General features: G+C 40.8%; 2 protein-coding genes across 14 annotated transcripts in view; one reads left to right on the forward strand and one right to left on the reverse strand.

The window, feature by feature from the left end:
• Positions 1–3308: 3308 nt before the first annotated feature.
• On the forward strand, positions 3309–38865 carry tnca (tenascin Ca). Of its 11 annotated transcripts, none has more exons than XM_047329504.1 (30): positions 4489–6913; positions 7204–7352; positions 15143–15710; positions 16471–17790; positions 18123–18386; positions 18474–18589; positions 19693–19846; positions 21444–21713; positions 22293–22478; positions 22572–22661; positions 22860–23123; positions 23862–24263; positions 25147–25593; positions 26437–26712; positions 28210–28482; positions 28939–29211; positions 29320–29592; positions 30726–31034; positions 32026–32298; positions 32578–32700; positions 32857–33000; positions 33134–33253; positions 33440–33583; positions 33705–33835; positions 34263–34395; positions 35432–35583; positions 35737–35833; positions 35921–36082; positions 36926–37089; positions 37604–38865. In XM_047329504.1, the coding sequence occupies exons 3-30, from the start codon at positions 15233–15235 to the stop codon at positions 37712–37714; spliced, it is 7149 nt and encodes a 2382-aa protein (XP_047185460.1). In that variant the 5' UTR covers positions 4489–6913; positions 7204–7352; positions 15143–15232; the 3' UTR covers positions 37715–38865. The 11 variants fall into 11 exon arrangements, with proteins under 11 accessions (XP_047185466.1, XP_047185460.1, XP_047185461.1 ...); XM_047329505.1 differs by having other exon boundaries at positions 7208–7352; XM_047329503.1 differs by lacking the exon at positions 7204–7352.
• A 14280-nt stretch (positions 38866–53145) lies between these two features.
• The window catches only part of pik3r1 (phosphoinositide-3-kinase, regulatory subunit 1 (alpha)), a 23391-nt gene continuing 4447 nt past the window's right edge, over positions 53146–72089 (reverse strand). Inside the window, exons 3-15 of one of the 3 annotated variants that reach the window (XM_035607855.2) lie at positions 64369–64461; positions 64129–64203; positions 63719–63850; positions 62921–63122; positions 62479–62561; positions 57767–57968; positions 57477–57657; positions 57258–57383; positions 57022–57164; positions 56753–56929; positions 56569–56643; positions 56305–56475; positions 53146–55792 (exon numbers count right to left, since the gene is read on the reverse strand). In XM_035607855.2, the coding sequence (XP_035463748.1) occupies positions 55603–55792; positions 56305–56475; positions 56569–56643; positions 56753–56929; positions 57022–57164; positions 57258–57383; positions 57477–57657; positions 57767–57968; positions 62479–62561; positions 62921–63122; positions 63719–63850; positions 64129–64203; positions 64369–64461 (1850 nt within the window). In that variant the 3' untranslated portion in view covers positions 53146–55602. Of the gene's footprint in view, positions 55793–56304; positions 56476–56568; positions 56644–56752; positions 56930–57021; positions 57165–57257; positions 57384–57476; positions 57658–57766; positions 57969–59490; positions 60326–60600; positions 61039–62478; positions 62562–62920; positions 63123–63718; positions 63851–64128; positions 64204–64368; positions 64462–72089 lie in introns of those variants that run through there. The other 2 variants (XM_035607856.2, XM_035607858.2) reach the window with 2 other exon arrangements.

Here is a 72089-nt window from a genome sequence, read left to right on the forward strand (position 1 = left end):
GGCCCAAGGACTCTTGGGCATGCAGATTGGGGCAAGCAAGGATCGCACCAACGACCCTCTGATTAATGGACAACCCTCTCTCTACCTCCTGAGCCACAGTCGCCCTATTTAATTGCACTCAAAAGGGATGTACAGTGACTTGGAAATTTTCTTCTAAACATCACCACACTTGTGCTTTTCAATCAATTTAGGTTGGAGTTGCCTTGAGTGTTACTTTGTCTTCATGGTACAATCTTAGGTGTTTTTGTATTTCTCCACAAGGGTGGTGAGTCAGGAGCAACTGGACTTGGTTTTAGTTTCTTGAAGACATTTTACCTCTCATCCAATGGCCGTCGTTGAAACTCTGCTATGACCTGGATGAATGAGAATCTCCACAGACTTCCTTTCTGTAGTTACAACCATAGACTGTTTATATAGATGGACGTAGCCACAAGGTCTGGAAAACAAAGGCAATGTGGAAGTGCCTGAAGCCTGAATTCTCTGGAATCACCAGCAGAGGGCGACTCACTGGTTGCAAAAAGAAGTCTGTATCTATAGAAGTCTATGAGAAAATGACTCGGCTTCTCACTTGATTTATAACGTCAATAAACATTTTCCTGAGGAGTTCATGGTCTCAATATCTAGCATCAAGTCTTCTACAATACAGCGTGATGTTCATTTAGCAAATTGTGGTCTCATGCAAGAAAGCACTGTATGCATTGGAGTGTGAGTACAGCATAATTGACAGCTGGTCTGTCCAATTGGTGCATGGTTGCAGGTGTAGGTGGGTGTGCAGTGGACGTGCTCAGACCCACCCCCAATCCTACGTTTTGGTTGCTTCACAACAGAAGTTCACAAACCAACCAGTGCTTCTAGGTGGGTTGCCACTTGGTTCCAACAAATTTAACAGATCAATACAGCATCTCATTAGTGGGTTTCATCACATCAGTTTCTGGAGTTGCACTCTTTTATTAATTTACGATTATAACATTTATATTTTGAATTGATATTTGGCACAAATAGTTCATGAAATAATGATAGTCAGATGAAGCAGACGGCAGCTGTTATTCCTGTGTCAGATACATGTTTAACATTCAACATTTAAGTTGATATATATATAAGTATCAGACTTGACTTTGTGTTACACAGTAATAAATTACTCATCAGGATCATGGACTGTATCTCAAATGTACTACTTTCAGTGAGTCGTGGCAAAAACTTTCTCGATGAAGACAAAGGAACACTCAAAGAAACTCAAAGAAAAGTTGATTGAAAAGCACAAGTGTGGTGATGTTTACAAGAAAGTTTCTAAGTCACTGAACGTCCGGCAGTTTAAGGGCAGTTAAATCTGTCATTAAGGAATGGAAAGAGTATGAGACAGTAAATCCAAACTGTGCATGGAGACGAGTGAGGCAGGCCACCAAGAACTTCTAAGGAGGGGTGAAATATTCTTTGTAGGCATGTTAAGATGTGCACTGCAACTGATGCATTTTAGAGAAAATCTTATGCATGAAAATGGGCCCAAAGTCGCTATTACAACCCAAAATTACAGCACGATACATATACACTCTAACTTTATTTTTAGTCAGACTGCTCCCTGTTGTTTCTTCCCCTCAGATTTGTACTCTTTAACTAGAAAAGATCAAACAGAATAAAAAGTACACCTCCTACTCTTAGGCCACTTTAAAGTTGAATTGAACATCCAAAATCTTCTACCTGCATAATTAAACACTATGTAAGTTGCCACATAAATATTTCGACATAGTCAGTGCCTTGATGGAAAAAACTAACTTTGGTAATGTAGTTGAATTTATCTCTGCCAAACTTATGTCACATGTTTCAATTCAGTATTTGACCTTTTCCAGTTTGTTACATGGCGCGTGTAAACATTCAGTATTTTGTAGCTATAAAGTGCTAAAATTGTTATAGTTATTGAACTAATGAACTCTTTTTGAATAACTACTTCTTAGTTGGCGTCCTAGCTTCAATTTTTTAACTTGGAAAAGTGTCATTATAATTTGTCAGAGTCTTTGGTAACATCTCAAGTACCTTTTTTTTTTCCATACCCTAAGGCTTTGGGCCTAAGCTGTTCAAGATTTGATTTATTTTCTTGATTAATTGATGATCAAAATAAAACTATTGTCCAAACCCAGTCCAACACTGAATGATGTCCTGTTTACTATCACTTGACACAAACAGTAAATATTCACATTGTAGAAGGTTGAACCAGTTCTTAAATCTTAACTCTGCATTTCTCGAGTCTAAAGCTGTGTTTGTCTTCTAGACCATGACGTAATTTTATCAATCTTATATTGTTATGCCCACATGTTGGATCAAAGCTCAGAATAAGGAATTGGACCCTTTTAAAGTTGTGGAACACAAGTGTCTGTAACGCCTACTTAATCTCCAACAAAAGAACACCTGTGTTGTTTTAACAGTCATTGGTTTTGGCCTGGTCCGAGTCTCCTCACTGAGCCATCTGCTCGGCAGATTTACTTGTGAATGTTTTTGACCATTACACTTGTCTTACCGCTGTTATTTGAGCCTCTTTTTAATGGCAATGTCACTTTTCAGTTTCATTCTTTGGACCTATGATAGATTTATTTTAAACATTTCTAAGTCATGCTAACTGCACGGTATTCCAAGTGGTGTTTGTCAGTCGGCCCACGACGTCAGTCCAGACTAGAATATCTCAACATCTAAAAAAAACAAACCTGCTTTTTGCCGACACATACGTGTTGAAAACATGATGATAAAGTATTTTCTCAAGGTGGCAAATGATGATCCCTGACCCGTAAACAGAAACCGTGGCGACTCTCAAAGACGCTACAGCATTGTTGATGTTGCAATCGTGGGTGGAAAAAATGGCAGCACAACATGGCAAATGGTATATCAGCCGAACAAGGAGTGGATTTGGATTGTCCTTCCTATCATCTTTTCCTATCCACTATTCCTTGACCTCAATGGAAAACGTCACAAGTTCAAGGAAAGGTATAAAGGAGGATTCATAGGACTTAGGAAAAGCCGACAGCGGTGCTCAGAGAATCGACTTTCACTATACTACGTCATTATGCGACGGCGGATGTCATTGTGTCTACTGTGGTGAAACTACAAATTTCGGAAGACACAGCACCTCCATCCAGCATGTTTCAGTGTGTTTTACCACAGTGTGATTTCAGATATAAATGCTTCATATGCAACGATAACTTACATGATGACGTGCATCACTTCTGGGTCATATTCACACTCTTCTTCTTCTTCTTCTACTAAGGATTTAATCGTTTACGTTTGTGCATGGCGCGTCATTTTAAATATTGCTGTTACAATTAATTGTGGGGCGTCTATTTCTCCTTTCCTTTCGCAAAGGAAATTCCATTTTCCCCTTTCCCAAAGGAGATAGGAATGGAAACATTGAACCACCTTTCCTATGCATTTAGAGAATCCAAACGGCTCTTATCATGGCTGCCGGTTAAATACTTCCGGGTCATTTCAAGATTTAGGAAACTTCCTAAGCAAATTTGGCAAATCGACCGCACCCAAGTTCTGAGTTTCTCTTAAAAGCTTTCTATCATCGTTGTGGTGATCCCAAACCCCAACTGTTGTAATTTTCTGATACTGCACCCACTGGTTATGTGCTGAGTTGCATCTCACAGACGTGTATGTCTTGTTAGGTTGCAGACATTTTTTTTCCTATCTTTGTCTTCACATTGTTTTTTAGTAATAAACTGCCATTTGTTCACCGTGTCAGTAGCAATTTCTTGCAAACATCTAGTGGTTTGTGCACCACATGGGCTGTATCGCTGCGTGCAGTGCGTGTGAAACACATGTGGAGTCTTAAATTAAAAGGGGCCACAGTGTGACCCATTTACTCAGTTCCACACACATTTTCTCATTCTTTAGGGCCCCTCCTTCACACCAGATCCCTGGGGTCTTCTAAAGCTCGGGAGAAGACTTGATTTGATGAATGGTAGCATATTTTATGATTTTATCCTCCTCCCTGTAAGAAGACCCTCTTCCACACATACTTGAACTCTGTTTGAGACGTGCATATGCTTCCTATTTTGGATTAGAGTACAGACACTTGGTGTCTTTGTATTTTTGTGGCTTGGTTTGCCATCCTGCAATGAAAAGTGACAAATCCCCTTAACTCTGTTGTGCTAAGATTAGACACAATTTATCGATTAAGACTTATTTTGACTCTTCGATGCTTCTCTTTCTTGTTCCTTGTTTATAAAAACATCAGAATTCTTTTCCTTTTTTTTGCATGAAAAAGTGCGGGACAGATCTTGTACTTGAATACACATTTTACATACATATTACAGATGTTAGGGGAAAACAGTTCCTATATCTTAACAATACACAAATTTTATAATAGATTTGAAAATCTTAGTTTAATTTGATAGTAATTTTAGGCAATTCTCAAGCTTAAATACCAACCATTGGGAAGGTTTTTTTGCTCTTCTTTGTATTATCCAATAGTAAGCTGAATATCTTGGGTTTTGGGCTATTGGTCAGACGGGAAGATATTCAAACAAGTAATGTTCGGAGTAATGAAATTTGTCATTTGAAACTTTTTTTTGGAAATAATCAGTTGGGGCCCTAATTTTCAATTTGGTGACAATTGAGATGAGAACAGCAACAGCAGTCGACACTAATCAACTTGTATCATGACCAATAAACTAATCATGTGTCATTCACTGTCCTTTTGTAACCCTCTTCTTCCTCTGAGTGCTGGTGTTTAGTCTTTCCAGAAGCATGTCTCTATGGTCCTCCACTTCAGTCCAGACTGAACTATCAACAACTAGAATGACACTCAGTAGCGCGTGTACCTCCACAAAGGTGTTAAGGCTTCACCATATTCCTCACACGCATATATATCAGTCCGCTTATTATCCCATCAAGTTGCATGTTTTATTCCCTGGGAAGTCTGTGAAAATATCAAAAAACTATCACGCAATGTTAAAAGAAAGTGAAGTGATTCTTGCTAAAAATGTAATGGATTTGTTATTGGACCATCCAAGCCCATCCTTCCAGCAAGTTTCGTGGAAATCTGTTCATTCGTTTTTATGTGTTATCCTGCTAACGGACATACAAACAGATGGGTGAAAACATAACTTCCTTGGCAGAGTTAATAAACAAACAGACAGCGGTGAAAACATTTGATGGATTACCATTAAAACGTTGTACGGATATTAATGTTGCCCTTAGGATGAATCTGAATAAGGATGCTAGTGATCCCAAAGAGTTTTTATCTTGGCTCCAACAGTAGGTTGGCATTGAGTGAAATGTCCCAACAACTATTTGAGGGATTTTTAAGATATTTGGAACAGGCATTAGTGTCCTTCAGCCTCTCTTATGTCTTTAGTTGAGTTTCAGTAGTGATGGGACTCCTCCTGTACACAGTAGTGAAGTAAAACCTCCAACAGTCTTTATGTCGTATGACATTGCCAAGTTTAAATGAACAGTAGCCTTCTGTTGGTGCAGTTGCTAGTAGCAAGTTTTAATATTATTGTTGGAATCCCTGAAGTCAGTTGCTCAAACAGGACCAGACTAAATTAATGGCACATTAACCGTATGGCATATAGACGAACCGGCCTCGAATAGAACTGCGTTATTTGTATCAACCTGCTCAGTTTCAGGTTTCTTTTACCCTTCTTATTCACAACAAACAAACCAAAACAACATGTGCTTCTGCTTCTATTCAACCGGTCCATATCAGACTCACTTTAAACATTTAAGCTGATGCTTGCCTTATCCTCATCTAATCATATTAAGATTAATCTGTGTGGAGACCCAGCCCGTATGGTGGCACGTCGCCTGCTTCCCCCAGCTGAGCTTCCAGCGGTCTTGCGGGTTTACATTAAGGTTCAGCTGATGTCACGTATTCCCTCATGGCAGCTTTTTTTTTATTTTAATCTGTTTCCTTCTCTTCCCATCTGTTAAATGTATTAAAATGTAACAGTGTCTGTGCAAGATATTACTCCGTCTGAGCAGGGAAACATTTCCTGTAGGAGTTTGAGAATGGCCGGTCTGTTACATATCCTCCTTTTACTTTACGTTTTTCATAATCTATCACCAGTTGGATAATTACTTCAACTATTAATCAGAGAATGTGATGTATGAAATATAAATATGTCATATGTAAAATGATCCATCCATCACTATGACAGAGCTGGAGAAAGATTCACACTGTCAGTCTTTATTGGTTTGAGGGATTAGTGTGAAGTATGGAAATAAGGATTTTGGATTATTGATGGGGGGATTTCCTTATACATGACATAAAATCTGAGAAAATTCAAAGATTATTTTTGCAGCCGTAATCGCACACGAGAACATCGTTATAAGTAATTATTTCAAAGTTAATACGGTTGATGGGACCCGTCTGTCTGCTGTCTGCAGTCTTGAGTTCACTTTCCTCTCATTCCCATCTTCCCCCCTCTAATTTTCCTGCGCGACCACAAGCACCGCTCGCTCTGTCATGACTCCCAGTCACATTGGCATCTTATTCAAAGGCGGCAGCCCAGATCTGTATCCATTAGTTGCAGTAGAGGGGAGGGAAGGAGGACCGTGGAGGGAGGGAGAATGACTGCTATTTAAGGGCTGGAGTCGAAAGCAATGGGGGTCAGACCAAAACGCTCCTCACACTTTAAAAGACATTTACTCCCACTCTATTGCTCTCCCTCTCCCTCTCTCTCTCTGCTCTTGACTCAGGAGCTGAAGCCCAGTCTGAGCTGTGAACGCTGAGGGGAGGACAAGGAGCTGGCTGAGGGAGGACTGACGGAGCTGCCACCTTTGTTGGGAGAGGCTGCAGGACAGAGCAGTGACACAACAGAGCACTCGTTTTTCTTGGCTTCCCTGAATGAGTGAAGACTCCGAGGAACACCTCATCTCACATGCATAGGTGTGTGACAAAAAGTGGATTGCACAAGTGCAGGTAAGAAAACATTTTTATGGATTTCTCAGAGAGAAATCTCCTTTAATTTTATGCAACAAGCGTCAATTTAATTGACTTTCATTTGTTTGTGCTTTTGAGTTGAATCCCCTTTTAAAATTAAATGAATCTCCTCAAAATATAGTTAGTCACGTGTATAATTTTTCTCTTATTTTAGCCATAGACTCCAGTCTAGCAAGAGTTACTACAACACCAGATATTGCATTGGCATTGATAATAGTTTTGGTATTGGAAGCACACATTCTTGGTGGATGCTGCAACTTCTTCCCCAGCCAGACTCGCACAGCAGCTACTGGAGCGATCAGAGGAGATGACCGACTACTGAGGGAGTGAACACGAGAAAGAGTTATCCACAGCTTTGATAACCTCAGCAGAAGGGCCAGCAGCCAGCACACTCCACGCCTAAAACACATTTTGTCAGGTTGTAGATCAATGTCCGAAAAATATATAAAATCTGTGTGTGTTTGTGTGTGGGGGGCAGAGAAATGTTTCACATCCCTTTTTGTGGTGAGGTTTTGCAGCCTGATGATTCATCACATTGCTTTGAGCAGTGCAGTTCAGTTTTCATTGTGTGTAATTTTTCCATCCTTGAGATGAAAGAGGGGAAAAGTGGGTGATGCTACGAGATTTGCGAGTGCGGGCAAGGAGGAAAACTACCTCATCCGTTCAGTCCATTAGCTCTGCTTAAGTGAAATCAAAGTCTGGCTTACGGCGGTTTGGATCCTTTGTGGTGGGTTTGAGTCAACATTTTCCATTCCACATTCAGAAAAAAATTAATATTTCCGCTGCAGAAGATTATAATCACTCAGTTCCTCTGATGTACATATTTCATATTTATCCTCCTCCCAACATTTCTTCAACTCTTATCTAAAATACACATAATGTCACATTGTGCAGATATTGGGGCCAGGATGTTCAACATCTTGTGTGCTGGGTGTCTAGGGACACGTCTGTGCAGCAGAGTGTGAAAGGTGTCTCGCTGAACAAACCCCCGTGAGAGGAACAGCTGGTTTAGTAGCTGGAGATCCCCCCCAGGGCTCGTCCCACACGGTTTTCACCCTGTGACCTATACACAAAGAGCCAGGGTTGAGTGTAATTCAGCATCACACGCCTCTGCATTTTATGCAAAATGTGTTAGATTTTCTTTTTTTTCATTGTCCCAAATGCCAAAGTCAGTGGAGAAACAGAGGAGTTGTTATGTGTTATGTGAATGTGGTGACGCTGGGGGTTAGTGAGGGCGTCGTTCTGGGTGATTTGTCCAAAAATCTCAGTTTTTCTCAAAAACCAGAAGTCCTAATTTTACAGTACAGAACTCTTCACTAATATGATGTCACTGCATGCTTAGTGTCGGCGTCTTAGACCTGTAACATTGTAAATCTGTCTAGATTCAGTTGTGTTAGTTATGAGGCGACCTGAGCACAGATGGCAGTTTCAAACTAGTATGGATTTCTCGCTAATTAAACTCAAATTTGTTTTATCGTTAACCAACTGTCTGATCCTGCACAGCATTAAAGCTCACATGCTAATGGAGTACTAAAAACTAAGACCTTAATTATCCATTGTCGATTAATCTGATTGTTTTCTCAGAATAAAAAATGAATCCTTTAGTCAATAAAATGTGAGAAAATAGTGAAAAATGGCCGTTATGATTTCCCAAAGCCCAATGTGACATATTCAGACTGCTTGTTTTGTCTAACCAGGATATTCAGTTTACTAAGATGTGTGGCAAGGTAAAGCAGCAAACCCCAAAATTTTAGAAGCTGAAACCAGCAAATGTATAACAGACAAGAAAATCACGTCTTACATACCACATCTTAAATTGGGGAGAGACCCCATACTTGCAATCAGAATTGAAGTCTGCATCCTGTTCAGACTCGCCTGGGGACACAATAAAGTCCAGGTTTATTATTCCCAAATGGCCGCCTGACAATATCTGATGGAAATTTGCAATCTGTTAATGAGGTGTTAGAGTTTCTCTTTTTGTTTTATGGACTACAGTAACTACTCTAATTATTTCTTTCTGAGCTGATTTCCAGCTGCTCCAGATGATATGACAAGCAGACTTTACCATTCATGGAAAATAAAATAAAAAATGCTGAAATATCGCAGAAGTAAAAAAGCAAGCAGATGCACTGGATTAATGTTCACCGCTGACCAGAGTCCTGACACACGGCTGTCAGCCACAAATGCTTCCCATTAACAGTGTGTCCAGACATGTCGTCTTTGTGTTGTTCTCATGACTGTGGATGTTTAAAATCAGAGTGGAATGCTGACTACGTTTTGTCACCAGAAGCAGTTCTTCATCTGGATGATGGCACAGATGGAGATGATCAAATTAACCACCAAACACTGCGTGCAGCAGTACTTCCAGTTTTATAAGAATCGGGGGTAACTGAGCTGTTGTCTGGACACAGAACCTCGGTGCATTTTTTTTTTCTTTGACTAGGCAAAACAGATGTCATCAGTCCAGGGCCAACATTCCCAGTTTCTCTTTTCCACGCGGAAAAGTTCCCTTTCCTCTGCCAGCATGGGGGAAGAGCACTAAAGTTACAGCAATTCTGGATTATAGTTTAGTGAACAGGTTATATTTATTTAAATTTCTCCAGTTGTCTTCCCTTGTCCCAATAATCTGAAGGAATGTCTCTGGTCAACCTCGGTCGAATTATGTATTTTGGGCTATTTTAGCCTTTGAACCACCTATTGCCTAAACAGCATCTGCGACTTTAGAAAAGTGTAAAAAAGCTTTGAATTCATGTCCATTAGATGGTCTTAGGAAAGTCTGAAATTCTGTGATTCTTACGTGGTGTACACAGTGACAGTGATAACTAAAGTAAATGCAACACTGGATTGTGATGTGCTTTAATCATAATCTTCTTTAATCTGTCGCTTTTAAAGTTTTTTTTATTTTACTTCGTGAGAACTGCAGAAACCCTGATTGTAAATAAATAAATAAATCATATGCGAGTTGTTTTCCAGATATAGATTGAGAATCGTTGCTGAGGATTTGAAAGTATTAATTTCTTGACTTCCAAGCCTGTAAATTGTCAGTCTTTTATGTCTTGTAAAATTGACCAGAGAGAGATCAGAAGCACATTACGAGACCTAGTTTACATGACCTTCCTCTTTCCTGCAACTGACCAGATGTGAGAAGTTGTGAAACTCTAGCTGAGTTTTATATCTGTGCCTTAACAGATTACCTGAAGGAGTGTATGAATACTGTCAAGGGGCACATAAAGAGAGAAAGGTCAGGTCAGAGGTGAGGGGTCTGCCTTTGTACCTATATTTTGACCTCAACAGTTTTAAGGCACTGTGGTGATGGTAATGGAAATGTTTTTTCCTACTCATCAATTTGATGAAGGCAATATTCTGTAAAATGTTTACTGTCATCCAAGTGTAGTGGAACAAGAAGCAAACAAAAAGGCGGGCGGATCAACATCCAGTCATCTTGATCACTGATCTTCATTAAATGACCAGATTTCCTAACAGCTTGTTGGACTCATGCTGTTTTCAAATACAGGCTCTGTTGATTCCTGCGTCTAAATCTGATACGGTAGTTTCCCACAAATTTAAATCTTTGGCATTCCTTCCTGTAGGATTCATCCTAATCCTTCTCATGATGTGGAAGTGAATACACGCAGGCTCAACCTGTCCATGAATCCCAAACCACTCCGTCAATAATCTTGGCTGCAACAATGTGGAACAGTGAACGAGTGGCTATAATTTATAATTTAAATCATTTAAGATATTTCGATATTCTTGAATAATATCCTTTGGGATTGATGGTTTAAATGTTAAGTTGCATTTACATCATGAAGACAATTGGATGAATATTGTTAAATACCGCAGACCAACGATTACAGTATTTGTGTGTTTCAGACAAATCTCTGTCATGTCAGACATGTTGAAGCTTCCAGTTTCCCTGTTGCAATCACAACTGTTCTGAGGATAGAAACACTATAAACAAGTTGGAAACTTGAGGGTAGAAAGAAGTGCTGGTGGTACAGCATTGTGTGTTTACATGCATGGGCACAGTAATAAAAGTCATATAACAAAATAACCAAGTTAACTAAAGGTACAAGATACACAGTTTGTCAGTGTGGGATGGTGGGAAAAGATCTTTAATTAGAGTACATGAAGAATCTGCCCCATGTCTTCCAAAAATTGGCAGATGACCCTCTTAATGTAGACCTCTAGTAATGGGTAATTTGTAGGATGAGCAGGAGACTTCCACCGGACATGAATCATGCATCGTCTGTCTTTATATATTAAAAACACTGTAACAGAAAGTCTTTCATATTATTTGGTAATCCGGCTGCACGTAAGTTAGTCACCTTTATTTATATAGCACCTTTCACAGACACCAGTCACAAAGTGCTTCACAAGGATAAAACAATTCAATTTGTATAGCGCCAAATCGTTACATACAATATCTCAAGGCACTTTACCTAGTAAGGTCGCGACCTCACAATATTACAGAGAAACCCAACAGTTCCCTCAATGAGCAGCACTTGGCGTCTGTGGAGAGAAAAAACTCTTTAACAGGAAGAAACCTCTAGCAGAACCAGGCTCAGTTGTGGGCGGGCATCTGCCTTGACCGGTTGGGGTGAGAGGAGAGAATGGGGGATATAGGGGAGGTGGCCAGAAAGAGGGGGAGAGAAGAAAGCTTAGGGGAAGGTTAGGGTTTGGGGGACATTAAACCTGGTTAGGTGTAGGTGTGATACAAAATAAAGCAGCCATTGTTTTAAATAGGTAAAAGATTGTACCAGAGTGATATGTGTTCAAAACACATGAATGCAGAAGACAGGGTCAATGTCCATATATGTCATATCTACAGCCCGACCAAGTGAATGTCGTTAAATGTTATCAGTGATTATAAAATGGGTAGCTCCAATCAAGCGATCAGATTTGTTGGCCGTGGTATATTGAGTATTGAGCGTATAGCATGGCTATGACGTTGAATCAGTTTGCACAGGTGCGTATCCCCCTGCAACTCTGGTAGTAAGGACGTGAGTAGCGCTATGTGGTAGCTACGGAGTGAAGTTGAGGAAACTTAAGAGAGCTCAAAGCACACTTAAATTGCCGGCGAACCCAGCTACCGTCTCATAGCCTTCTTACTGAGGAACGCTAGTGTGTTGCATAGCAACCGCCGTGCACTGTGCAGGCAGCCAGGAGGGACTACTTTTTTGTTTTTCGATAAAAAAATGCTTTTTTGACCAAACAAATAAATAAAAGAATTGTAATGTGTCTATTACTTTCATTTCGCCATAGTAACCATTTTATAAAAGCAAAATAGCTCACCTCAGGCCGTGATATACGCTCATTATACCACAGTGAAGGGGCGTTGTTCGGCCCGATGCGAAGCGAGTCCTTAAATATTGCACGGTATTGACCTGTAGCCAGCGGAGGAGTACATTTTTAAAGATTTTTGGCCTCCTTTTCTTCTTATTTGTCCCATTTTCAGTCAGCATTGTGGAAAAGGATTTTAAATGTACTGTGGGAGCCAAGTTACACTGCGACATGTTCATGGTCATGCTTAGTCTAGAATGAGTGCAGTTTAAATCCTTAATAGTACCTTAGGTCTAACAGTTAAGCATGTTACTGTCGCCTGCTGACCAGTTAGTTCAGTTGAGATTCAGAAACCGACGAGCGACACGGTTTTCTTACCGTAGTATGCCTATATGTACTTTGCTTTGGATACATCTGTAAGGTTTCACAAACTGTGGATTAAATGTTTCGCTCTACCCGTTACACTGGAGTTCCGTGAAGCTTTTTCCCACCAGATTGGTGTACACGAGTCTATTCGAGGAAACCAACGAGTCTCAGCTCACACATCTACCATGCCTCATTTTTTATTTTTTTCATTTATTCATTTATTTATTTATTTATTTATTTTCAAATAATCTGAGGGACTCTTGAGGGCATGTATGCTGAGGATCTGTTTTGATTTAGTGTCTCTGGTGGATGAAGTATGTCCTCTAATAAATAAACAAGTGTCAAACGGGGGAAAAGAAGAAAGGAGAGAATGCAGCCATGGTTACAGTCAAAGTTATCCAACACTCGCCCGAACCTTTTAGTTGAGCGTCTCCTTTTTTTCAACCTGACAGTCGACTATCGGCATTGTCTCAATAAATAGTTTCCAGAAGACTTCACGAGAACTCCACATGCCTTTTTCGTTTCGGCTGCATGAGCGATTCCCTCGTGGAAGTAATTTTTCACCGGTTTTGCATGTGCGAGGACTGTCAGCAACTACCGAGCAAAAAATCTGGACTGCGTCCATAAATCCATCCCTGGCAGAGGTGCAACCCCTTTGCACAGGTGTTAGTTTCTGCCTCCCACACATAGCAGCTGACAAGCATGTGAACCAGAGGGCAAACGTCCTGTCAGGTTGATAAATAGGCAGATGGAGAAATAGATAAGACGCGTACTGTAGATCAGACAGACAGACTTATTGGTTAGATAGAGGGAAATATTCACGTCTACATTTTAGAGCTGGAACAGTTAATCGATTAGTAATCGACTACTAAATTAATCGCAAACTATAGAAGTAGTTTTCATGAACATTCTCTGATTTCAGCTTCTTAAATGTGAATATTATCTGGTTTCTTTGCTCCTCTATGACAGTAAACTGAATTTTTTTGGTGTGTGGACGAAACAAAACATTGTCTCGGGGTTTGGGAAACACGATTGACATTTTTCACCATTTAATGAAATTGTATGGACCAAACAACTAATCGATTAATCAAGAAAATAATCGATAAGTTAATCGATAATTAAAATAATTGTTAGTTGCAGCTATACTACATTTGCTGCCTGCTTGAGGATGAGATGTTTAACACAAGATACTGGAGTCAATCACACTGAAGGTTGAAGGATAAACTTAAATTGACCTGCAAATTGCTTTTGCTTGTTGCTTTTGGTATATCATTAAAAAAATCTTTGCTGCGAGATGTTTCCAGTAGAAAGAGGAAGAAGCCAGTACTTTGTATCAGTTGGACGTTGCAGTCACTGTTGCCCCTTTTGTATTGATTTTCACTATCCTGCGCTCGCCCAGCTCTTTTAGTAAACTTAAGGAGGCTTTCCCACGCTGGGGATGAAGCCATCCATTAGTTCAAGTTTGTCTCCCACAAATTATAGTGTTGTTCGTGTCCAGCTATTGAAGTCATCAGAGAAATTCGTGGACGAGAAGGAGTGGTGTCCGTGGGATGATTTTCTTTTCTTTCTCAGGTTTTCCCATTATTTTACCCCATTATATGTGTAAATACGGTACAGTCTTGGCCATTAATCTGCTGTATCATAAAAAACTGCTGATACTTGTGTGAAAGAAGTTGATGTGCCAACACAACTGTTGGATTCTTTGGTATTAAATCCTTTCTTAATCAGCAGTACATGCACTCTGTGTCTCAAGTAATAAATCAAATTTGACTTTGCAATGAATGTGGGCTGTGTGCAGCTATGCTTCTTGCTATGTGCTTTTACAAGCTCTAAAAATATATGAGATAATGAGAACAATAAAAAGACTTGTGCTTGTACAAGTAACAAGTAGCTTGGTTCAGTGACCAAAAACCAGTTCTGTTGTGTGTGGATAAAGATTCTGTTGTTAGTGTACTGACTCGGTTTGATCTCTATTGGTGGGTTTATGAGGAATTTTGGAGTTGGCTCCTTCTGACCATGTTGAACATTAAGTGTTTGTTGTAACTTTGTTTCATAGAGGGGAGCTGCATTTTCAGAATGTGTCTGTTGGAGGACCAATCACGTGAAGTTATTGCGAATGTTAGATTCTCACTCACTTCCAGAATCGGATAGGTTGTGGTTCCACAGGGTGAGTTGTGAGCAGGTCAACCACATAGTTTTCCTTTGTTGTTTTTGAGTACATCTCAGAGACCCGAAGAAATTATCCAGGAATTCACAAGAAAATATAGAGGAACGTCTGAACAACCTTTCTTATCCTGTTGATCATTTTGCGACCCCTGAATATAAGGGACACAATCATAATTATGAAATACATTGTGGATTTTCTACATTTCAACTTTCTCCGTTCTTTATGGAATGGGCCTTTTTTTTAATCTAATTGTCGGTATCATTATCAGTATTACAGTATGGGTCTGCTGGTGAGCTCTGTGCAGTTATAAGATATGTTCAAGCTGTTGTAGTGTTTTGTTGTATAGTCAGCATTAAAACATTACATTGAAATTGCATTTGTCTGTTTTCCAGAAGCTTCACCATTAACCAGGCTCAGCCTTTAGTCGGGGGATCAAACTGATATTTATTTGACTAAGTCCACATCCCACCCCCACACCCACCATGGGTACAAGAGGCCTTCTTGGCTGCCTCGTCCTGACTGCTCTGCTCGGCTTATCGAATTCTGGGCTCGTGAAGAAAATCGTACGTCATCGGCGACAGACTCTGGTATCCCCCAAAAAACAAAACATCACCCTCCCCGCCGCAGACGGCCCTGTGGTTTTCAACCACGTCTACAACATCAATGTTCCCGCCAGTGCCCTGTGCTCGGTGAACCTGGACAAGCCGGAGAGCACGCAGCTCCATCCCAAAGATGCACCGGTCTCGACGGGCCATCACATCACGGAGCACACCGTGGACGGGGAGAACCAGATCGTGTTCACCCACCACATCAATATACCTCGGCAGGCCTGCGGCTGCCCTGACGACCTGCCCGGCCTGAAAGAACTCATGAGCCGGCTGGAGATGCTCGAGGGAGAAGTTTCAGCTCTGAGAGATCAGTGCAACGGTGACAGGCCCTGCTGCAGTGCACAGGCCACAGGTGGGCGTGATTTTTCTGTCAGTCATATTTGTATATTACAGCCACCGCAGTAAAATAATCCATTATTTCTACGAATTTGCATTGAAAAGCGCTCCATTAACAATACCCATGAGTCTCGCTCAGTAAAAAGCACATCTGTTCCATCTATCTGTGGGAGAGCTCTTTGAAATCTAATGTGTGGGTGTATGTTTCTGTGTCATAGGCTACAGACCAACAACTCTTCAATCAATTGAAATGGAGCTTTATTTGGCTCAAAACAAATCGTATGCTGTGGCTGTTATATCAATGAACGTTAGAAATCTCCTTTACTAGTGGCCAAAATAAGCCTTGGTTTCACTGCATGATGCACTCTTAAAGGGGTTATTTGACATTTTAGGGAATAAACTGATATTTTTTTATATTTTTTTGCTCAGAGTAAGAAAACAGAGAAATGGTACAACCGTAAAACTACAACTTTTTGCTTTTAGAATTGGCTTATTGGAGACATTAATAAACACTTAATATGTAAATTTGTGGGCTTCAGGTGCTGGTATGTGGATCTCATTTCCTTTGGAAAGAACCAGGCTAACTGTTTCTTTCCATTTCCAGTCTTTATGCCAAGCTAAGCTAAGTATCTGCTGACTGTTTGCTTCATATTTATGTTGTAGACAAGATGGCAAATAAATGTCTTTCCCAAATTGTTAAACTATTATTCCACAAAACCTTTAAATTTAATCCGTTGAATAAAATGAATATCAAATATCCCTTCACTTTTTTTTAGTCATTGGTGATGTGGGAACAAAACCTTACTGCAACGGTCATGGAAACTACAGTGCTGACACCTGTGGCTGTGTATGTGAGTCTGGCTGGAAGGGACCCAACTGCTCTGAGCCCAAGTGTCCCGGGAACTGCCAGGACGGTGGCCGCTGCGTGGACGGAAAGTGCGAGTGCTTCAAGGGCTTCTCTGGCGAAGACTGCACGTTCAAGGCCTGCCTGATGGATTGCGGCGCTCGCGGCCGGTGTGTGGGCGGCATTTGCATCTGCTGGGAGGGTTTCTTCGGTGACGACTGCTCTCAGACCAGTTGCCCCGACAACTGCCGAGGCCGCGGCCGCTGTCAAGACGGAGACTGCGTGTGTGATGAACCCTGGACTGGCTCGGATTGCTCGGAGCTTGTCTGTCCAAAAGACTGTTACGAGCATGGGCGTTGTGTTAACGGCACCTGCTACTGTAGTGAGGGGTACACCGGGGAGGACTGCACAGAACGCACCTGTCCCAACAACTGCCAGGGTAATGGTTTCTGTGTTGATGGCCAGTGTGTCTGCACTGCCGGCTACAGTGGAAAGGACTGCTCTCAGCTCACCTGCCTCAACGACTGTAACGGCAGAGGGACGTGCTTCAACGGGATGTGTATCTGCGACATGGGATACCAAGGTGAAGACTGCAGCCAGTTAGCGTGTCTGAACAACTGTAACAGTAGAGGCCAGTGCATAAATGGACAGTGTGCATGCGATGTTGGTTTCCAGGGAGATGACTGCTCTGAGCTCTCCTGTCCCAGCAACTGTCTGCAAAGAGGGCGCTGTGTTAATGGCCAGTGTGTGTGTGAGGAAGGCCTCGCCGGGGAGGACTGCAGCATCAGGACCTGCCCCTCAAACTGCTACGGCCGCGGCGAGTGTGTCGACGGACGTTGCGTGTGTCATGTAGGCTTCACCGGCACGGACTGCAGTGAGCTGAGCTGCCCAAACCACTGCCAAAACCGCGGCCGCTGCATCGATGGGCAGTGCGTCTGTGACGAAGGCCTCACCGGAGAAGACTGCAGTCAGAAAGCTTGTCCCAACGACTGCCTGGCTAGAGGTAACTGTATAGATGGAAAGTGCACCTGTCAGGAGGGCTACTCAGGAGAGGACTGCTCTGTGCTCACCTGTCCAGATAACTGCAACAACAGGGGGCGCTGCGTCAACGGGAGGTGCACGTGTGAGGGTGGATATGAAGGAGCGAGCTGTGCAGTGCTGAGCTGCCTCAACAACTGCCAGGACAAAGGCCGCTGTGTGAATGGTCAGTGTGTCTGTGATGAGGGATACATCGGAGAGGACTGCCTCGAAGGTAAGAAGCTCTGCTCATTTTTGTGCAAAAAAAAAGGGATTTGGCTGTTCTGAAATTTTCCATGTGTCAACTATATGTGCTATATAAGCAAATCCACAATGATGTCATTTCCTTTTACGCTCAAACTTCACTCACCACTCATGCTAAGAAACTATTTTAGTGAATAAAAAAAAGAAGGTTTTCAGTTTGAGTGTTGCCTGCACTTTTTTGGCAGTTTCTCACACCACAGCCAGATGTGGCTCTGCAGTTTGCATTACTTCTCAGGGGTGGACGTTTTGCGTTTGAGGTTATGAAAAACCCTCAGGGTTTTTTTTTTGTCTTTTTTCCTCCAGTGTCTCCACCAAAGGACCTTACTGTTGGAGAGGTCACCGCTAACACAGTGGACTTGTCCTGGAACAACGACATGTTGGTGACGGAATACCTTGTGACGTATGCGCCCACCAGTCCCGGTGGTCTCCTCCAGGAGATCACCGTGTCTGGAGACGAAACGTCTGCCACTGTCAAAGAGCTTGAACCTGGCGTTGAGTATCTGATCAGTGTCTATGCCATCCTGAGCAACAAGAGGAGTGTACCTGTCAGCGCGAGAGTGGCCACAGGTACCTCACATTTCTGATCGTTTACTGAGAACACCTATGGAAAGAGGTTGATAACTGTCTTGGTTATTGTTGTTTCCATCCCTCCAGATCTCCCACAGCCAGAGGGTGTAAAATTCAAATCTGTGAGAGAGACCTCAGTCGAGGTTATGTGGGACCAGCTGTACATCCCCTTTGATGGCTGGGAGATCTATTTCCGCAACACGGTCAGTCTTGCGCACGTCACTTTTAAAAAAACTTGCTGAGAAATTTATCAAATGACGGGGGGAAAGGGCAAATTTTCCAAGCTATGCCAGCTTATTGGATGTGTCAGAAAAACATGGATTTATTGCAGCGCTAACCATTAAAATAGCTTTGACGTTTGGAAAACTTCAACGAGGGCATGTCTGGATGTCATAGACCTGCAGGTAAATCTTTTGCTTAGAATCTGAGCCAGTAACTCTTTGAACAGAAATTGAACTGCTCACTGAAATTTCTGGCGAGGCCCCAGCCTCTGCAGAATGTTTACCCATTTTTTAAATTGTGTTGTACCTTTGTGTTAACTTAGATGATGGGCTGTGTGATGGTTCGCTACATATCATTTCCCTGTCAGGGTGGTGATGCTCTGTTTATCATTCCTCCATGGATGGATATGTTCAAAAGGAGAATCAGAATTTCAATCATTTATTCATACTTTTCAGCAGTAACCTGAAAATCAGGAACACAGACTGTTTTATTGTAGCAAAAAGTTGAGTTAGGGTCTCGATAACTTTAAGAGAAGATTACATAGGTAGATTTCTGCCCAGTGATAATAACTTCATCAAAACTACAATTTAATAAAACTATACAGAATGTCCTGTTTTGAATTGAACTGTTAAAAACAAAAACAAATATCAATCTGCAAAGCTGAGCAAAGCTTCTAAAGTTTAGATACATGAATACACAGTGAGCACATACTCTTCACTCACTGAGCCTGTTCAGTCACATCACTCTTTACATAACATATTAACATGAAGCAACTATCGTTCATTTGGAGATCTTAACTCATCTGTTTTTCCTGCTGAGAATTGAAAGAGAAATGTATGTCATGTCTATTCGGGAAATAGGATGATACAGTCAGCAAGATAAATAAAATTAGGTTTTAAAAAAAAAAAAAGGCGTGGTAGGAATCTAAATGATAGACTTTTGGAATCTAAACTGTAGTGTAAACCCGACTTTGTGAAATAATGAAGACTGCCACAGCCAGCAGCACCTGATCCTGTTATCTGATTCCTGTGTGGATGCAATTTACAGGATATTTTACATTAGTTTATGTCTTGTGTCCGTGCAGAAAGAAGAAAATGGGAAGGTCGTGAGCGTCCTTCCAGCCTCTCAAAACAAGTTTTTCCAGTCAGGCCTTGGACCGGGACAGGAGTATGAAGTGTCCATCAACATCATCAAGAATAACACCAGAGGGCCCCAAACAACCACAACGGTCTCCACCAGTGAGTTGGAAACAGACCTTTTTTCTCAGCAGGCTAATACTTTAGAGTTTACCGGCGGTGAAACCAGAGATGTACAAAAACATCCAGTGGGTAGAAAAGTATCCAGCTGTCATCATGATGATGAAGTTTGAGTCGATGATGGCATGATTTTTTCATTCCCCTGCTCTGGCTGGCAGCCATGATCAGGTTTGATTGAGTAAAAATAATCTCCACATCACTTGAGCCCAGAGTAAAAAAAAAAAAGGCAATAATGTCACAGAGAAATTCCATAATGAAGAGCAACAACAGGAAATCCCTGCTGGTCCCTGCGCAGTTCCATCTACCAGATTGTAGGTAAATAGTAATAACTCAACCAAATTGAATTTCAGTCCAGCATGACCATAATATAGTTCTCGCACTAAATCTTGTTCCTAGCTCTTGTCCTCTGCTCGCTGAAACTTTTATTGTCATGTTGCTCCATACATTTCCCTGTAAAATTCTCCCAGCTCCTAATGCAGTAAGCACAACACCACGCCAGGCCAAGCAATCATCTTTGTGCCAGGAAAAGCAATTTAGTTTACAAGTATGGTGTCGAAAGACTCCAAAAATGACGCACCATTGCTTTTTCTGAGGTCATTTATTTGTATAAGCTGAAACTACAGACACAGCTCCCAGGCATGAATAATAGAAGTTAGACTCAACCTTACCCCCAGAGGTCCTGTTAGCACAGCTCCAACACAAAGATGTCTCCTCCACACATCACACAATGGCAGAGTGAAAGGGGAAACCCATTATATTTCATGTTAGCCTTTCCTGTGTTGACCCAAACTAGTTCTTTTTGTCCTATGATAGAGACAAGTTGAGATTTGCTCAAGCATTTTTGTGTACGAGTTCCCTGTTTTACTAAAAAAAACTATTTAGTGTCAGACTTGTTGGCCCATTAACTTACAGGCTAAATTATTCCTACACAGATGAGATCTTTGATATGTTATGACCTTCTGTCAGGCCTCCATGTGCCTCATGCACAAAGAAACTGTTACAGATGGTCCAGCATGCAGCAGCACGTCTGTCCCTCTCTGTCTTACTTCAACTTACTTATTTAATCCTAATGCACTGAAGCTTTAGTGTTGTAACTCAGTTGTAAATTGCTTTAGATTAAAAGTGTCTGTCAAATGATTAAATGTAATTGTAAGAACCTTAAAGGAATAGAGCATTATATTTTTGGAAATGCGCTTTTTTTCTTGGTAGAATTAAATCAAAACCATGAAGCCAGCAGCCAATTTGCTCAGTTTAGCACAAAGACGGGAAGACGTGAGGAGCAGTGATTCCTTCTCCATCCACAGTTGAAAAAATATCAATCAGAAGATCTCAAGTAGCTCAGTAATTAACATGTTTAATCCGCAGAATAGTGTTGCTGAAAGTTGTACCTCTAATTGCTCACATATTTAATCTTTCTGATTAATTATGAATAGACAGATTTGCAGAGACAGGATTCACACATAGATCATCATCTTAATGCTACATATTGTTTTGTCTGCATGCTTTCTCCCTCTCAATGTCCCACTCAATTGTTTTCCACCCTTGCCGCGTGCTGCCCTTACGTGAACTCCCTCTCCAGAGATCGACGGCCCTGGGCAGGTCGAGGTGAAAGACGTGACGGACTCCTCGGCACTGGTGAGCTGGTCTCAGCCGGTTGTTCCTATGGACAGAGTCGCCATTTTCTACACCCCCACCTCCGACCCCTCGGATGTAGGCAGTGCAGTGATTTCCCCCCCAGACAAGCAGTACAGCATCGATGTTCTGATGCCAGACACCGAGTACACAGTGTCCCTCACCTCCATGAGGGGAAACGTCACCAGTGACCCTGTCACGACCACATTCACTACAGGTAGAAAAATACCAAAACCAATGTGTGTATGTATGTATCTTACTAACTATACTTTAGTCTGATATAACTTATTTCTTTGTGCCACAGAACTTCTCCAAAAATGAATAACAACTTATCAGTAACAGAATATGGCCACTGCAGTTTAGTTTATCCGGTTCCACCTACATGGTCCTGCTGCTGAAAGTACGAATCACAGAACCAAATTTAGATTAATCCACAGCTGAAAATAGTCCTGAACAAATACACAGTTTATTCCTGTCCTGTAGGATTTGAGGATTTGATGGACTACCACATAGTTTAGTTTGGGTTCTTTCATGGGAACACCAGCTTTATCCTTTAATTCTATGTAAAACTGGAAGATTAATACTACATACCACCACTGGGATTTGTTTTCTATTATTATTCATTCATTGATGATTTGGGATTTTCATATATCTGTTTTCATACTGCACACTTGTGTGGCCAAATGTCTAATAATAGCTGAAATAATGAATCCACTGTCTGCGTTTGAATACGAAGTTTGTGAGCAGTAAATTATATTTAATTAAAATGATATGTTTATAAATATATGTATCTTAGCGCTGGATGCCCCCAAGCACCTGCGGGCCGTGTCCCAGACGGACACCAGCATCACTCTGGAGTGGACGAACAGTCAGGCTGACGTTGGCGGATATCGAGTCAAATACAGCCCGATTTCTGGATCAGCTCATGGTGAGGACGTGTTCCCCCGAGGACCGGGAGACACCACGAAAGCTACAGTCACTGGTGAGGGTCAAATAGATGAACATGAACTTTTGACTCCAAGCTTGAATTGGTCACGCCAAGGTGTCATTTTCCTTCTGTCTCTCTGTATGGCAGGGCTAAATCCAGGTACGGAGTATGGGATCGGTGTGACTGCCATGAAGAAAGAGAGAGAGAGCCTTCCAGCTACTGCAAATGCAGAAACTGGTGAGTCCAAACACTCGTCCTTCACACCCCTTCATAAAAACCCAGACTTGGGTGACAAAATAAAATGAATAGGGGAAAGAGGTGATTTATAAATTGTGTTGAGCACACAACACAAGTGGAGACTTGAAAATGTACTGTTTTACAGTTAAACAGTTCTTCTTTTGCTTTGCTTGACCTTCTTCGTGTCTCTGCTGTCAGACATCGATCCTCCCAGAGGTTTCGAGGCAGCCGACTCCACAGAAACCTCCCTCGCTTTGAAGTGGCAGAAGCCTCGTGCCAAGGTCAATGGCTACAGGCTGGTGTACGTCTCTGGAGATGGGCAGGTTGAGGAGGAGGAGATCCCAGCCACCGCAACCAGCCATGTCTTGTCCAGCCTGACTCCTGGAATGAGCTACACTCTCAGTTTGACTTCAGAGAGGGGACACAAGAGGAGCACACCCGTCACCCTGTCTGCATCCACAGGTGGGTACACAACAATTTTGACACGATTTGATCTTTGAGTGAATAACAACACATGCCTTTGAAGTAAGAACAATGTGTAATTTTCATGCTGAATATGCTGTCATGACCCTCACAATTTCTTTCCTCCTTCGGCTCTTAAGTTTAGCCATGTAGGGATCAATACTTATAGTTTTAATCATTTTGATTTTTAAGTACAGATACTTTTCACGACTAATTGTTAAGCAGCCACAGATAATGTGGTTAGCATTTGCCACTGAGGTTGGCGCTAACCATGAATGCTTCCACAAAACAAAACAATAATTTTTGTCATTTTTTTTTCATCACCACCATTGTTTTTCATTTGATTGTTTTTCATTAAGGGGATATGGAACAAGACAGAGAAGCCACAGCAAGATGTTAGATGAATATCAGTAGACAACAGACCACACAACTGATCAGCAAATCAGTCAGTGAGAGTTAGTTCGCTGCACAGTAAACAGATCCCCAGTTGCTTTTCTTTTGTTTTTCCGACAAAGTAGCTGCTCAGATTTTTCTACGGTATTAAACCTCACATGCTTTACCACCGTTAACCACAGTTGTAGTGCTAAATCAACTGAAATCTTAAGGAATAACTTTAAAAAAAAAAAGAGATCTTATGGTTGAAAAATAAATCTATAGCCAACAAACGCAAAGAAAATGAGATGCACTTCCACATTAATGATGCCGTCTTGATTTGTGTCTTTTTGTTTTTTCTTGTAGCCTCTTTCACATTTTATTTAGCTGACTCAGACGACCATGAGCTAACGACCCCTACAGGTTTGGAGGACAATTTCATTAGCTTTGTGAATTTAGACCCCTCTGAGTCCCAGGTCTCTGGGATGGAGCCTGAGGATGAGCTTCGAACGCTGCTGACTGTTGCAGGCATCACGTCTGATGGATTTGACCTCTCATGGAGACTCAAGGCTCATGGCCTTTACGATAGCTTTGCAGTAGAATATAAAGACACTCAGCGATTGTGGAATGCGAGAGAGGTCCAACTCCCTGGAAATGCCACTGGCTCTAGGTTGGAAGGCCTGGCGGCATCAACAGAGTATCAAATAAAGCTTTATGGAATAACAGGTAGCCAGAGATCTGCTCTACTTGAAGCTGTTGCAGTCACAGGTATACGCTTCTCTGAGAATTTGAATATTTTGAAAATTCAATAGAGACACTTTGTCATGGCGTTTTACTCCTTCTCTTTTCAGAGGAAACGTTTGTTTCATGGAGGTCAGATTGTCTGAGTAGTGACATGATTTGCATGCTTGCTAACCATCATCTATACAACCTTTAGCATGACACAGTGTGATGACAAACAGGTGATTTTTTTATTTTTTTTTACAATGAACTGACCTCAGTGCAGCTGCGAAATGTTGCTTCCTCAAACTCAAACCCTGAGCCATTATTGCCTTCAGGTACAAAGAGTTACAAGTGCACTGGCGGTCATGATGACTTCCAGGATTTGAACTTGATGACTTCCAGGTTGCATATCCATTTGACTCCCTGAAAGCCTTGTACCACCAAATCCATCCACATCATTCTTTGTGTTCAATCCCATTTCAAATCAATGATTCTCTGTCAGTCACTCGCATGTCAAACAAGTGACTCAACAGTCTTTCTTTAGGTCAGCAGGAACAAAATGGCTGCGCATGGCTTTTTCATCCATTTGAAGACAACTGTGTACTTTCACTGTGGTGGACTACTCAGAACCTTCAAAAATTAATGGCACTGACTCCAGTGCTGTTAATGCCTTAGCTGTTGCTTGATGCTATGAACTGGAAAGCAGAGGACAAATCCACTTTGAGACGAGAGGAAATTATGAAATCTTCACAGGAAGATACGTTGGATCAAGGACAGAATTAGAATTGTTCTATTCTTTGCAGAATTAATTTTTTTGATTTGAATCTTTGATTTTAACCCAGTTTTTTCTTCGACAGGTTTTGTCCTGTTCACCCATCAGCAGAGCCAGTAACACATTTATACTATAACCTGCTTTTATTCACTGTAGCACCCAAGCCTACCTCTCCAGATGTACTTTCGCTGAGCATCAAAGATGCCACAACAACCCCACAGTCCGCTCGGGATAATGCCACGGTCCCATCAGCAGATCCCGTCAGGCCTGTAAACACTCAGGCTCCTGCCACTGCTGATCCTGGTGTGATGAGCTCTGGGGCTGAGAGGTCAAACCTGGATGTGCTGGGGGAACTCAAAGTCACAAATGTTACCTCAACTAGAGTGAACTTGGCTTGGTCGGCGCCCGATGAGGCGTTTGACAGCTTCTTGGTGGAGCTAACTTCTCCATCAGGGGTGACACACGCTCATGTGACCACATTACCAGGAAGTGTGAGGAGGGCTGAAATTGAGGGTTTGTCCCCCTCTGCACACTATGATATTTCTTTGCAAGGGCTGGTGGATGGGAAACGATCTTTGCCTCTCAAAGTTTTTGCTACCACAGGTACATGAAGCAGATTTTTTTTATTCTCGTAGGCATTCATCACAACCCATCACATTAATTTAATTTTCTTGCTCTAAATATTTAAGGAAGACTGCATGGTAATTTTTTTTTTCTACAGATGATTTTATTTCCAATGCCTATTGTCTTTCATCCCATATTATTATTGCTTAAAACTCTTGACTCATATTTTCAATGTAAAGTCCAGGACATAAAACATAAAACTCAGATTTCAAAATCAAATTCCTAATATTGAGGGGAAAATAGTCACAATTATATTGAGAAAAATATCTCGAGAATAATATTGTGATTCTGTCATTTAACAAGATAAGCTGTCATATAGGAAGGTTTATTAACAGATTTATAATTCAAAGTTTGGTAATATTATTTTGAAGATTAAAGTAACACCTGTTTAAACTCACACATATATATGTATATATATATATATAAGTTACTATAGATGAAAAAGATTCAAATTACAAAATATGTCCAAAATAAAGTGATTTTAAACATAATGTTATAATAGTTTAGGTTTATAGTTATAATTTGAAAAAATAAACAGTCATAATATTTCAAGATTACATTGTCAACTTTTTCTTAAAATATTACTTTTTTGGGTCTTGAACATTTTCCACATCATGACTTTTCATAGATTTTATTTTCTATTGTTATAATGTTACAGCTCAATGTTAATTTCAAAATTTCTAATAATTTTTCTCTTCTACAGTATGTGTGGGGCTAATAATCTGTTGTCCTTGAAGATGAATAATGTGCCTTATGTTTCAGTAATTTTTCTAATCCGTCTTGCCCTTCAGTTGATCCCACTCTGATCTTTTTATCTACCAGAGGAGCAGAAGCCCAAGGTGGTGAACCTCACCATCTCTGACATTACATGGGACGGCTTCACTGCCTCCTGGAGCCCCACGGTTGGGGAATTTGACAGCTTTGTCATTGAGGTAACAAACTTGGAGAATTTCGCAGAGAGCCAGAACCTCACACTGTCTGGAGACGCATTCAGTCTGGGCATCTCCGGGCTGAATCCCAACAACAGCTACCTGGTTGGCCTGTATGGGATGTATCAGGGCTCCTTCCTTGAACCTGTGTACAGTGAAGCCACCACAGGTACCTGCAACTTGAGTGTTGCAGACTTTTGTGCTCTCTACTCTTTAACTTTCTTTCTTTCCATTGATTTCTAACTTTCTTTCCATTTGAGTTTGTGTCTGTGAAACATACCCAGACGCATACTTGCCCCACTCTGTTGTCCCACTCACAGTGGAGCGTCGGCTCCTCGCTGCATGAAACCAGAACAACATAATAACATTGTTACTGGCCAACATCGCGGCCACAGTGTACTTTACTGTACTGCTTCATCTTAACCAACATGCCATGAACCATTCTTTACCCTCCAGCCACTGTTTCTGTCTAGCTGAGAGAGTGCAGGGTGATGGGCAGCCGTGCCTCATCCCTGAGCCGAGCAAACGCCCCTCAAATGTTCACCCTTACCCTGGACTGCTGCCCCCATCCCAGTTACCAAAGTGCATGAAGCCCCCATCCCCCACCCCCAACCCTCTACCATCCCCTGCATCGTGGTCAGGTTTGATGCTGATGTGCTGCAACGATTGCAAAAGCAAAGCAAAAACTTACACCCTTCCCATGCCTGTCACACGGCGACAGCGTGACCATCTCATTTCATCCCATCAACCCTCATTCAGTGTGTAATTGATTAACCTTGAAGGATCATTTGCCCGTGGATGGTAAGATTAATAGCTCACAGTATGTGAGCTTTAGTGGCATTTAAGTTATATTAGTTTGTGTGAATGACACTGAGGTAGTTTAGATTCTGATCAAGTTTATTTTCACAGAACTTCAAAGTAAATGTCCTCATTTCCTTTTTAACTACCAGGTGGCAAATGATTAAAACTTCTTGTCCTTATCAAGGTAAAATGCAAATAATTTCCTCTGCGCTTAACAGTAAAACCATCTTGTTTTACATCTGAATGCTGACTAAATCATCTACTGCATGCCTGCATGTAACTGATTATGTAGTTATCGCATTTAAAAATATATATTTTTTGTAAGTTTAACTTTCTCTGCGACAGGCCTATTCTGCTGGGAACTGCTCTGATGCAACAATTTGCAGAATTGGTCCTCTACTAAATCAAATCTTGCTCCATATGCATGAAAAATACTTTTTTATTTCTTTCTTAACCATATTTTCACATTTAAAACAACACTTGTAGGCTGGTATTCTTCAGCTATTTACCACAAAGGCTTTTTGTGTCTTTCTTCATGTCAGTCCATCTTATTATTATAATTTTTCATGAAAACAATTAGGCTTTATAGGTTTGAAATTAATTAATTAATAAAGTTAGTAGTGGTGGTGGATTTGCCATATGCATTTTATGCAAAAAACATGCATGTATTAAATCTTTTATTAAGCTACTCAGACTATCAGGAATTGCAAGTTGGTGCTGGTGAGTGACCGGTAACACGACAAACATTTTCATTTGATGATACAAGCCAACCAACTACCAGTCACATTTTTTGTGTATAAGTTGGACATATGTGTTCTGCACAGTGGTTTTTGATGAAAAATCTAATAATGGTTTCTTTCTTTAGTGAAACAGCCAGTGCTTGGCAAACTGTATATCTCAAACTTAACATCAGAGAGCTTTGGCATCCTGTGGAACGGCACTGAAGGAGAGATTGATGGTTTTATCCTGGAGATAATTGATTCTGATTGGCTGATGGAGCCAAAGGAATATAACATATCCCACAATGAAAAGTCCTACGATGTCACAGGGCTCAGGCCCAGCACTGATTACATAGCCTACCTCTATGGGACATACAAGGGATCCCGAACAAGTGCTGTCAGTATTGTTGCATCAACAGGTATTTTGATTATATGTGTATTTATTATCAGTCTTACAATGACAGGGTTTCATGAAATTAAGGGGCAGTAAGACATTTTGGAGAGAGCTTGTTTCTCTCTTTGTTATTGTTGTGATTTTTACTGCTCTGACCGGCCGCAGTCCCACAGCCTCGGGTATGTGAGTCCGACGCACTAACCGCTAGGCCAAAACCACAGAGTTGCAGCGCCACCCGCTAGCACGTCTCTAAACGTGTCGACGAGCTAACGGACCGTAAGGAAATATTTGCTGATTTTTACAAAACGTGTTTTGCTTTAGAATCGCTTACTGCCCCTTAAACTTTTAAATATCATTCATCTATCTGCATTGTTAAGTTGAATTTCGGCCTGCATGCATACACCGGACTTTTAAAATGAGACAAATATATTCTTTTTATTGCAACAAATGAATATATACTATATTTTTCTCTCCCCTATAGCTGAAGAGCCTGATTTGTCCAGACTACTTGTCTCTAACATTACCTCAGACAGATTCTCTCTGTCGTGGCGGACAAGAGAGAAGGTTTTTGATAACTTTATAGTAGAAGTCAGAGAGTCCGCTTTGCCCTCGCAGGCAATGGGGCGCGCTCTGCCAGGAGACGTGCACTCCACAGTCATGTCCGGGCTCAAAGCGAGCACAAGCTACAACATAAAGCTGTACGCCAGCACCGGAGGCCAGAACACACAGCCTTTGTTTGCTTTAGCCTCAACAGGTATTGCATCAAATGCAATTCTTGACACTGCATGTACCAAACGCATTGCCGCGTTCTAGTTATCAGCACAACAGCACTGAAAAGCCGTGTTCTGTATTTTTTATCCAGAGGATGTCCCACAGTTGGGACCCATATCTGCTTCGTCCGTGAGCCCACACAATCTCAGCTTGTCCTGGAGCACTGTGTCAGGCCACATTGATGGCTTTGTTCTCCGGATCAGTGACTCTGAGCAGCAGACTGATCCGCTGGAGTTCAGATTGCCCAGTGAAACCCGTAACATTACAGTCTCTAACCTGATGGATGCCACAGGCTATGACATTGAACTGTACGGTATTTCTCACGGGCGCCACACTCCGTCTGTGTTAGCCCGCACCGTCACAGGTACTATGTATTTTACTCATCACTTGAAGTTGTAAATATAAGTCACATGTTTTCTTCAGTGGTTTTTATATCAAACCTTACATGGTATTAAGTAGCTTTTGGGAAGATGTATCTCCAGGTATCAGCAAAATACACCAGTATTCAAAATTTATTTCAACCTAAAACAATTTATCTGCAGAGCAAAAATCTAAAATGTATTAGGAGCAAATTTGACTTGCATCACATTTGTTTATTATTTGATTTGGTGCATGAAACCATTTGATTTATTAACCCCAAAGTGGTCGGACATGGATAAATGTGCATACATTTTCTTCTATTTATATTTAGTTTAATTTGAGAAACCCCGTCTTTTGTCAAAATCTTTTTTTTTTTTTTTTTTATGAAAATCAGCTGCCGTGTCAGTTGGCTAGCATAACATACAATAGTGTGATAAATGGCTGATTCCTTGCTTTTAGAAAACAGAGTTGACACTTCAGTTGCAGCAGTGCAACAACACAAAGTGTCTGTAGAGGACATTTGTTGATTAATCTAAGGCTAAAAGCCAAATCCCGTGCAGAAAGTGTGTTAAGAAGCAGTACCATGAATGTCCACTAGATGTGGAGAGTTGATATCTATTAAGATAGTGCCTACTGCATACTGCGCTATCACATTTCTACACCACATTTCTACCAGAAGCTCTTCACATATTGTGTTGAATGTTTAATTTTATGGCGAAGCATTTTTGCCTCACTGTAAGACATCCCAGATGTTTCATCACTTCCTCATTCGCTCTGAGCCCCGCCCCTTTTTACCTGTGTTTTTGTTTAGTGGCTCCAGGCAAAAGCCTCAAATCTAAGATTAAAAATTTTAAAACCTTTGGGTGAGCAAGGAGATGTCACAGACATTTTTCTACCATTTGTGGCAGAAATATAGAGCACTCTGATGCAAGCCAAATTTGCCCTTAATATGATGTGGCCTTTAAATTCTGGAGATAATTTATTTTAAATCCGATGATTTCTAATTTTTGTCACAAAAAAAAAAAAAGACCATGATTTGCTTTTGCAACCATTGCACACATTTTGCTCCTAATGGAATTTGTTCCCTATCCCACATCTGCTCCCTCTCACAAAACAATGAAACCCACTCCCCTCCAGCTCCTTTGCCTAAAGTGGAAAACTTGACCATTTCCAACATAACCCCCTACGGCTTCCGTGTGTCGTGGGAGGTGAAGCGGCAGCTGCAGCAGGAGGATTCACCCCCCTCTAGTGGGGGCTTCAGACATTTTCACATAGTGGTGACAGACTCTGGCTGGCTACTGGAGCCACAGGAGTTCACTGTGCCAGGAAACCAAAGTCACCTGGACATCTGGGGCCTCATCACCGGCATAGGATATGAGGTCCGGCTGACTGGGGTGTCAGAGTCGGGGCTCCTCTCTCGGCCTCTGACTACAGTGGCTGTGACAGGTACCACTCACAGTGCACTGCAAGGCCCCTCGTCGTACTAAAAAGTGCAACCTACTGTTCATGTGTTCGTAATAAGTTCTTAAACTGTATGATATGAATATGAAGTTTCACCATCACAACTTGGCTGTTATATAAATGGTATAATTCTCTGATATTGATGAGTTTATTAATAATAATTTAACATAGACTTTTCATCTAAGATATCTTGTAACAAAAATTGCTTGATTATTTATTTATCGATTTTAATTTTTAATTTTTTTTTGGTCATGCCACGTTTCGATGGTGAGGCTCCATCTCTAAACTAACACAGATTTACTACACTCTTTTCCAGAATGACCTAACTTTTCCTTTGTATGGAACATTTTCTTGGAATGCAGTGTCGTCAGCGGGAGGAAGAGATGTGGAGCTCCCACTTTCTTCCTACCTCCAAAATATGAGCAAACATATTTGTTTTTCCTATTTTAAAATGTGTTTTCCTTCAATTGGGTTTCAATTGGGAATGCACAGATGTGTGTGGCTTGTCCTATCATGGCTGAGCATGAAATGTCCGTTGATTTAACTTCTAATGTCATTTGTTGAATGCGTCAAGGATGGCCTTGAGGACGCATGGGGACCTCGTCTCAACCAGAGTTTGCTGAAATCCTTCCAACACGTCAGTTAGAGCCTATTCATGGACTGTGAACCTGTTCACTGACATAAATAAACACCTACTTAAAGCTTCTTGTCTTTTTTAATTCTCCAAACCTATTCCTTTGCACTGTTTTTGACTCATCTACACTAACGGATGCCTGAGCATGGCAGATGGAGGTGGTGAACAAAAAGGCCTTCAGGCGTGTTATGTAACTCTGTCTGCTACCTTGAAACCTTTCTAGTCTGACAGCTAACCACTTCCAAACTGAACCGATGTCTTTGGCCGTTTCTCAGAAGTTGATGAATACTCCTGGGAAAACACCAAACCTACCGCAATGTTCTGTTTCCTTGTCTTAACCAGAGGCCGAGGCAGAGGTGGAGCATCTCTTTGTCTCGGACATCACTGCCGATGGCTTCCGTCTGTCATGGGCGGCTGATGACGACATGTTTGACAGATTTTTGATCAAAATAAGAGACAGCAAAAGATTAGCCCATCCTCGAGAGTACAACGTCCGCGGTGACGAACGAACCAAGGTCTTAACCGGACTCATGAGTGGCACCGAGTATGAAATCGAGCTTTATGGTGTCTCATTCGACCAGCGCTCCCAACCTATTACTGGGGTCGCTCAGACAGGTATATGGAAAAACACTGCAAATTGTTTAGTTTTGTACTAACTGCTAAACTGAGGTTTGGGTGTGTACAGTCTGTCACCAGAGAACTAATCCTCTTCATTCCTCTGCTTTAGGCTTAACTCCATGTCTGTCTAGAATGGAAAATGGTCTCATGGGAAACACTTTGAGTTTAATGTGATCCCTTGAGCGAAAGGTGTTTCCATTATTTTCCTGCTGTACATATTTTCTTCACTTCAATTTACCTTTTTTCCTGCTTTTCTCTCTGCACGTATCCATTTAGGCCTGAGCACGCCAAGAGGACTCCACTTCTCCGAAGTGACTGACTCTTCAGCTGTAGTTCACTGGACCACGCCTCCCTCTCCAGTGGATAACTACCGCATCGCCTATTTGCCCTTCGAAGGAGGTAAGATCTCAATCGACAGCTACCGTACAACCAAGTTATGGAAATTGCCGTGGAAATTCATCCTATTAAAAAGGCATGCGACATTTAATTTCCATATGTACAATACTGTACGTGATGTTTTTAGTGCAGGACCAATATTTGTTCTCTCCTCCACAGGAAGCCCAATGATGGTGACTGTGGACGGCAGTGTGTTTGAGGCTGTGCTGCCCAACATGGTACCTGGCAAGACGTATCAAGTGACTGTCAGTGCTGTGAAGGGTCTGGAGGAGAGTGACCCCAGCACTGACATTGTGACCACAGGTGGGCTTTATTCCTTTCTTTCTTACTCTGGTACTCGTAACATGTGCGTCAGTCCCTCTGGCTTGTAGCAGCACTGGCATCATAAAATTGAATTAAAGCCGTTTTCATTTGTCTCCCTGTTTGTGTCCTCCAGCTTTGGACAGACCCCAGGGTCTGACTGTGGTTAATGTCACGGACACCGCAGCCCTGCTGCTATGGCAACCATCTGTGGCCACTGTTGATGGCTACGTCATTACCTACAGTGCTGATTCAGGTGAGTTTTTCTACTTGGTAACGTTGCAGTAATGCTGTTTACCATCATGATAAAAGCAGCAGGAGTAAAAGAAACATCTCTATTGGTCACACTGCTTTACTTTCATAATTTATTTGACTATAAATCAGTGATTTCCTTTGAACGTGTGATTTGATGAGCTAATGTGGATGTGCTCTTGCCTTGCAGTGTCACCAGTGGTGGAGCATGTTTCTGGAAACACTGTGGAGTTCGAGATGGGCTCCTTGGTTCCAGGAACCCACTACACAGTTGGCGTTCTTGCTATGAAAGAAGTGCAGAAGAGCGACTCTGCTCTTACTGAATTCACCACAGGTGGGTCTAGAGAGGAACCATCTCTGCATGAATACTGTGTGACCTGATGCAAGATTTATGTTGATGCTTCATATTGATTCTTGTTTATATGAATTTTATCTGTGTGATGCTTTATTTACAGATGTGGACCCTCCTCGTGACCTGACGGCTATTAACATTCAAACTGACAGTGCAACTCTGATATGGCAGCCTCCGCAGGCTGCGGTCACCGGTTACATGCTCACCTTCTCCTCTGCTGACGGTGTAATCAGGGTACGTTCATCCCCACATCAGTTAAATCACCGTCTAACAGTGGTTTTGCTCGTTTAAACCCTCAAACCACAGACTGTGTTAACTTGTGTTACCGAGAAATCACTTTCCAAAGCATAACACAAACCTTTAGATTGATTTCCTAACTTCTTGGCAGGCAGTGCTTTGAGTTTATTCCAGTGTGAAACGAAAACCATTAGTTGATGTGTTATAGGAAAGACGCCCAACTGCCAAATTCACATAGTGTTTAACATGACCATGTTTTGTTATTTTATATTCTATCTAAATTATATTTTCTTTTACCATAGCTGAACACTGTGGTCAACTTACATTATGCATTATTGATGAAAGAATAAATAAAAGCGACAGTATTTACACTGTAAAGAATTACCGATGTCAAACTGTTGTTTGTACGTGTGCACGGATGCAGGAGGTGGTGCTCAGCCCCACAGCCTCCTCCTACAGCATGGCTGAGCTCTCTGGCTCCACACAGTACAGTGTCAGACTGCAGGCCATCGCCGGAGTCCAGAGGAGTCGTCATGTAGCCACCGTCTTCATGACCAGTAAGCATGAAAACATACTCACACACATGCATTAATAGGAATTTGTGTTCTGTGGTGTAAAAATAAGTACATTTACTCAAGTGCAGCACTTTGAGATACCTTTACTTTACATATTTCATTTCATGCTACATTTATGTAACAGCTAGGGTTACTAGTTACTGTTTTGATTGTGCATAACAAATATTGGATGATTATATGAAACAAGATTAAACAAGTTGTTTCCTCCCGTGACCCTTAAAATAATTCTAGTTTGGCCCATTTTCTTGTCTCAGATGCCTAAAAGTTGATATATGTTAGATATCTAATGAGGTAAAATTATTCAATATTTTCCCCAAATATTAAAAATAATTGTTGAAAAAGAAAATTGAGTTTTTATGTGTACATTTCATCTTTCATTTCAACCCCTCAGATGTATCTTGTGAGTCTGGTCACCCCTGAAACCATTGGATTAAACTTCAAAGTAGTTAAAAGATGCTTAGCCTCTGCAGTAAAATGCTTCTTGATGCATCAGCACTAATGATCTAATTGTGTAATTAAAACGAATGTTTCAGTCACAGAGAGAATTTTTCTGCAGAATAAGTCCTTTACTTTTTGCTTCTTTTAACATTTTGCTGATAACCCTCACTGATATTTTCAATGTTGGACTTTTACTTGAAATATGTTTTCAATCTTTTTTCCTCTGTGGTGTCGCTGCTTCAACCCAAGTAACAGGCTTTTTCCACCACAATCAACATCCTGATTGTAGTCTGGTGAGGGGTGTGGGTTATGCAACAGTCCAGATGCACATAGAGCTGTAACGTCTTTTAACCCAAATTCTTCTCATTTAATTTGATATTCCAGTCACATCACCTGTGCTTATTTTTCATTCTCCCTGAGCGGCTGCTCATGGAAACTCTTATTTTTCCTTTTTCTCAACCTTCCTTCTTTCCAAGGTCCTTTTTCTCTCACGATACTGTATACGATACCGTCCTGTGCATATTATTTTTTTTCCAAGCAACTGTCTTCTGAGATGAAATCTTTTTAATTTGCGTTTCAGTGGGACAATTGTACAGATGGCCCAGGGACTGTGCTCAGATATTTCTGAATGGAGAGACGACCTCTGGTCTGTTCACCATCTATGTGGGGGGAGAGGAGGGACAGCCCATCCAGGTTTACTGTGACATGACCACAGACGAAGGAGGATGGACGGTGAGGAAATCAACCTACTGCAAACTATTAACCAACAGCTCTGAAAGCATGTTACATGTCAAAATTACATATGATCATACCAGTCATGTCGGCCGTGCTGGTTATGATTGTTGTGGAGCCGTTGTGACACTCATGGAAGTTATTCCTCCGCAGGTTGCCCTCAGACGCCAGAATGGAAAGCTGGAATTCTTCAGGAACTGGAAGAACTACACTGCTGGCTTCGGTAACATGAACGATGAGTTCTGGCTCGGTAAGATCAATCGTCTTTTATTAGCCTCATACACTACGCCTCCCTCTCCCTGGTTACTAACTCGGGCATATTAAATCTGGCTTACAGGTCTCTCCAACCTCCATAAAATCACAACTTCTGGCCATTATGAGCTACGAGTGGACCTGAGGGACAAGGGGGAATCTGCCTACGCCCAGTACGACAAGTTCACGATTGCAGAACCAAGAACACGCTATAAAATCTACATAGGAGCCTATAGTGGAACAGCAGGTTGGTATTACTTTAAAGCAACAGTTCTACATTCAGGGACGTTAGCTTAATGCACTTTTCTTGCTGGGAGTGGTGAGAAGATCCATAACATGCACATGTGTATTTTTTGAATATAAATGAGTTTCCGTCAACCTTTTTTTTCAGGTGCCAGAAATTCAAATCCAAATATAGCAAAAAAAAGTTTTTTTCTTGGTTTTTCTTTTGTAATTTTATTTGCTTGGCTGAGATTGAAAAGTCAGTTTTTCGATTAAAAGTGCAATAGAACAGGAGCTTATACCAATGGGGGAAAAAGATCCTTCTTGGCTCATTCGTGGAAACTCTGAGATTCAAGATATGTCGTCAAGATACTTTAAAGGAATAGTTTGACATTTTTCTTTCAATTACTTATAACTGTCTAACTGTTTTTGTTGAAGTGCTGATCTCTTTGTTTTCTGGAAAGTTTTAACGATTCATCTACCAGCACAATTAACCCTTTGTATCAATTTTCTTTAATTCATACAAAATAAAAAAAATTCATGACCAGGACAAGAAATATTGAATAATAATCAATCCATGAGGAATTGTGAGTGTTAGAGGTTCTGATCAGAGGATTTCTTTCCTTCAGATGGAGCCATGATAGCCTTTTCCCTGTTTTCAATCTTAATGCAAAGCTAATCATCTGCTGGTTGTGACTTCATACTAAACACACTGATATGAGGGTGTTTATCCAAAAGTGTTAAAAATGTTTCTTTTCCGAGTTTAGTTCTTCCAGATGGACTGTCTTTAATTTACTGAGATGATGTTTCTGATCGACCTGTGAGCTGTGTTTTCTGAGCGTTATTGATCAGTTAATATCTTTATCAGGTGACTCCATGACCTACCACCAGGGTCGACCCTTCTCCACTTTTGACAATGACAACGATATCGCCGTCACCAACTGCGCCTTGTCCTACAAAGGCGCCTTTTGGTATAAAAATTGTCATCGCGTTAACCTCATGGGGAAATATGGCGACAGCAGTCACAGTAAGGTACGTACGGTTCACACATATTTCTTAAGGTCTTTTTTTCTCTTGAATCAATACTGGCAAATGCAACATTATAAAATGACGAAACAAAAACCTGGGAAATGTTTCCATATTTTATCCATCAGTCCTTGAGTCGTGATGATGGATTTGCTCATTCTTATGCCACATCTTTTAGTCATACATAATCTTCCAATGTTATTCCAGCTGTTGTTTTTGTAGTCTCAAGACACCGATAGTCTTCTTTATCAGGGGGTCGCCCTCTTCCTCAAAAGGCTTTTTACTTTGTCTCAAAATATGTGTTCAACGACAAATGAGCCACACTTTTTTGAACATTTCTGACATTTGTCTTACTGCTTCATCTTCAGTGCAACAAAGAAACAAATCACATTTCTACTGAAGAATTTTCTCCACGTTGGTGATTCGGGGCATGTATGGTGCACTGACAGATGCATCTGTTGTGTTCGATATCGTACCGTGTGAGACATTTTCCCCTGATCTTTACTCTGCTTTTCCACAGGGGATCAACTGGTTCCACTGGAAGGGCCACGAACACTCGATTGAATTTGCAGAGATGAAGTTTAGACCGGCCAACTTCAGGAACTTTGAGAACAGAAAAAAGCGATCATAGACTTGTGAACCCCCTCCTCCTCTTCTCCACCTCATCCCCCCAGCCTCACCAGCACTCATGAACATCTGTGTTCCCTCATCTTTAAGTATCCTCTAATTTACTACAAACCAAGGTTTTCAGACTGAATGTTATCGATTCTGGCTGTGAGAAATATAACTTGGTGAATTTCCACCCAATAATCAAACAATTGGTCGAATTGTCCCAGTTTGGCACTTGTTGGTGGAGTGATTATATTTCTGTGTTCCCACATTTTGGGTTCCAAGAGGAAGTAGTTGTTGATTTTAAGTGTGAATGAACATAATAGTACATGTGCTATGGGGACCCAAACAGCTGTATCATATGAGAAATAATTCTAAAATTGTGTAAATTAATCCACTGAATCACTAACATGTCAAAGGCACATAGAAGGCGTCGGGCCACTTCCCTCACACCCCCTGAAGTCATGGGAATTTAATTCAGAGGCATTTTGATTTCGAATTAGTTAAATTCCTCCATCTTCAACAGAGTTATGGACACAAAATGAATTGGTAAAGAAATGAACTTCTGATTTATTAAAAAATAATCAGCAAAGAAGTTTCCTGAAAATGAACCACATAATTTGGTCTTAAGTATACAGTAGGTAAAACAGAGTTAGCTGGTGATACATGTTCAAGTATTTCTAAATGCTATGTAGCACAACCATAAAGACTTTTATTAAGAGGATAGCAACTGAGCTACATATGGAAAAAATATTTCATGTATTTGCAAACAGACAATATGCATACAATTCTGCATAAATTAAGAATACTGGTTCCACTAATAAATGAGTGAGTAATAAATATTCACTTGGGTTTAAATGGAGCTAGTTATTCAATGCAAATTCACCTGGTAGTTGATGCTAAACTCAGCTAATTCACCAAAACCACCTGACCTGTGAAATGAGGCCAAAAGGAAATGATGTATGAAATCATATGTATTATGAAACATGGTCAACTCCATGAAATGTTGCCATAGATTCATTGTACAACCAGGAGTCGTATAATATGAGTAGGCCACTAATACAAATGTAACAAATTGATTCATATTTAAATTTTGACCTACGTATTTTGATAGAGAAACAAATCGGATGCTCTGTAACCTTCAAGACATATTAAAATGTTAGTTTGATAGAAGTGTGTGTGTGAGAGATCTCTTTTTCTGAAGTACACATTAAACCTGTTTGCATGGTCCTGGTCCAGCAGATGGCAGTGTTTACTCTCTATTCAATACTGACTGGGCATATACAGTGTGAGGGATGTGGTTGCCTGGTTGTCTCACAAGTTTAGTTTAAAGAGATAGAATCATAAATGTTGATAATTCTGGGTTGCTGCAGGTCTTGAAAACTCTTAGAAAACGTTGAGGTCAATTGGCCTTAAAGTTTAAAAAAAAGTCTAGTGCCACTTTATAATGGCTTGAATACAGTAACATAGTAAAGTATTTTTAGTTGGAGAAGTTATAACTGCTGGCAGACACTGCACATTGATTAAAAATGCCCCTATAACTATATCTAATGTATTACTACATTATAGTGTTGTAAACCATTTGTGGAATGTTTGTATAGGACTTATATATGCAAAATAGGGCAAGCAAAAAATGTTTTCTGTCCAGACTAATATTCAATTCAATTCAATTTTATTTGTATAGCGCCATATCACAACATACATTGTCTCAAGGCACTTAACATAGTGAGGTCAATATTAAAATAATACAGGGAAAACCCAACAAATCCCACAATGAGCAAAATCCCTGCTCCAGGATCCTAATTTTGGGTCTAAAGCTCTCTTATCTTTCCTTTGCAACTGGAGCCCTTTGGAGCCTCCTGTGCAAGGCTTTGGGAGCTTTGCTAAATCAACATCTTTTCCTCATCATATCAATTGTTGGGTAAGCTGCTCCAAATCTGAAGGGAAACTTGTTACACACATTAACTATGACAAGGGCGAACTTTGATGCTTGATGAAATCAAAAGAGCCTTTAACGAGGGATAATTTAATCAAATATGACTGAGCAACAAGTTCTACTTTTGTCAGGTCAATTCAGTCTTGTCTTTCAACATCAGGCAGATGACCTAGTTATCTATCCCTGCTTCGTGTCCACGTCCTCTCTGTACGATCACTTATGTTTGTTTTGCAGATCACACTTTAACTGGCACCGTTTGGCCTCTCGCATCCGATTCCTCCCGGAGACGACTGAATGTCCGATCGAGTCACGATCACTGCCGTGGTTTCTGAGTATTTCCGTGCTCAGGTTAACAGTCATGTGTTTAGAGAAGCCTGTCGCTCTCAGCTGTTGAGGTTTTCAGGATGTCGGGACGTTATGTTTGAATATGACAATGGGGGAATGCGAAGAGGAGCGACGAGACACTAGACGTCGTCTGGCGCAGAGCTGGGAGTTTTCCACATTATCAAGATTTAGAAATAACTTTCCCTGGATTTACACCTATGCATATTGCTGAGATCTAATTTCACCCTGAGATGTTTCTAAATAAGGACGTGGAGGTCATCGGTCAAGTGTCCTTGTAATGTAGATCCAGAGAGTTCTAGTGACAGGATTACTCAGATTATTCTTACAATATTCTAAAATATCCTTATCATTCTTAAAATGATCTTACAGTTCAGTATTTAGGAAAAGCACATTTGTTTAAGAGAAAAAACAAACCTGGACCATACTTGTCATGAACCCTGTTTCTTCCTGTGGGGAGGACAGATAAGAGTTGGTATTGATTAGAGATGATAGGAATTCTTTAGTGGTTGATTTGATGAAATGGATGCTTTCCCTTTTTTTCCCCATCTTCTTGTTGCAGCAAAAAGACTCCCTAATAACGTTAAATGGTATACATAGATTTTAGGTTTATTAAATATTTATATTTCAGCTTTCTTAAGCTATGCTGGTGCGTTGTTCAAGGGATGGCAACATCCTTCAATGGGGTTTGTTTATCTCGCCGTTCTGGTCCAGACTGAAATATCTGAACAGCTGTCGATATTCATTCTGAATGTGATCTGATCCCTTGAGTTTTTCCCTGTAGCGCTACCAGCAAGTCAATTTTTCATTTATCCATTGAAACATTTTCAACAAAAGTTTATATAATGCGAATATTCCCATTAGTGATCCTCCACATTGAGGGGGATATTGATTTTTAGAGACGTGTCTCAACAACTATTGGATGGATTGCCATAAATCTGTCACGGACCTTAATGTATTGAGCTACATCTGGTGCAATGAATGCATTGTGCATTGTCTCTGTTTAATAATAAATAAGATTAGTTTGACCAAAAATACTGCAAAACTGATGACAATCCCCCCAGCCTCCACTGGGGGGCTTTCCTTATGCTAAGCCATTACAGTGAATGTTAGATGGTGAACATGGTAAACATTTTTTACCCGTTCAACATCAGCATGTTTATATGACAAATTCCCATGAACAGATCACAATCATTTGTTTTTATGTCACTGCTTATTCACTTCACTAAATAGGAGTCTTAAATGTAGACATCAGCATTAGCTCAAATAATTGCTGTGCCAAAGTGCAACCTCAAAGAGCTGTGGCCTCTCATTACATTTAAATTATCCAAACTATAAACGTTTGTTGTGGGGTTTTTTTTTTTTCAAATAACCTGCCTGTTTCATACAGTATATTTGTACAGATATGTACTTTCCACACTGTACTTTAGCTACTGCATATTCTTCCATAGGGGAAAGAATACATTCCAGCTGCAGTTCAACGGGGACTTGCCTCTGTACAAACCAAAATTAGCCAACAGTTCTCAGAACTGTCATGGTGTTGCTACACATTGTGATAGTCTCTGTATTTGCACAGCGTTATGTCATTGTTTGCTCAAAGAGCTGCCTCAGAATTACACAGCCAAAACTCTCTCCTGCTGATGCAATGAAAGAAACGTCTGCCTTTGCCTTTTCACAGTCTGATTTCTTCTCAGTTAAACATTTTATTTTTTCAAGTAATATTTTCAATACTATCATTCCTGCATGATTGGGAGCTTTTAACCAGTTATTTTGCCAATTGTATGTTTGCAAATGTAAATATATTCCCAAAAAAAACCCAAACACACTATGCTTTTACTTCACGGGGTCAAATTGGAGGCGAAATAAAAATGTGATTCCCGAATGCGCCAGTTGAGCAAACGGTTACTGTGTTGCCTAAGAAAAACCTGTTTGCGTTAGTCACGCCATGCAGCCTCGCCGAAACATGCTGGCCTGCCATTAATCATGTTTTTCAAGGAAACTTTTTCCCCAGAGTCTGTGCTATATTTGAATTGGCTCCGCTCTCGGTGCAGAGTCCCTGGCACTGCGCGAACATATATCTAAATCATCTGCCATGACCCTGTCAGTGCACTCCACAATACTTTCCACTCCACCATTAGACATTAATTGAAAAAGGGGCAATTTCATGCTCTATCTGATTATTCTATCTGCTGAGTGGATTCTTGATGCATGTGCTGTAAGATTCAGATGACTGTGATGCAAAGACCAATGCTTTAATTTAATGCGGCTGACAATTTTGACTGACAGGATTCGAAGAGTTATAGGCGCAAGAAAAGAACCAAACTCATACCCAAGAAGTTTGACTCAAAACTGGCTGTGCAGCATAGAGACGTTGCATACTTTGCCTTAGGGATTGCTCGAGACAGACTCGGAACGATAGACAATGCACACTGCACTGTACACTGCACTAAACATTATCCAACATTGATTATCGCTGCATAATGCTCTGCATTTAGGAATCATGTGTCAGCAGAACTGAAGATGAAAAGCCTGTCTGATAGTTGTGGGCAAAATGGATCAAACTAAAACAGTGGAATTGCTGTTCGCAATATTATCTTTATTTATTCAATGCTGTTACTCACCTGATTAAAATCACATGGTGAAAACCATTATATTTTATGTTCATAATCATGTTGTGCTGTTACCCATAGGCTTGTGCAACAGTCACTTGTAGTCACTGCAGCATGTTAATCTCCCCTGATCGAGCACTGTCGTACTTTTACTGATAACTTGGCACATGAATATAACCAACATCATCAGGTGCTTTAGTCACACCTTTATTTTCTTAGTTGCTATCAACAAATCCCTCTAATATCACAGAACGTTCTGCTCCGCAGTATGCTGGGCACACCGACGCCATGCTGTCACATTAAGGTCACAGTGTGCTAACGAAACAAAACACCTATTCATCTTCTGTTCTATGCTGATTTAAAGTATCGGTGACGCAACACGATGCTGAACAGGAAACAACATTACCTGCCGTTTTATGCTCCATGCAAAAACGCTAACGCCAAGCACGCTCACTGACGACGTCAGTGACACGTTCATCTTGGATGGCTCCAGTTGAGCAGGCACAATGTTTATGATGTTCACAATCTTAGTGGAGTGTGTTACAGTACAGGGGTATTTGATCATCAAGAAAAGGGTTTAAAAAATACAATTTTTACCTGGATCATGCAACAAACTATTGCAATTAATCCTGAGAGAAACTAGAATGTCTACACCACATTTTCACTCAAAACCAAAATGTCAACCTCATGGTAACGACAGAGGAAAAGTCGGGATCAGCGAAAATCAGTGGGATTAATCCTGAATGTCTGTACAAGATGTTGTGAATAGATCTGATAGTTATTGAGATATTTGACTCATATGAAAATCCTCTGGGGGACCATTCATATCTGTAGAACGTTTCGTGATGATCCACCATTGCTTTGTCTTACATACCTCAAATCTCTTAAAATCCTTTAAACCTTCTAAAGAAAAAGAAAATTGAGAATGTTCTAAATTAATAATTTGGGAAGAGAAAAAACAGTATTACAGAAGGCTGTTAAAAGCTTCACTGTATAGAATAAATAAATGATGGTTATATATTGTACGCATATAAGTGTTTAAATATTGTAACTTTTCTTTGTAACATCTCATTAATCCAAAGTGGTTTAAATGAAGCAATATCTTGGTATGTTTTTATTATTGTTATTATTCCCGTGCGAATTATGCAGAGCTTTTTATGTGCATGGCACTGTATAGTCACATACTTCACATGGAGGATTGTGGGAAATTATATCCCATAATAATCATTGAACATTGTGATTATCTCCCGACAGCTGTGGGGTCAACAGTGGATGCGACCATGCAACGTGTGTAAAATGAGAACGGGTCTAATGTGTTCAGGCTGGCAGAGTGTTGGTCACCTCCCGTGTACATACAAACATGTGCGGGGGTTTATAAGCTATTGAGATGGTGAGGGATCTCCTCTAATGAATCCCTATTTCATAGATTAACAACAGAGCTCATTAAGTTAATCACTGAGGATTTGATCAAATTTATAGATCTGATACTATTGTCCACTTCAGTAAAGCAGAGCAATTACACAAAAGCCCCGAGGCCCAGATGCCTGACCTCTTATTAGACGCAAAGAAAGCAGAGCCGACTGAAACTGAATTATTGTATCTGTCGTGGTTTGTAGCCATGTGATTTTGTTTTGTACACAGTGATTTTCCTTTTAGCCCCGATGATGTGCTCCTGTAATCCTTGGTGCATTTAGTCATGCCTCGTCCGCTTTACATTGAGAGCATTACGGCAATCTACATTTCATTAGATCGCTGGCGATGTGCATCAACTTGGACCTGAGCCTAAGAGGATTGCAGCCATGTTTAGGACATGGTGCATTTGGCATGTTGGACCACGCATATGACTGGCTAAAGCTGCTTCACTGCAGTCCTACATACTAAAGAGATCACAACCCCAATTTCTTCAAGTTGCCATCTGGACTGACATTTTTTGATTTAAAGCTCCTTAGAGCAAATTCTAACAAATTCCATCAGCCTATACATTGGAGTACGTATAGTACAAGTCATGTATGTCATTGAAATTGGAATCGGAGTGGTAATCCGATTTAAAAAGTTTGTTGGCATGTTGTACTTTGCTTTACTGCATTTTGAAACAAACATGTAGGCTCTACTACGTCTTTGCATTTTTCACTATGTATTAATTAATTGCTGTTTTAAAGGAATAGTTGATACCATTCTCATGGCTGCATCATAAAAAATAAAGTGAATTGACTGCTGGCTGTAGCCTCTTATTCAACTTGCCTAAAAGCCAATAGGATTGCTGCGTTTCTCAAAATGTTGACATTTTCCTCTAAATTGTCGACTCATTGAAGGAGGATGATGATCATGCCAGAAAAAAGAAGAAAAAAAATGTAGATCAACTCTGAAATTCCGTCATGCTATCTGTTGTACCTGCTCTCATTTCGATGATGGTTTTAGCTCTGGAGCTCCGACTGTGACATAACCTCCCGGCTCAGAACGGGAGCACACAGGCCCGCTGATGGGGATTACGGCTCATTCTTCAGAGCGCTGGGTTTATTTTAAGGTCCGACTGGATAAAACAGGATTAGCATCACAATGAATCCCCCGGGCATTCAAACCCCGAGGTCATCTCCCCTGTGGCCTTTGACATTTGAAATGTTTATAAATCCCCCCACTGTGTTGTGTTAGCTAAATATAGATTTTATCAGCTGTCATTCCAGCGAGGTGTCCATTTTTTGATAAGTGCCGTGTTCCTTTTGAGGGCCCGTCCAGTGGTGACGGGTATCCACTCGCGTAGTTTTACTGCATTCTCCCTCAAAGGGGCATTACGTAATAATAGCTATTTACTTACCAATCTATCCAAGATTTAACATCAAACTTAATTACATTACGCTAATGCGAACTCTTGTTTTGCTTCTATTTCTATCACTTCTTAGCTTTTGCTGAGGTTGCCCCAGCGCGACCTGCCCATCTCGTCACTTCCCATTAGCGAGTCCTGAAGAAGTAGCGCCGCTCAGAGGGAGCATTATCACCTCTTGTAAACACGACAGTGGCTGAAGGCTTGGCAAGTGACCATCACCGCCACCTGCTCCTGGCAGGACGCCACATCCGACGGGGGAGGAAACTTACATATAAGCACCCCTTAAGCTTTTAATGTAGGAGCAACTGGTCCACTTTTTTATTTGTATTGTGGTGGGTGGTGAGAAACTTTGACTCTGAAGTGACAGGTCGGCAGTATTCTTTTTTTTTTTAATCATACACAATCACCCGAGTAACTGGGTTCCTCTGGGAACCACAAAGTCCTTTAGCAAATTTCCTAGCAATCCACCCGATGGTGAGTCTAACAACGAACAGTGTGTCTTGTCATCATGTGACAGTTATGCAAGGTTACAACATGATGCCAAGTTCCATCACCTTGGCCGTGAACTCCACAGCCTGAGAGAGGCGGCTCATGTTTGCTCAGGTGGGTCATGAGAGAAATTCATTGTATCGGCGATACACGATTCTCCTAATAATGACAACGAGTAGGGAGCTCAAGCTATTACAATTCACACATACATGACGAAGCCCCCGAGTGCATTTCTTATATTTTTGTGTCAACATTGAAGCCCAATGTCTCTCAGGTTGGCAGTGGAATATTATACAAAGAGGACATATGGTATATTTCACCACACATTTAGCGTTATGTCTATACGATTTGGAAGTGTTGGTTGTTTGGTTAACCACTTCAGTCCAGTCTTAAGATCTTGACAAATATTTACCTATGAGGTTTGCTATAGAATTTGGAACAAATATGATCCCAGAAGATAAAGCCCTTGGGAATCCCTTGACTTTACATTTAGTGCCACCAAATTGTCAAAATGTTCACTTACTGAGATGACTCAATATTTACTTGATCAAGCAAAAGTCACTCATGCTCTTATCTCCTCCAGACTGGCTCCTGCAGTTCACTTCATTACTTTTAGTTTTGGACTTTTATCATTATTTTGTTCATACTGTGAAGGACATTGTAACTTCACTTAAAAAGATGCTGTACAAGTTAAGTTATGATTATTATTAGGGCCCGAGCGCCCAACCAGCAGGAGGCTGGCGAAGGCCCTCTTGTTATTATTATTATCATGATTATTGTTATGCTCCCTAAATTATACATTCTATGGCTTTTCCTCTAGAGCCACACTTATACTAACATTCTTCACAGATTCCGTGCGTTAGGCAATGTGGGCACCACTTGAGTTTCTTCAGCACTATATTTGTTAACAATTTGGTAAAAATGCAGTTTTCCAGGATTCAAGATTATAAACATCACTGTGAATCTAGAAAATATGTATATCACATCTGTGTGTCTTGATCCGACCTGAGTTATGAGTCTGATTTACGAATAACAAACTCTGGTGCGGAATATAATTATAACAACCCGCCTACATTAAGGTTTTACTGCCACATTAAAGGGGGGACGAAAAGTGGTTTAATTTGGGGGACAACCCCCGCGAACTGGCAACTCGGTTTAATACACTCACACCTGTGCAGCGAGTCGCATCCAATCAAGTGCAGGTGTGTTGCGCGTGGGCCCGCGGAGCGAGGTAGCTGCTTCTTGTTCTGGACAGGGAGTGAAAGTGAGGAGTAGGTGAGGAAGGGCTCGACTCCCCCGTGTCGCCGCGGGTCCTCTCTGTCAGGAGACCAGATGTGGAGCCGCCAGCCATGATGCTGCAGTCCGAGCTAAGTGTCGTTGTTGCCATGTGCACGTGTCTTGGTTTTAGCCCGGCGGGCCTGCTGCTGCTGCTGCTGCTGCTGCTGCTGCTGCTGCTGCTGCTGCTGCTGCTGCTGCTGCTGCTGCTGCTGCTGCTGCTGCTGCTGCTCAGGGCTCCATGTGCCATGAGTTGGAGATGAATTATTATCGGTAGTCGTGGCCTCTGTTTGCTGTTATGCTGCTCTAATGTCTGTACGTCCATCCGCATTATGTGGATTCATTTGAAATGCACGTTTGTTCATGAAGGCAGAGTTGACAGGCATTTACTCTTTTTTTTTTTTTTTTAGAAGTCTCCATCTTCTGTCATGGTCAGTTGTGCCGGCTTGTTTTTAGCCTTTGATGGTTATTTAATTTGGTGAGAGTACTTTTACAATACTAATAGTTGATAATATAAAAGCTTATCATCATCTTCCTGGACACTGTTAAAGTAATGTGAAGGTATACCTTTATGTCTTTGCAGTTCACCTCTTTTAAGGACACTGGATCTCTTGGGGAACAAAATTTAGATTTATTATGAAGCAGTTGAGCTGATTTCCTGTGGTGTTTTATCTGGCAAGTGTGTGCCGCGTTGCTAATGCCCAAGTGACATACGCCAGTATGAGATTAATAGTAGCACATAAATTAGTCTTGTGAATATTTCTCCATTGTGTTGCGTTTTTCTTCTGGCCAATGCCGGCCGTATAGCTGATCACCAGAGATTTCTTGACTTAAACTAAAAGTGTATGGTTTCACAAAGTGACAGAATTTTTTTATCTAAGGTTGAACAGGGGAGAAGGAGGCCTGGCTTGCATAAAAGGATGTGTACAGTAGGTACATTTTCCGTTTGTCTTTATAGTCAGAAAAATAAATGAATTCAGTTTTAAAGTCAAACATTTACAAAAGTCTTGAATATCGTTCCTTGCCTACCATACACTGTAACAGGATATACTGCACTGCAACTTGTGGCTGTTGGGAGACCATTGCTAGGACTCAAGTGGAAGTGTTGATTTGAGCTATAATGTATGATATATTTTCAAATTGGTTTGTCCATCCCTTAGTTTTATGTGGGGGTCCAGGCCTGGACTCGTGGACTCCCCTAAAGCACCAGAAATAATGTGACCATGTCGGTTGTCGTCGTTTCATGTCTGGTGTTGGTATTGTTTTTAGGGCCTTCTGTGTTACTTTGGGACAGTCTAGTCTATCGGTGTGGTCTTTTACCCGTGACTTCAACACAGGAAATATCAAGACGCGTTAAACAGAGGCTCCTGCCCAGGGGCCACCTGACCACTTAGGCCCCCGGGTCTGTGCACCATAAACCTGTTTAGTAATCCATACACAGGTCCAGGTCATGTTAAATGATTTATTATTTTACAAGGAATTATTGTTTACTGTACAGCCATTTGCTTTATATGGTCAGTTCTTTGACGTCTGCTGATATTATTTACCTCAAAGCACGACTGTGCCGAGGTGCACAGCATCAACTACAACCATTGTTGAGTTCATGTTTTGTGTCGATTCAACTCATATTACGCCCTAATATTAAAGACACAGCATTTTAAGAAAGGGGAAAAACCGGCTGTAAGGATTAAAAGTAAGTCATTTTTAGTAGATTCAAAGTATGGCTTTGAGTGCAGCTTTGGAGGGGAAACAAGTTTTAACAAGTGAAACCATAATAAAGATACCAGTGTCCTCGACGGAGTTAATGTCTTACTTAAAACTCAAATGTGACGTCTTAGTGTTCGAGGCAGCAAGGTTTCCGTTGTCCCTGGTTACTGTATTATGACCTGACAGGCCTGTCATGAAATGAATAAATTAAGCTGTAATGGTATGACGGGTAATAATTTTATCGCCTTGCCGGCTCTCAAAGAGCAGCACTTTGACTTTCATTCGCTCACTTTTCCTAATCAGAGCTGGCGTCGTTGCAGCTGCCCTGCCTTGTTAATTATTGAGACCCATATTACACATTAGCAATTAGATCATCTCCCCAAACATTATCTTTGAATATTGTCCAGATACAGAATAATAGATTTACATTCCTCTTGGTCTGGAACCTTTTTGGGTTTGCAGCTCCTGAAACTGTAGCTCAATATGTTAAGTGTTTTTCCATTACAATAAAATATTCATTAGAAAATTAGCAAAAAGTCAAAGTTAAAAAAAAGATTTCAGGTATTTCTCCAATAGTTTTTTTCTTTTTAATGCAAATTGTGGCAAAGGGTTTTCAAAGTACCCTAATTGTAGCCATGGGCTATAGTAAAGGCTGTTTTCATAAAATGATGCCCACCATTAAAACGGTGTCTGTAAGATCAGACGGTTATACAGTAGATGAATTTATTTATGTATTCAGCTTTTTAAAAAATGATGTGCACATTTCCCGAGAACTGTTGAAGTGACTAATGTTTAGTCCAGTCTATCCCTGCTCTATATGAAAAATGCCCTGAGGTAACCTTCTGTTATGATTTGGTGCAATATAAATAAAGTTGGTTTCATGCTATGTAAGGTTTCGACCTGTCTGCTAAATTCAAGGACCTTTAGTCAAGATAGACAATATGACTTCATATCTGCCAGACACCACGTATTGCTCCTGAGAGCTGCTTAGTCAAGATAATGCGCCTGATTATTGATTAACAATTGGAGTATTTACAGTGTGCACACTGCAGGGCAGCCGCAGGGTGCGATGCACTCAGCAGCATGTGACTGATATTTTTGATAAAATTGTCTAACTTTATTTGGGACATCTTGTCAGAACAGTTGTTTTCATAGTGACTAATCAGGCTGTTACTCTGAGCGCTTCGTAGTGACAGAACTACACATCTGGAGGCTTTCACCAGTGTGACCACACGTTGGCCACTGGGCCGTTCCACAGGACGCTTTGTGTTTGTGCACCCACCACATGCGTTCATGGACCAGTTGACTGTGGACAGATGTTAAACTGAGGACAAGCCTGACATTCCCACTTTGTTTTCAGTTCAGTCGAAGCTAGACTCTTCATTGATGCCGTTGTGGGAAGCAGGTTGTCTTGAGTTATCTCTGCTGAGTGAAACCCAGAATCTATTCTCGTGCAACTGTCCATGTTCCAGAATTAGGTGGTTCCTGTATCGTTATCAAAAAAACATCAAGATAACTCAATAGATGTGCTTCCTGGAACAAGTCAATTTTCCAAAAACTGATTTGAGCTGCTCTGTGGAATGACGCTAGGGTTGAGCAATTGTCTGACAATATCTAGAGTAGATGGGGTCAGGGTTAGGGTAAGGGGTATGCATTCAGTTGTGATGGTTAATGTTAGCGTATTGGGCTGTGGAATGTAATGTCAATGACGGGTCCCCACCAATTTTAATGAGAAACTTTACAACAAAACTGTCTGAATGGTAAGCAATGTGGTTGGGGCAGAGATTTTACTGATTACAAATATTGTCAGGACTGTTTATGAGACTAAACAGTTTAGGGGAACACTTAAGGGGATGTGGCTTACTGCTGAAATACTTTTCATAAAGTTACACCACAGTGGCCAAATTAGAAGGAAATCGTTCTGTAAATTGAATTTAAGAAAGAAATGTGTGACTGACCACAGCAGGCTTGTTAATATGTTGTAGGGTGACGATTGATGGACTTTGGCCCCTTATTACTTCCCTGACATCTCTTTCTGAGAGTTGCTCATCAATGCTTCAGATATATGGGTTAAATATTAACAGAGTGCTGTGCAATGCCAGAGCCTCTGCTCCCTCTATCAGCGTTTTTAAGATAAGCCATCTGAACCCATTGCCTTATCTTTAAGCCTCATCCTTTACAGCTTTGTAACCGGTGTGACTACATTACAGTTCGTGTGTCTGAGCTAAAAGAGGAAGAATTCCTCCTCTTTAAGTCGTAAAGGGGAAAACAGTGGAAATTCTTAATATTGACATAAAAAAGGATTCACTTTAGTTCACTTTAATTCAAGCAAGCTGAAGTACAGTCATGTATCATATTAATGTATGATTTTTTAATATCCCAACACCACGGTGTCTGTCCTGATATCAACTTTGAGCCGCTGCAAATCCCTGTCATTAAATATCTTCTGCAGATTGTGACCATTAATCACAGTTGTAGGAGCCCATTAATATCACCACCCTCGATCTAAGACTAAGTAGCCTGTAATAATAGCACATGAACAAAAAATGTACTTACAGTATGTCAGAATATAAAAATGCTTTACCTCTTGAAATGTTTTATGGTGGTGGTTGTGTTTACATTTTATTAATTGACCCAAGCCGCTGATGCTTCATGTTAAAAATATATATAGATATATATATCTATATATATCTATATATATTTTAATTTAATTAATTTGCATGTGTCTGGGCTGGTGAAAGAAGCTCAGGTCCAATACCAATCTTAAGTACAGTGAAAGTATAGAACTGTCATCAGTAAAGTATGAGTCAGTAGCAGATACTCAACTGAATACTTTACTTCAACAACCTGAATTCAAGAACATGTGTTGTGTGTGTGAAGAATCTGCAAATGCTGTACATTTTTGATTTTTTTTGGTTCAGATTAAACTAATTGGTTGTGATTAAACTCATTCTAATTTACGTAATGGTAAATATTTTAGTCAATAAGGATCTACATTAATATATTAGATACAAAAATGCAATTTGGAACTTTGGCTGTCGAATGTATTGCCGTGGAAATTTTAATATTGTAAGTAAGCTGTACTTGCAGTACTGTGTTAGAGTAAATGTACATGGTAACTTTCCAACACCACTCCAGCAGCTGACACTCGACGAGTTTCCTTTTATGGAAAATGAGATTAGTTGATATAATCTGGTGGAAAAAATTTCCAAGCCCACATTGTGTTCTAGTTTTGTTGCATATCTGATCCTCCATTGAGTTTGTACCTTTCAACATCAAACAAAAAGTAAAGGCTTCCAGCTGTCTTAACTGGTTTCTACGTCAGTGATTGTCTGTATGCTGGTTGCAAAATATGTGATCCTGGAAGAAAGGTTTTTATGCATAATTGTAAATGCAAATAGTTGCATGGGTTAATGCACTGTTGACATACAAAACTACAAGTGTACAGCCAGTCTAGCATTTTGCAAAAGCCACTGTTCCTAAATGAGCTAAAGTCCACCTGTTAAAAGCTTTATATGACAATGCCATCATGCTGATATTCAGGAGCTATAATTTTGCAAATTTTTTGACATAAACCAAAACTTTGACCAGGGATATAAAAAGTCATTGTGACGAATGTACATTTAAACTGAAGGGCAGCTTTTCGGTGTATACCGAGTTCAAAATCAAACAAACGATGACATGATATTTCACCCAAAGCCACTAGAGCTACAATGATTCATAATTGAATCAATGCATCAATCAAAATCAATATATTTTGTTTACTGATTTTCATAAAGTAAAAATACCAAATGTGTAGTATTTCCAGCTTGTAGAATATGAAAATGTAGTTAAGGCATTAAATTGCAAATGTAGTAATGAATCTTGCCATTAACAGAACTTTTTTTAGTGTGCATGTGTTGAGTATAGGATAATCCTGTATTTAAAGTCCAGTGAGAACCCTTCATATTCATACTTATAGAATGCTGGGAGATATATTTATATTGCTAATTTGTAGTGAGGCTATTCTCAATTTTTTATTTTTTTTACCTTTATTCTCCCAGGTGAGTCCCATTGAGGTTAAAAGATGATGAAGAAAAACCGGTCACAGGACAGAGGCAAAATAATCAGGAGGTAAATACAAACTGCTGAAGAGTCGGGCCACAAGAAACTGTTTAAGCAGCAGTCCACTTTGTAGAAAGTTCCAGGCAGCAGCAGAAGGCATGAAAAGTGCCATAGCATAAATATGCTAAGGGAAGAAAATGTAATACACATTACATTTGACTCGGTAAGACTTTTTTCTTTAAAAACAAGTGTTTTATTTTGTTTTTAACAAAGCCCAATACAGATTTGAAGCAAAACTGGGGAACACTGGTGAATCTCAATCAAATCATCATGTCTGGGACACCCACAAAAGATGAGCCTTAAATAAAAAAAAGACACCTAAAATAATCATACAACCCAGAATTGGGGCAAAGCAAATAATGGTGCGTGTCGTCCAAGAACTATAAAAAACGAAAAAAATATATTTCAACAATAAGAAACAAAAAGTTCATGCCAGCAGCTGTTTGGAGGGGGGGGGGGTTAATTGAAGTCAGACGACTTCTAGTATAAGTAATGTCAGATGTGACATAATATCCATGACATCTGTTAATGGCTTTGAAAGACCCAATCAAACCTCGAATAAATGACGGTTAATATCAATGTGCTACAAATTAATCTTGGATGAATAATTTGGTCAAATGTATCTACAACACATTTTACACTGTGTGCACAGTATAACTGTCCTGCTATGGGGGGGGGGGGGGTGTATTCCATGCTTAAATTTCATACATGGTCTTATTCAGACAGCATTTATCTCATAAGAGATTATATCACATTTATAATTTCTTGTCCCCATTTGTTCTGAGAGGAGGCAAACACGGTAGAGGCTTTGTTGTCGTAAGCCGGTTTATACATGTACAACTTTAACTAGAAATAGTTGTGCTGAAGAAAGCAATAATCAAGATTACATTTACATCTAATTAGTTATGCAACGATACTGTCTATTTGCGGGGCAAAATATCTAAATAATTTTATGACAGGTAGATCTATATATAAAATATACTATTACAGGACACATTTTGTCACTCGAGTGATCCAATTTGTAATTTTTCATATCAGTTAGACTTAACGAGGGTGACAAAGTAGTTCTGGTTGCCATTTGAAATATTTTCACCAGTTCAATGGGTTAACACATGTACCAATTACTTGATGGTGGACTTGTAAAAGCTAGAATAAAGATGGGGTCAAATTCGGATTCCACTGGCACGTGTTACCTTTGAACTATGAATGTGAAATGAGCTGCTCCACCCATGTAATTACAGTGATTTTCTGATACAGAAAAATACTAAGTGGACAATGTATAGTGATCTTTAATAACGATATTCGTCAGTTGAAAACACCAGTCTAATTTCATATATTCTCATGTGGGAACATATATATTTTATAAGAAAATAAATCTATACTGTTTTCGTGGTTATGGTTGATAAGGGTCCTACAATCCCATCCTTCCAATCTGAGTGCTCAAACTTTCTTTGTCCATTTCAACAAAGAACTGAGTGTAGACATTGAGCAGCTTGGATACTCAAAAGGCTCTGCCTGAGACCAACATTAGTTTGAAGCAAAAAAAAGACGAGTAAAATACTTTTTTTTCCATCTGTATACCAGTTGTTAAAGTGAATCATAAAGTGTTTCTATAATCTTTAAAAATCAAACAGTTTTCTTATTGTATCTTGGCATTTTGACACAAAATATCCTATTGGATATGTACACAGGAAAATGTATTTTACAAGCAATAAAACAAGCTTATATCGTGGGTTGAAACAGAGTAAAACAATTCTGAAGGAAAAACAATGGAGAAAGAATTGCATAGCAGATCAGAATGTAACTAAACAGGAACTGATTCTTTTTGGTATGGTGCACTTTGATTCATGACATTCCACGTTTTCACAGATGTACATCAACGAGTCAGCCCACTCATAGTTTCACCTGCCCACAGTAAAGATGCAGTTTACTTCTGTACTACAATGCTGGACAGTTAGAAGGCAGGATGCCGACGTCTTGTCCTTTCTGCTCTTTTGATAAGAGTAAAATAAAATTAAAACTTTGTTTGAAAGTGCCATTTTGCTACATTTATTAGCTGATGCATGGTTTGCTACTGAACAGTTAACACAAGTGAATGTGTTACAGCCCCTGATATCACACAGTTTCCTGAATCTATGAGTTTTGGTCACATGGACAGTCACACACTCACTCAGTCACATACACACAAACACTTGTGCAGAAACAAAGACACACACATAAATGATGTGAAAGGAAAAAAAAAGTGGAAAAAGAAAATTGTGGCCGGTGGGTACAGTTCCATTTGAAGAGTTTATCTGCTGCGATTAGACATTCCGGCTGGTAAAGCTTTGAAAAAGAACAAGCACCGTCGGGAAAAGGCCTCTTATGTCCTCCACAGGGGGAGTTCAGCAGTTTCCGCTTGATTCTGTGCTCCCACAAAAAGAGAAATCTACATTCAGACTCGCCTCCGGCTCGTGGTCTGGCAAAGTCATTGAAATGTTTCAGGCTTTTATTGCGTCTTTTCCTCTGTTAAAGTCCGAGTTAGGCACCGGAGCCTTGTTTTAAATCACAGAGTCCCAGGACATGTATCTCCTCCAACTCCCATGAGGCCTTTTCCTTTGTGTCCATGTTGTCACATGCGGAGGTCCTCACCGTCTCTGCTGAGTATAAACTGGGTACGCTAGCGTAACATTCAGAGAGTCATTGTGCTGGACCAAAGACGTGTGCTGGTAGTGAAGTACGAGTTCTTTCAGCGAGCTGTACAGATTGTACGGCTCGGCGAAGCCGAAGCCTGAGGGTGTCTTGTTGATGACGCAGTGCTTTACCTCACCGTCCACACTGCAGAGAAAGGAAAATCACAGTCTGTTCAGTATTTGCAGTGTTCTTTCAGACCAACATTTTACTTGACAGACTTAAACCTCTTACACCTTGATAAAACATTAGAGGATGGTTCACAATCAGTTGCCCATATGGACATGCGAAGAGCTTCTGTTCACTGTAATCATTCCCCCTGGACATGTGACTGGTAGTAACCAGGGCCGTTTATTGAAAGTCGCGACAACTCTGTTTACTCGAATGGACCATTTTTCATCATTAAACGGCTCTGGGAGTAACAAGAGGGACTTAGTGCTTCAATCACTAATCATGGGAAGATATTGACTTAGTTTGATTAACTCATGCAGCTAAAGGCAACAACTATGAGACTATTTCTATTCAGTATGGACCAGACGAACGATTACAGCAAACAAAATTATTTTCAACGTCCACATGAGCATTGTTTCAAGACAGGACTGAAAACAATGTGAATCGATCCTACATGAGCTGTTTGAACAAAGTGCACAGATACGTACACAACGCTGCAGGCGTAGCATCCTGCTTTGCTGCTGTCTCGAACCAGGAATGTTCCGTCTCTCTTGCCCTGGAGGAGCGCCTCCGCTTGTAGTCGATTGATGTTGCCCAGTTTCCAGGCGCGCTCGTCGTGATGAGGAAGGTCTTCGTCATCGTCCACCATAGAATATTGACTAGAGAAAAACAAAGTGGTGCACACAAATGTAAGTCGCAAGCCAAAAAAGGAAGTTTTTGTGCCAATTGGTTCAAATCTGAATGATACGCACTCTTCTGTGTTCTCGTTCTTGATTCCAAGCCACTCGTTCAGTTTCTTCTGTCGGACTCCCTTTTGGGTCAACCACCTACGAGGGGAAACACGTGGACGTTAGAAACCAGGGCAGATTGGATTTGATCCTCCTCCTGAGGGAATCATACTCTGTACGTTTCTCGTTGTTTGAGCGCTATACTCACATGAGATATTGGTCTCTAGTCTTGCGGAGTTGGATGAGGTCGGGCTTGATGCTGTTCATCCTCTTGTCGATCTCTCTGTAGTCTGCCGCCTGTTTCTTCAGATCTTCCTCCAGTCGCCGTTTGCTGTCTACGATTTCACTTATCCTCGATTTCAACTTTTCATAGTTCCCCATAATCCTGAAATCGAGAATTTTTTGAACATAGTTGAACTTCTCACCCGTTCATGTTGCCTCTTTTCAGGTGACGTGGAAAGTGCAGTGTTTTCTTACCTCTGGATCTCCTTGTCATTGCCTTCTCTCCTAAATCTCTCGATATAGTCTTTGCTGTACCGCTCTTGTGTTTGGCATTGCTCCTCGAAGATTTTTATGGTTTCATTAAAAGCCTCTATCGCTGTCCTTTTCATTTGGATTTCCTGGAGGAATAATGGCAAATAATTAGTGTGCTGTTCACATATCACAGTACAATTGTTGATAATAGTTTGACTGGGGCTGGTACTGGTACTCACTTGTGATGTTCTGGTGTATTCTTCATACAGACGGTCGTACTCCTTGTTCTTCTCCTGGTACTGCTGGTGGTACTCACAGAGCTTCCTCCCAACAGCTTCAATGTTGTCTTCTTTCACCACCTGATCCTAAAAGATAACAATAATCAACAAATGCATAAGTTACACTGCTTTAGAATAAGCATTTCAAATGTGCTAGTGTAGATTCTGCTAACGTCTTACCTGCTGGTGTTTGGAGACCGGGTACAGCAGCTTGACATCCAGCTTGGGGTTGTACTGAGCCAGTGACTCATTGCGATAGTGGTTGATGAGCTCGACGACCGAGCTGAAGGTCAGCGGGTCCGAGAAGCCGTACTTCCCATCCCGATGGAATATCTTAATGAGCTTGTTGTTTCCTCCTTTCCTGTTGACAAAACCAGCGCAAAGAAACGGTTAAAGTAACTGCTAAAAAAACAAAACATCGGTGTTGAAGAGAGGAAATGATTGCAAATTGAAACGAGGAAGCAGCTCACCTCAGGGTCAGAGTGTAGTCTCCGTGCATTTTCGTTGAGGCGTCCCGCACCAAAAAAGTACCGTCGGCGGTGTCCCTCAGTTTCTCGTTGACCTCCTCTCTCGAGATGTCTCCCCAGTACCATTCGGCGTCTTGCAGAGCCATGTTGTTGTTCATACCGTTGTTGGTCACAGGTGTGGGCTTGGGTGGCTTAGGAGGTAGAGCTGTGAGGGGGGAGAGGAGAGGGCATGTAAATAAACCGGCATTCATACATAACCTGGACCACAGTTCGAATTAAGTGGTTGAATTTTCTAGAGCTGCAACAGTTAAACAATTACTAAATTAATCGCCAACTATTTTGATAATCGAATAATTGGTAGTTTTTATGAAAAAAGTTTTAATTCTCAGATTTTTAGCTTCTTAAATGTGAATATCTACGGTGTGTACAAAAACATCATCTTGGGATTTCGAGAACACATCTTTTCACCGTTTTATGGACCAAACATAAATGAATCGAGAAAATAATAGTTTGTTGCAGACCTAGATTTTTTCTGACTCGCAATGACGCATCTAAAGAGACTCAAGGTGCACTGGTAACATTCACTTTTCTTTAAGGCACAAAATACAACATGTTACCAAATCTGACAGCCACGTTTGAATTAAATTTTTTGCAAGAGAATCAAGCATTTTGCAGATGCTCTCAATTACACTAACACACACAGGCTCTGCTCTCAGCCTTTTTCCATTGATTTATTCGGACTGAAAATAATGCCGCCCCTCTCCAGCAGAGAGGCAGTGATGCTCAGGCAATGGGAGGTGTGAGTCAGGGAGAATGAATCCATTCAAGAAAAAAGGTCTCTCTCTCTAAATATTATTAACTGCTATCAGCTGTGTAGCCTTATATTATTATGTAAATTAAATGATGGCAATGATGAACACCGACACCAAAAAAATATTAGATTCTTTAATTGGGAAAGCAGGAAATCAGGTTGAATAGCAATTTTTATATATATATTTAAAGAAAGAACAGAAATTGTATAATAAAACAGGACATCATTAAATTAATAGCCAGGTGACTTAATTCCTCTACATGTTTTTTTTCTCTCCCCCCAACAGTAATTATCCAGCTTTAATATTGAATAACCAGAATCATCTTTCCCTGTTGCAGCACTCCGGGGGAATGTTGTCATTACGTCTGTGGTCTGGATGGAGCACGAGAGACTGGATCCATAAAGAATCTTAAATCTGCAGTGGGTGAGAGCTTCACAGTGAAGCTAGCAGCTATTTTTAACCAACAAATCTGCACTGCCTTTGTTCACTTCCTCTGCATTAACACTGCTGCTGCTACAGACATTGCAGGACTTCTCTCATTGTGACTACAAGCTCCATTCATGTGCCAGGTAGCTACAACTGTGACATAAAACGCAGAGGTTTACGATCTCTGCAGAATGCAGCTTGGCAATTCAACTGCACACGTTACCACTGCAATACACATATTCCTACGTGATCCCGCTTCATCTCTCAATTTCTAATTATTAGAACTGGTCATGTGAACAATCCATCCAGTCGACTCAAACATTTGCCTGCCAACAGCAGTGCACTCACATTTCTACAAAGACTTAGCTTGCAATATAACGCTAACTGCAAAACTGTCACCATGGCGACAACAAACATACAACCACGTAAACAGCTATTTGAAAAAAAACATTAAGGGCATCCTGCTCAGTAACGTGTTACATCACTCACCACAGCCAATCACATTGGGGGTCTGTCACCAACCACTCCAGCATCGTTCAGTTCCTGAAAGCGGTGAGGTCATCCTGAAAGCCCATTGCCTTTTACCTCCCTGCTTCAATTCTTCACAACATTGCAGCTAAATGGCAAACTGGAATAACTCATAATTGTCTCTCCCCAGCATCCGGCATTGTGCATCCATCTTAGGAGCAAATGTGCAGCATCTCTCCACTGGCAGAGGGGGGGAGGACCGGTCCCATGCTTTCCTTTCTAATTCTCTCCCTCGCTCTGAGCTGAGCTGCTCGCTCTCCTGCAGGTTGCTCGGCCCCTCCCCTCTGCATGCCGTGCAGAGGTTTAGTCCGTCCCACTGCTGGCACTCAGACAAAGCCAGCTCTGCAGCAGCACGTACGCAGCTAAATTATAATGCTTGGCATGGTCAGCGGCACCCAGAACTACAAAATACGCATGTAATCCCACAGCGTGACACAGAGATAGGTCCCTTGATTTCCTGAGTGAAATTAAAATAGACCTAGATCTTGGTAAAGTGTGAGGATTCAAGCAGAACACAGTCGCCAACCAACTAGGTTCAATTAAGGAACGGTTCTCAAAGCTCTTCGTGCTTAGGTTAAGAAGCAACGAACACATCACACAAATGTTCTATAACGTACAAGTCAGTGACCTAAATGCTCGAGTCTGGATACTTCTCCAACAGCTTCTACGTGGTTTAAAAGTAGTTTCACTATTGCAGCCTCTCACAACCTGTTGGCTTCATTTTAGGTCCTCTTTGAACAGTAGGTCTTAGACTGAATGCCTCTTAATATTCATCAGCATTTCTCAGAGCAATAGTTATTTGTACTGTCTTTAAGAATAGCTTGTAACTATATGGCATGAGAAGTAGCTCTGGACAAAACTGTTTGCTGATAGCGTAAGAAAATAGAACAAGAATAAAAGGCTTTTGTTTTCTGTTAAGCCTTTACTCATAGCTGTGGTATTTGTGTCTTATTCTACACACGTATACCTTTTTGTTATAGCCTGAAGGCAGAAGCAGCAGAAACACATTTTTCTAATTTAGTGTGACAATTTAGAGGGGGAGAAAAAAGTGATGCAGAACATCAAACTTACGTTGCAAGTTGTGCATGTTTTGGTGAACCAACAACTTCTTCTTTGTAGCTTTTCTTTTACTCCCAAAAGGTAAGTTAAATCCAACTGAATAACTTCCAAGTCCTCCGGTAAAGCTCCATTTCATAGTTCAAGCCACAGAGAACCTGGATGCGGTTTTGTTTTAATTCTTAGGAGGCTACGGCTTTATGTGCTTCTTAATGAAATCCAGGTAATCCCCTCGGCGTGAGGCAGGTGCAACATGCGACTGTCTAGCTAACTGACTGCTCAGTTCCTGCTGCGAGCGCAGTGAAAGGCCAAGTCTCCTCCTCTCTCCCTCTCTCTTTCTGAGCTCTGCGAGGCTGCGGCCTGCTCACATGGAGGCAGGTAGTTAATGATTAACAGTAGCTGCTCTGGTGTCAGTGCTGCCTCTTCTGAAAGCAGCCACTCGTGCCAGCTGTGTGTGTGTGTGTGCGTCTCTCTCCCCGTCTCTTTGGTCACTCCCTCTGTCTCTGTTTGTAAAGGAGGAGGCAGGGGGGGGTTCAGTCTTATGATTAACTTGCAAAGTTTCAAATATTTGCTGAGCTGGGCACTTTGAGTCAGGGAGGACATGTGGAGATCTGGGCAGAGGCAGGACCGAGGGGGGAGGAGAGTGGCCCCTAGAAACTGGAAGCAGCCCTCCGTTAACAAGAAGTGCTCTGTGGAGTAGGTCGACTTTCCAGCCAACCAAATCTAAGTGGGCCTTTTGTTGCTTTCTTAAAATAGGCACGCAGTAACTGGGAGGAGGCACGCAGACACCCTAACACACACACACGGGTCATTCACAGAAACACATGTACAGAATGTACATATGTGTTGACAAAGAAGGCTATTCTCCCTCTCTCTACTTGTGTCCCGTGTTATCTGTATGACACGTGTGGCTGAAACCAGTTTGGCGCATCTGAGCTCAGTCGCATGTTTGACGGTTCCATGTTTTTACGGATTTGTGTCTGTGTATAAAATCGACTAAATGCGCTTTGCTATTTGCCCGCCGGCCCAATTGCCCTTCCATCCTTCATCCGTCCCACGGCCAAAGTGCTCCCGCAGGTGCAAATTACTGACAGCTGAGAGTGGGCCCAGCACAGGAACGTTATAAATAGCTCTAACAGGTAATAAAATGTGCAAACAGCCACAGCCAGTCCTGGGCCTCTGGCCCAGCCAACGACAGTGCTTTTAACTAGCACTGTAAAAACATAACTGTGCTACGCAACGTGCTGAACTCACACCACCGGACGAGCTTCATCTGTGCAGACCACCACTATAACAGCCATGAACGCTGACTTTGTGCAGCTTTGCATTTGACATATGACCAGCCAGAATGTCAAACAACATTTTATTAATGGGTGTCAGTTTTCAGCTCAACTTAAAAGCTTTATGAACACCAAAATCCCAACATTATAACACTAGGTTGCACTCTGTAGCCAACACATCTATGGTAAACTTCAAATAAATGTAATATGGCCTTAACTTTAAATGTAATGTTTATTTGCAAGCTTCAGCTAAAGCTTTTAGAAGTGTAACCCTAATTCAAATGGACCGACTGTTCTGTGATAAAGACCATGACGTGTGTATCCACTAACCAGTACATGATAAAATAATAAAATAAACCGAACAGTGTCAGTAGTTTACCACCACAGTGGCCCTTCAAGCTATAAATAGAGCTCATGTCTCGCGGTGTCATTTTCTGTAGGAATTAAGTCCCTGCAGAACGTAAGCCCATGTACTGCATCCAATGATAAATGCAGCGGGAATCTTTACCTCCTAGCTTGAATTAAACAACTAATATTCGACCATTGTGTACTGTTAACACTTAAATCTGCAGGATTCAAAAACTGTGTAAAAAAAAAAAGACATTTCAACTACCTGGAGCAGCCTGACTCTCACTCCATTCACTGGTCACCAGCGCCTCGATGATCTTGATGTGAGCATCCAGGCTGGGTTCACAACTGAGGGGGGGGGGAAGAGGCAGGTTAAATAAAGTCTGTGTTTTACAGCCCAGGTGACTCGGCAGATCCTGCTGCTCTGTGCTGGCTTCAATCTGATGGTTATTCAGGCTTAGCTACAATAATTGTGCAGCACAGCTAGTAAGTAGAAAAGCTCCAACCTATATCTGTGTACAGCTGAAACCCAAGAGTGCCTGACAGACTGTGATCTGAATGTCCATGCATGTATGTATGTATGTGTGTGTGCCTGCAGGAGTGCATGTCTGAGCCTGCACACTTGTCTGTCTGCTGTCTGAGGGTCTATCTTTTACAGACCAGTGTATGTAGCAGTTGCGTGTGGTCCCTGCCGCTTTGACACCAACCTGGTGGCTTGCTGTCTAAAAAACACGGGGCTGAAGATCTCGCCGAGGGCTCGAGCAGAGAGCAGGTTCTTGGAGCCATTCTGACACATTCTAGCGAAATGCCTTAGCAGACAGTGGAGAGCGAGCCAGTATTGGGGCGGCAGGCTCGGGGTGCTGGCAATGCGACGTAGCAGCTGGGCACATTCCTCAGGATTCGCCACCTCTGTTGAAACAGATGAAAACGGCCGATAAGGTCAGCGAGACAGATGTGAAAAAGCGACACCGTGTTAAAACCCTGCCTCTGTCGAAGAGAAGTATTAAATGAAAGATGTTTCTTTAAACAATGAAGAGATGGAAAAAACCTGTCATGTGCAGTTAGGTTTGAAAACCGCAGAGTGATTGTGTGGTTGACAATGAGCGTAAGGTACACTGGCAGGTGATTGGCTCCTCAGAGATGCTGGAGATAAGCTTTCAGGCTTGTTTAAGTTCCTATTAACCACAGATATCCTGTTTCTGGCCATGTGACGGCAAGAGAATGCAGAGCGACGGAACAGTGTGTGGTGTGAAAAATTTTGTCTGTGCTTGCAACAGAGGCAGCAAGCCAGATGGCAAAAAAATACACTGATTATATATTGTTTAGTACACTGAGGAAAAAGGGGATTTAACGACTTAAAAAAACAATCAAGTCTTCTTTGACGGCCATACAGCCCTGATGAAGTCTCATGGTTTTTTAAGTTCACTAAATCACTAAATGCTCAATAGTAGGGCAGCGGTACATTACGTCAGCACTTCTGTGTCAGGCCGACTGCTCGTTCTCACCTTTGGCAGTGAGGACCATCTGAGCATATATTGCAGTGGGGATTATGGGCTGTGGAAGATCCTGCAGGTACCTGCGCAGACCATCACACAAGACCGAAAGCTCAAACTGGTCCAGGTCTGCCGAGGGAGGATCTGAAATGCAAAGCAACATGCAGACAGGCTTTAATACTACAACTAATTCCTGCACAACGAAAAAGCCTTCACAAAACAGGGCCCTCTGTTCTTTTCGACCTAATGTTCATACACACAAATCGTTTTACGTCACCACACACATTTTGCTCTTTTCTTCATTATCAATTATTGTTTTTGCAAGTGAGCCTTCCTCTTTTATGTGTCTCTCTGTCTAGTTTCAGAAACCTGCAAGTTTCATGTAGGTTGAAAAAAAGGGGGGTAATCAACGAACTGCTTACCACATTCGAAATACTGTCTGACTTCAAGTCCAGCACCAGCGGTAAATGTTCGATATATAGTGGGGTTGTCCAGACCTGCAAATAATCAACAAAATGTACTTTTATTGACAAAACTAATATCTCGTGGTTGATTTATTGAAATAAGTCACAGATCATATGTGGTTAAAAAGAGAATCAACATTAGTCAATATATGGTGCGTGTCAGGGTTAGTAACTTGAAGTTCCCTCTGTCAAACTCACCTTTCCTCTCGATAGTTTCCAGCAGTCTGGCCAGAATGGGCGGAGCAGTCTCTGGGAGGGAGAACTGCTCCGTTAGGTCCAGCAGACAGGAGCCTGGAGGAGAAATCAGATCGCCCACCGTCAAAAATTGAACAAAAATTAAAGAAATAAAATTGGCTTCCTGTTAATTCTTCACTGGTTCAGTATTGTAGACCTTTTTCTGATCCAAAATTACCAACCCACACTGTGTGTTTGTGTGGACTGAAAATCTAAATTAGACCATAGAAATAGCAAAAAGGTTTTTCAATAAAACCATCAGTGAAACTCATTATCCGTGTAAATCCAATATCAGTCTATGGCATGCAACTTATCTGCATCAAATAATAAAGTGAAAACACGTTTGACTATTGTAATAAACAAATTTACATTAAGAGTAGTACATCAGATATATTTTTCCAAGGAGTATTTATTTACTTTAGCGCTGCAGCTAACAAATATTTACTTTGATTAATCTATTATTAGTTTATTCTTTAAAATAAAAAAATTATCACAATATCCTTAAGATCAAATTGATGGCTTCAAATTGTTTGCCAAAGACACAATGTAAATACTAATAATAATTATTTCAGAAGACGTAGAAAACCAGTAATTACACATCTCAAACTACGGCTTTTGATATTTCATATGATACGTTTTCTTGAAATAGACTCATCGTTTGAGCTATTATTAACACTTTACAATATAAGGCTGCATTATTCTCTGAGTATTTTGATATGGTCCTTCAACTGATGACTGTGAATATTGATGAAATAATGATAACTTCCATTCAGCGCCTCGAGAGAAACTTGAGCGATAGAAGAGAAAACACTTAATTCCATTGCCACGAAAAAAATTTCAAACCAACAAAATGTATTAATATCTTCCACAGCATGTAAGTACAGAAGACCTTTGTTTGAGGAGCAGTTAAATTTAGACAACATGAAACAATATACTCATCCTTCTGGCTGTTCTGAAAATACAGTCCCTATAAGGGGATTTTACATGGTTTCACATTTTTTCCTGAAGGGGTAGTGAATGGATTTACTTTCTTCACAATCTGATATCTAAGGCATACAAAAAAATCATGCAACCCAAGCAAAAAGAGAAAGTACGGCGACATAAATAAATGGTCTGCCAGTCTAATCTCCTTTGAGGTTATGGTGAATGTTTATGTGGTATAAATGCCGAGGGCTGCGATTCATCTGAACCAGCAACTGTCGATTAGGTGCCCGACCTATGAAGTACTCAGAACTTCAAAGGGAGCAGGTACAAGACCAAAGTGCCGCCTTCAAAAGTAAAAGGTGAGTTTTTACAACAGAATGATTCAAGAAAACGAGGTGCTGAGCACTGAAGTTGAGGCTCACTGGACCAAGAAACTAAGCAAATACGCTGTGATATGAGGTAAGCCAGGTCTGACTTTCTTCCTTTAGAACTTTGGACCCAGGTGTGGACATGAAAGGATGCAGGGGTTGGCAAGGATTTTATTTGGATTTGCAAACGTACATTTTGTAAGGGTGCTTTTCTGAAAGGCTTGACTGTTCAACACCGAGTCTGCAGATTCAAAACCCAGAGAAACTATGAATGGAAGCCTTTCTCGTAACCATATTTGTCTTTCTTTCTACTTTAAAAATTATCCAATTTTTTTGGAATCACGTATTGAAACTTCCAACGACTGCTCCTATAAATGCATGCATGCTAGTCATTACTGAGGCCCTACACTCTCCTCCCAAAGAATGTCCAATCATGCAAATAATGAACCACTTCATCCAATTCCACATCCTCTTTAGCATGTTGCGTGTGAAGAAACTGGATAACCAAAGTCCTTCTAACCACGGAACACACAAAAAACTCCATGTAGGACAACTGGTCATCTGGAAGACATTATTGGAACAGCAGAGTGGGAGGGGGTATTCTCAGAAGCAGTGAACTCTGAGATGGAACACCAAAGTTTCCCTAAATAGAGATCGAGACACGCAGTCCTGCCACCGCACACCTTGGAAGTGTAACCTTTCTCTCAGACAAGATATCCAACACGGCTGCCATTTTACAGCCAACCTTTTTCTGAGAAACTCAAATCACAATCTGAAGCTAAATTTAAATCCCTCGACTCACCCACCTTCCCACTGTTCATATCTAGAAAAGTTATCAACGGCAGAATCCCAGGGCTGGCTTGTTCCAGACTGGTCACTTTGAAACACTTCAAAACATCTGCCTGCGGCTCAGTAATAACTCCTGAAAAACAAAAGATTCTTCAAACTGCTCCCCAGGTTTGTGTTTATTTACTCTACCCATGGCTGGTGGCCTATGAGTGACACGGTACAGGCTGGAGATAGAGTTGCTTCTTGGTACTGTCAACGATGTGATAGTTTCAGCGCCAATGGAATTGTATCAAGTAGCAGACAAAATATGACAGAAATGTTTCAAGCTATCGGTGATGATTTCTGAGATGCCTTGGCACGAAATCAAACGATCAACGTGCTCCGACTGGACACGCTGTCCAAACACAAAGATACACACATATTACCAAATTTAGAAGGAAAAACTAGGCAGCTTTAACTGCTGTCAAGCAAGCGGGTAAAGACTGTTTTTTATATCTTTTATAATAGTTTGCAAATGGCACATTAGATGAATGCATTTTCTGCAAACCTTATTTACCTGGAACAAAAAACTCTAGAGGTCTATAAACATTTAGAAACATCTACATTAGTAGCAAAATTATAACCCCTCTAGTCAGGATAATCAATGCCAGTGACATACCAAATAGTCCTCTGTGATTTACTGCGTTAACAACACAATCTATTACTGTTGTTCTGCTGTGTCTGGAGCTGGAACAGCTGAGGGGCTGCACACATCATGAGACGGCTCGAATTTTCTAGGGACGCTGGTTTCTGTGGCAATTTGGGAAAGGAAAGTACAGAGACGGGGGGCCCCTCGGACGAGTCCCTACAAGCCTGCATGTTTGGCAGACTCTTCTCATGATATCCCAAAAAGCCTCCGTCAGTCAGTCAACCGCAGGTCGAGGAAGTCGATGCAGCTGCCACTGGTGCTGCTGTGGTGTGAGGGGACAATCTCCCCGGCTCGAGCGGTATGTCTACACTGAGCGAACTGCAGACTGTGGGCAAGACAGGGCTGGGGGAGCACGGACAAACTGAAGATAGCACAGACTTGGGTTAAATTTAGAGAGCCCACTCAAGTAACCAGCATTTTCAGGTTATACCATTTCTTCTCGTCTGAAAAGGGTCTAGCTTTGGCACGCCAGTAAAAGTTGATTACCCACAGAAAGAACATCACAGTACATTATAGAGCAGGAAGTACACATTATATATATTTTTAAGTATAAAAAGTCTATCCAGTCTTGTTTCTGAAAAAGGCTGCAGCTGATGTACTAAAGGTAAAACATTATTCAAACATTCAAAAATAAAAAAAAGAATAGATTGTTATCAATATATTTAAATGGAGGCACTGACATGCTTTATCGTGCTTCTACTATAACCCAACGAATGGTAAAGGTCTAAGCTGAAGCAAGCAGAAAATGGAAGGCAATGTCTCCCCCTGCAGGGTGGAAGATGAAGTGCAAAAGCTAAGCAACAGCCAATAAGGATCCTGTTGCTACATATTGACAATTAACCCTATAAAAGGAAGCAAACCATCACTAAATCACAAGACCTACAGCAGTTTTTCTGGCTTGCAATTGACTTACAAAAAAAAAATAATACAAATCAGGCCACATCTGAAAAGTAATAACTGTCAGAGGATGACACTGTCATTTTTATGAGACTTAGGAATATGGTTACATACTGGATTTACCTTGTATTTATACATATACATGTTGACATTAAATGCATAATGCTAATAACAAGTTAAAGAAAAATGGGGAAAGGTTTTCGGGGTTCTAACATTTCTCAATCAAACTGTGTGGTGCGTCACCAGAACAGCATATCCATGAATCTGAAATGAAAGGGTTCAAGGTATATAATATGTAGATATATAACATGCTCAGTGATAGTGAAGATAACATTAAGATGTGTCCTGTTGTTTGCTGAATATGTGTGAGCACTTTAAAAAGTTGAGCAGCATTTCAAAGTTTCTTAATGTAGCACTTCTACTGGTGTGACAGGACAGAGGCATTGGATAATACTGGTAGTTACTTAATCCTCTTAGGCGTTTTTTTTTCCTGGGCGTTTTTGCACCCGTCACATTTTTACATTTTTCAAAGCAATATAAAGTCCTCCACCTTCGTGGAAAACAACCATCTTTGCAGAAGTAAAGAGAACTCAAAGGTCTTTTGTTTGGTAAAAACAGTTATAATACCATAAATCATTAAATTAATTTGAGCATGACTGAGTACTCCTCTCGCTTTGCAAGTCCCTGCACCTAAAAAGGCATGCAAAGTGAAGTAATTGATCGTTATTTTAATACAAGTGACTGATAAATTTAATTGAGGTAGAATCTAACTGAAGCTTTTAAAAAGAGCCTATGATCTATCTTGTTCAAACCATTACGTAACACCACACCTCCACAGCACAAGGCTCCACACACACACACACACACACACACACACACACAGTATCTACCTACATTAGCCAGTCCACCTCATTTCCCTCGCTCTCTTAATACATAACATATTCGAAACACCTTTTCTGTTCCCCTTGACTTAGTGTTCCTCTCTAATCTCCCCTCTGTCTTAGTGTAACACTTCTTCAAGTCTGTCTATCTCTGCCTTATTCTCCGTCTTTCTTAATCCTGCTAGCAGACATGCCCTGACTCCAGTAAAGAAGATTTGCCAATTCAGACATCAGTCTCTGCACACAATCAAGTAATAAAATGGTTATGCAGGCTTTCATGCACACAATACCATTCAAGTCTTATTCGATTTATACAATAATACAGTTCGGTGAAAAATAATAATGATTGTGTTTGCTATTGTTGTAGGGCAAGTTCAAAGTTTCAAGCTTAAATCACGTTGACCGGGAAAATAGGAGTTACCTGCAATAGACGGGCCACATTGCATACATTGCACACACAGCATAGCAACCATGCAACCACGGAAACTGTGTTAGCTATTGTGGTTGAAAGTTGTAGTTTCCCATGCCCCCTGAGCTAGCACGCTAAACGTCACTTGTATACGAGTCAGGGACCTCTCTCTCTCTCCTCAATTTTTAAATTTTTTAAATAATCAGCAATAGACTGCTTCGCATTTTAATCACAGTACAGCTGAATTGGCTGTCACGAAAGTGGAGGCAGGCAGAGACCGAGTGAGTCGGCTATAGAGAACAAGTACAACTTTCAACCACAATGACTGATGCAGTGATCCAATCCTGTGCCGGAGGGGCACCAAAATAGCCAACTGATCATCAGACACTCTCACGACCACGTGAAATGTTAACTCACCCACTTTCAAACAATTGGACACTTTCTGGAGCCCTGCTGAGCCATCAAATTATATCCTCTTTTTCCCCTGGCATGTCAGTTAACAGCAGCATATTCTAAAGGCTCAGAGGTAAAGTAAAACATGAAACTCACAAGAATTTTGATTGAGATATGGTATTATATTGAATACAAACTTGACAAGGCCAGAAGAAGCAAAATAATTACATTTAAATCAATCATATTTTATAAATAATACAAAATACAATGGTCAGTGGTTCAATTCATCAAATTCAAATTTTAGTTAAATTATTACAGTTGCTGCGTTCACGGTCACAAATGTTTTCCATTTTCATTGTTTTTACATGGAACGACAAATCAGTAGTTACTGTTTTTGTCTTTGGCTAAACTGGCGACACAGAGCAACTCATCACCACATTACACTGTGGCCAGCCTCGTACAACTCTCATCTCTAAACTTCCATTTCTCACAGAACTGTATTTTGCCTCACTGAATACGTGTGTGTGAGTGTGTGCGTGTTTAACTCCCTTGATAGAATTTTACTACTCTTTATTACAGTACAAACATTTACCTGCCAGTGTTGTGGACAATCTTGTGAGAGTTATCCACCGAACAGAAGAAGTACCCACATATGAATCTGCACTCCCCCAAATCCCAGCTAATCATGACAACGTAGAGCTCACATTTCGCAACTACGACAAACAAATGTGACAAAAACTTATTTGAATCTTATAATAATATTCTACCATTATTAATAATGGTAGAGTATTATAACAACACTCTACCTAAAAGGCAACAAATCTTAGTGGACATTAGCCTCATACCAGCAGTAAGTACGCCGATAACAATGACAGTGTAAAACAGCGATCGCCGGGGGCCTATTCATTGTGCAACCATTTATTGTCCAGTTGCATTGTGCACCAGGTTACCGCAATCAGCACTTAGCACAATACTGATTCATCACAAAGCTACAAATCAGTCTACCATGCAGTCTGTGCACATCCCTCCACCAGAGGAGGGCCAACACATTCCTGGCCCCAGCTGCTTCTAGTTCCACAGAGGAACACTATCAGTGCAGACTATCGTGTTATAAAACTTGGGCTTTGTTCGTTCTGCCACTGAACTTAGATGGATTTAGTGATGTGCGAATGTCCTTTCTGGAGAGTAACGCAGAGTCTACCGATTTCACAACCCAAGTTGTTACATGTCCTAACTTAAAGTGGAGTGAATTCTTTGCAGCACTGACAGAAAATGTGTTGTATACAGCAGATGTCAGCCCGAGTACTAAAGAGGCCCAGAGAAGGAGAGCTACGCTATCTCAATCTCCAGCTATGCAGTGTACTCTCTCCGCAACAGGCTCCTTTGTGGAGCCTGATCTCTTCCCTTCGGTAGCCCCTTTCAAAATGTCTCTTTCATAAACATTAAGTGAAAGTAAGAAGTGCCATAGAGTTGGCTTATGGCACAAATACACAGTATAAATCCACACACGCTTAAGGTTTACATAAAATAATCTGCTACTGAAGACTTAACAGACATTTATAAAGGATTTAAATACAGTGATTTTTTTTTTTATGTTAGCCACACAAAAACATACTGATAAGCCTCAGTCGAGCGAGAGGAGATAGCCCGATGGCATCAAACATTTCCTTAAACAAGACTCGGCACGTAGGCTGAACCTTGTGAGAGCATGTAGAGTAACAACCACTTATTCACATTTTTATCTCCAACATTTGGAAGAATGTTCACGCAGACTGGCTGTTGAAAGATAAAGGGTAATTATACGCGCACACACAAACACAGTGAACACTGAGAACTCAAAACACACTTAACCGTTTAGAGCCACTGCCTCAGTAATATGAATATCCAACTGCCGTTGAACTTCAATGTTGTTATAGAAATGGCTAATATGATGATACAATACTCCTCAACTGAAGGAAGCAGCTCTTTTTTAACACTAAAAGGATTAAGAAAATTAACCATTATTTAAAATACCTTCCTGCACTGATGACATGTATTCATTATGTTAAAAAAAATGTATTTTCATTTTATCTTATAAGGAAATAACACTCATGAAAACTAAATACCCCATCCCAATCTTTGAATTTCATGCTTTTAAAACAAAGTAACAGATTTCTTTTGCATCCATATGAAAAGTATGAACAGTGCTTGAAAGGAACAAGTGGAAAATGTTCAGTTTTAAATCAATTCTTCCTGACTGTATAAAAATTAAACTAACAAATGGAGCCATGGTTTTAAGTTAGTGGGGCTTCGTTCTTTTTGGGTGTCAGTCTCTGAGTTGCCTTTTCTTGGCGGGC

The sequence above is a fragment of the Scophthalmus maximus genome, chromosome 20 (genome assembly GCF_022379125.1).
Source record: "Scophthalmus maximus strain ysfricsl-2021 chromosome 20, ASM2237912v1, whole genome shotgun sequence".
In the NCBI taxonomy this organism is placed as follows: Eukaryota; Metazoa; Chordata; class Actinopteri; order Pleuronectiformes; family Scophthalmidae; genus Scophthalmus; species Scophthalmus maximus.

Excerpts from the sequence above, each read along its gene's own strand:
- tnca (XM_047329504.1), top strand. The coding sequence starts at position 15,233 with ATGGGTACAAGAGGCCTTCTTGGCTGCCTCGTCCTGACTGCTCTGCTC. Across the intron at positions 29,212-29,319 it reads GTTTGCTTTAGCCTCAACAG|AGGATGTCCCACAGTTGGGA; the intron begins GTATTGCATCAA and ends TTTTTTATCCAG. Across the intron at positions 37,090-37,603 it reads GCGACAGCAGTCACAGTAAG|GGGATCAACTGGTTCCACTG; the intron begins GTACGTACGGTT and ends GCTTTTCCACAG.